At 37.0% G+C, this 72,089-nt stretch overlaps 1 pseudogene; it reads left to right on the top strand.

The window, feature by feature from the left end:
* Positions 1-35,600: 35,600 nt before the first annotated feature.
* LOC129537841 (WD repeat and SOCS box-containing protein 1 pseudogene) lies at positions 35,601-37,257 on the top strand (annotated as a pseudogene).
* The last annotated feature ends 34,832 nt before the right edge of the window (positions 37,258-72,089 follow it).

The raw sequence follows: 72,089 nt of genomic DNA, 5'->3' as shown, positions 1-72,089 counted from the left end.
CTTTAGATGGTTAATCCAGACAATTGAGGATCAGTTCAGTTCAGTTCATTTCAGTCGCTCAGTCGTGTCCGACTCTTTGCGAACCCATGAATCACAGCATGCCAGGCCTCCCTGTCCATCACCAACTCTGGGAGTTCACTCAAACCCACCTCCATCGAGTCAGTGATGCCATCCAGCCATCTCATTCTCTGTCATCCCCGTCTTCTCCTACCCCCAATCCCTCCCAGCATCAGAGTCTTTTCCAGTGAGTCAGCTCGTTGCATGAGCTGGCCAAAGTAGTGCAGTTTCAGCTTTAGCATCAGTCCTTCCAATGAACACCCAGGATTGATCTCCTTTAGAATGGACTGGTTGGATCTCCTTGCAGTCCAAGGGACTCTCAAGAGTCTTCTCCAACACCACAGTTCAAAAGCATCAATTCTTCAGCGCTCAGCTTTCTTCACAGTCCAACTCTCACATCCATACATGACCACGGGAAAATCCATAGCCTTGACTAGACGGACCTTGGTTGGCAAAGTAATGTCTCTGCTTTTTAATGTGCTATCTAGGTTGGTCATAACTTTCCTTCCAGGGAGTAAGCGTCTTTTAATTTCCTGGCTACATTCAGCATCTGCAGTGATTTTGGAGCCCAAAAATATAAAGTCTGACACTGTTTCCACTGTTTCCCCATCTATTTCCCATGAAGTGATGGGACCAGATGCCATGATCTTCGTTTTCTGAATGTTGAGCTTCAAGCCAACCTTTTCACTCTCCTCTTTCACTTTCATCAAGAGGCCTTTGAGTTACTCTTCACATTCTGCCATAAGGGTGGTGTCATCTGCATATCTGAGGTTATTGATATTTCTCCCGGCCATCTTGATTCCAGCTTGTGCTTTTTCCAGCCCAGCGTTCCTCATGATGTACTCTGCATATAAGTTAAATAAGCAGGGTGACAATATACAATCTTGACGTACTCCTTTTCCTATTTGGAACCAGTCTGTTGTTCCATGACCAGTACTAACTGTTGCTTCCTGACCTGCATACAGGTTTCTCAAGAGGCAGGAATTGAGGATCAGGTTGGGATAAATCCATCGGAGGCAGACATATGCCTGGATGAAAGACACTTGTCTTTCTCCACCAAGCAAATTTTGGATCCATCAGGTAGATTGAATAAACAAAGAGGAAAAATGCCAAATAGCTAACTCATTAAAACTATCCTTATACATACAAATACAGAAATATTTCTAAAAACTTTGCTCAATAAGAAGAATCACAATGTTTTACCTTTCTTTCTCTTTACTGACAGATTCCATGAAGGGTCTATAAAATTACCTTCCTTTATATTTTAAACTTCTATTCACTACTTCTTCAACCTTTTACATCTAATTCTTTTCTCCACTATTTTATTATTATTTCTGGTGTAAAGCCAGAAATCTTATATCAGACTAGACAGACTTCTAATTGCTACCTCCATAAGCTGTTTCTAAGTTATCATATTTAGCATTATTCACTCACACTTTTATTAATGAAATGTTGTTCTCTCTTAGACTCAGTGGCATCATTTTTTTCCTGGTTTCACTTCTGTGTCATATATTTTTACCTCCATTATTTTAAAATTACTTTTTAATTAGCTGAACCAGATTATATTTCAATGTATTTGTAAGACTTGTCACATTGTAATTCGTATGGATTCCTCTCTAAAAAGTCTAGATTTCATATTATATGCATCAGACTTACTGAGTTTGTTTCACTTGCCTGTACATTGCATTTGTATGAGCCATCCTTTCTAAGGAGTTCTTAGTATTTTCCTTCTAAATTATATTCAGCAAGATGACTTTAAACTTTCCCTCAGCTTGATTAAACTTTAAACAGGCTTCCTTCCACCTCTAAGCCCCTGATCACCCTCCTTTACAAAATCCAGATAGCCTAAGCACAGAAGTCGTTTACCTCCTTTTCCTTAAAGCATTTATTTTAGAAAATTGGTAATTGAAATTTCTTTTTCTTCCCCTTTGAGGTGTAAATCTTTCAAAAAACCTTTTACCAGTTTTATATCACAGGACAGCTTTACTCAAGAACCTGGAAGCCATCTCTTGGAAACGCAATCACCAAGGAAGATAGTACCACTATCTCCCAGGCTCTGTGTGAGGCAGGAGCCCCACTCCGTGGAAGTCTCGCTCCTAATTATAATACTAGCTCTTGCTGTAAAGATATAAAAATATTTCTTTTTCCTCTTAGTAAGGTGGATTAGCAAATCTTTATATCCTAAACTCTCTCATGCCAACCTTATGGAAATGACCCCTGAGAGGGATTTAGTTTTCATTAAGAGAAATACCTTCAGACCAAGGCAAGGATAGAAGGAAACTACAGTGGGGTAGATGTTGGTAGAATAAACATCCTGATCATGCTTAGAGAGCCTAACCATGAGGTCACATGGACCACAAAGCAAGGTGAGCTGGTTGACTCTATCTACTCATCCCTTCAGCAAACATTTTTATGTGACAGGTATTATGTTAGATAAAATGAAACAATATAGCATTATATTAATAACAACATTGCAACTGCTATTTCAGAAACATTTCCAAAAGCAGGGGAATTCCAGAAATTAAAGATAAGGGAAGTAGTAAAATTCTTGCTACCACTGAGTTGGGTCATATAGAAAAATGATGCTTGTAAAATGAGAGATGATAGATATAGATAGATGATAGATAGATGATAGATAGATAGATGTGTGTATGAGAGAGATGATAGGTCATCACCATGGAAACCAATAAAGGACAATGTTTACAGTAGTGCCACTCAACAGTGTCCTAAATATGGAAGACAAAGAGAATCAAAACTGAAAATTGACCTTTGAGTTTCGACTATGAGAAAAGTATTAAAAATTTTCAAAAGATTTGGAGGTCAAAAACAACAAAAGGCTGAGATTTTATTCAAAGTTGAAGACATCTAAACAGTATTATATAAACAGTTTTCTAAAGAATTTATGATTAAAATGAAACATTAGCTTGAGTTGAGGAACACCATTTTTCTCATTTGTTTTCCTTTTTCTTGTTTGCTAGAAAAGGTTTTAATAGTAGATTCTATCCTTAGTTCCTTATAAACCCTATTTTCTCATCAGAGAAAAGGAAAATATTAAGCCATTATTCTAAAACAACACATGAAGTAGTCTAATTTGATAGTACCATATCTGCATAAATGTGGAGCTGCTGCTGCTGCTGCTGCTGCTAAGTCACTTCAGTCGTGTCCGATTCTGTGCGACCCCATAGACGGCAGCCCACCAGGCTCCCCCTTCCCTGGGATTCTCCAGGCAAGAACACTGGAGTGGGTTGCCATTTCCTTCTCCAATGTGTGCAAGTGAAAAGTGAAAGTGAAGTCGCTCAGTCACGTCAGACTCGTAGCGACCCCACGGACTGCAGCCTACCAGGCTCCTCCGTCCATGGGATTTTCTAGGCAAGAGCACTGGAGTGGCTTGCCATTGCCTTCTCCTAAATGTGGAGCTACAGATACCCAAATCCTAAATGTGATTGCATATCCCAAGAACTCAGAAGTAAATTCAGCATTTTTAATGTGTCAGATCATCCAGCTAAGTAGTTTTTCTTTTTATTTTCTCCTTTTAAATTACAAGTCTTCAGAGGGAGGTGGGAGGGGGGTTCAAGAAAGAGAACACATGTACACCCGGGGTGGATTCATGTCAATGTATGGCAAAACCAACCAATATATTAATGTAAGGTAATTTGCCTCCAATAAAATAAATAAAAATAAAATAAAATAAATTACAAGTCTTCAATGAAACTGTCAACTACGATCTATTAATTGTAAACTTATTTTTCATTAAAAATTATTCTAGTGAAATTTCTAGATAGTATTTTAGGTTATTAACTTATGGGTTTGATTATCAATAATATAAAGACATTTAATAACAGTATTATAAAATTTTATTCTGGAAAATGATATCTAATCCTATTCATAAAAGTTATTAGAGAGAATAAATCATGTAAATATAAAGAAATAAAGAAAACAATATCACTCTATAAAAGAAGAATGAGGCAATATCATAAACCTAGGTGATAAGATAGTTTCAATTAAAGGAGCAATCAACAAATCAAGTCTAGATAGTTCATACTGAGACTAAAACTTTTAGTTACAAAGATAATAAAAAGATATATCAATCTAACAAATTATGTCAACATGCGCTTATTTCCTCAAATTTGTGATTTCATTGTGCATTAAGAATTTCTACAACTGCAGCCATAGATATTCACTGAATCCCTACTATGTATCAGTAAATATGCATAGAATTTAATATGTTTAAAGTCATTGACTAGTAAGTGCATAATACAGGATTTTTTTTCCTAGGTAGCTCATAGGTACTATTGTACAGCAGTTCACACTGTGATATTATTGCATATTATTTTTTCTCCATACTAAGATCTAAGCTCCATAAGGCACAGATTTACTTTTTTAACCCATGCATTTTTTTGTACTAGCACAATGACTAACAATGGGTGAATAAATAGGAATCTATGTGTACAGATTTTAGCACCAAAATCAAGGCACCATGATACATAGTAGAAATGTACATTTAACTATATTAGAAATGCCTAGAGGTCAGTCAGTGATTTCATGAAAATTCCAACCCACTGAAGGACTACTAAGGGATTAGCCAAGTGTATTCATGAGCCAGAGAATATCTTGCATTGAGACTGACATATTTAGTTTCAAGATGCTCAAGTGAAATATTATCAGAGACTGAAAACCAAGATTTAGGAAAATGCTGGATATAGGGAGCTGGTAGATAGATGAATGGATAGATAGATAGACAGATTGATATGGAGAAATAAAGATGAGAGAGATATCAGAAGTCAAAAACAAACTCTGGGTTTCAAGAGTCAGCTGACATAAGATAAAAACAGGCAAGATAGAATCATGTATTTGAAAGGTTATGTATGTAGGTCATTATACAATGCCAATAAGCATAAGCTCTAGGAAAAGCTCTGTAGAAAATTTTGCTTCTGTAAACTCTTCTACAACGAGGATCACATATGGCTGATCCTATATGTGAGTAGAAGGTGAATCTAGCCAGAGGTAGAAACAAGAGTAAGAGTTTTTATTTTCTCTTTTGATGGAGTAGATAGATCTAAGACTACAAGAACACAACTCTTATGTGGAAATTGACAGCAAAATTTTTCAATGTTAATTTATAAGACAAACAGTTCATATATTTATGAAGTTAAATTTATAAAATGTGTTGCCATGAAGAATAACAATCAAAGGTGCAGTTACTGATTGTCCTCATATAAATGACTATCCATTTGTGGTCTTGTTGAATCAAGCTTTGGGTGGGTATAAACATACACATAGGGTTTCCAGATGGTGCTAGTGGTAAAGAACCTACCTACCCATGCAAGAGATGAAAGACATGGACATTCCATCCCTGGGTTAGAAAGATCTCCTGGCCAAGGGCATGGCAACCCACTCCTGTATTCTTGCCTGGAGAATCCCGAGGACAGGGGAGTCTGGCAAGTTACAGTCTATAGGGTCGTACAGAGTCGGACATGCCTGAAGCAACTTTGCATGCAAACGTATACATTCTCATGACAGAGTGAAACATAGCTGCTCTATTTCCTCCACACTGAAAGAATTTTGACATCTTCAGAGATGTCAAATTACAAAGGCTAAAAACAAGTTTTTGATATGCAGTTCTGATCTAAGGTATATATCATGTAAAATACTTGAAATAAAGTATTTTGTCAATCGGTCTTCTGCTGATTAACAAAATGTATCCAGGCATCACCGACTCCATGGATATGAGTTTGAGCAAGCTCTGGGAGTTGGTGATGAACAGGGAAGTCAGGTGTGCTGCAAGTCCATGGAGTTGCAGAGTCGGACACGACTGAGTGACTGAACTGAACTGATCCAGGGATTTTGAGTTTTTTGATAGGTTTTCAAAAAGTATTTAAAAGTTGAAGAAATAAACATAATAACAAGTTTTGGAGTGAAACATGCCACCACATGAAGAAATCAGCAACCACACTGAAATTTCCAAGCAATTACACCATATACCCTCCTGCATTTATCACATATGCATGGCATCTGGTCCCATCACTTCTTGGGAAATAGATGGGGAAACAGTGGAAACAGTGTCAGACTTTATTTTTTGGGGGCTCCAAAATCACTGCGGAAGCTGATTGCAGCCATGAAATTAAAAGACGCTTACACCTTGGAAGGAAAGTTATGACCAACCTAGACAGCATATTAAAAAGCAGAGACATTACTTTGCCAACCAATTCCATCTAGTCAAGGCTATGGTTTTTCCCGTGGTCATGTATGGATGTGAGAGTTGGACTGTGAAGAAAGTTGAGCACCGAAGAATTGATGCGTTTGAACTGTGGTGCTGGAGAAGACTCTTGAGAGTCCCATGGACGGCAAGGAGATCCAACCAGTCCATTCTAAAGGAGATCAGTCTGGGTGTTCATTGGAAGGACTGATGCTAAAGCTGAAACTCCAATACTTTGGCCACCTCATGAGAAGAGTTGACTCACTGGAAAAGACTGATGCTGAGAGGGATTGGGGGCAGGAGGAGAAGGGGACGACAGAGAATGAGATGGCTGGATGGCATCACCGACTCGATGGAGGTGGGTTTGAGTGAACTCCCAGAGTTGGTGATGGACAGAGAGGCCGCCTCCCTGTCCATCATATATCCATGCAATTAAGCAGCAGTTGTCACAATGTTGTTTCTAGAAAAAAATACATCTGACTTTATTTTCACACTGAAAAATGATTAACCAAGATAATTCCAACTATAATCCTTTAGTATACCCTGTGTTATAAATTTCTTTGGAAGTTTACAAATTATTTTATTGGTCTTTTTGAAGACAATACAGACTATATGTTAACAATTTGATAAACTGAGTATTATCTGAAATTATTTAGGATGCAAAACAGTAAGAACTTATTGTTAGTGACTTCATCATTATTCTGTCAGAACCAAAACACTTTCAGTTTTGAAACTATAACTTGTAATATATACTAATATAGTATTTTGATGCTAAATATAAAAATTATTCTTGAAATAGGAAACCAAGCTTTAGAAGTCATATTTTTGCTTTTAGAGTTGAATCATTCTACTCAAGTGTATAGCCCGAAATAGTAACATAATAGTCAAGGGAAAAAATTGTTAGCTATAAGTGTGTGTGTGTGTGTGTGAATATATGCTGCTGCTGCTGCTGCTAAGTCACTTCAGTCGTGTCCGACTCTGTGTGACCCCATAGACGGCAGCCCACCAGGCTCCCCCGTCCCTGGGATTCTCCAGGCAAGAACACTGGAGTGGGTTGCCATTTCCTTCTCCAATGTGTGAAAGTGAAAAGTGAAAGTGAAGTCGCTCAGTCATGTCTGACTCATAGCGACCCCATGGACTGCAGCCTACCAGGATCCTCCGTCCATGGGATTTTCTAGGCAAGAGTACTGGAGTGGCTTGCCATTGCCTTCTCCGTGTGTGAATATATACATATAGATTAATATATATACACATATATACATACATATAAGTATATGTATACACATATTCATATATGTGTTCTCTGAGATAAGACAGATTGTACTGAGCATATCTTGTAAACAAGGGACTGCTAGATGTTTATTTGCAAGTGGACACAGTTCACCCTTGGGAAGAAATCTGTGTATAGAGTTTCAAACACAGCCATCCTTAGCTATCTGAAAAGGACTAGTTCCATGTCCCCCTGGCATTCCAGAGTCCATGGGTGCTCAAGTCACTTACATTAAATGCCACAGAGTTTTTATATAACCTGCTCACATCTTCCCATAATCTTTAAATCATCTCTAGATAACTTATAACATCTAATACAATATAAATAATATATAAATAGTTGCCAGCACACAGAAAATCCTAATTTCTCTTCTTGGAACTTTCTAGAAACAGTTTTCAAATATTTTTCATTCACGGTTGAATCTGAAGAGGCAGAAGCTGAGAATACCAAGGAATAATGGAATATAAATATTCTATCAATCAGATTAGTTAGCTAGGCAGACAATAGTTTCTTTGCATATACAAGGAGGTGTTGAGGTCTCCTCTGAAAAAAAAGAAAAAGAAAATTCCATCCTAAGACAATTAAGACCTGACCCTTGCAGACTTAGCCCTTTAACAATACCAACAAAATTACAGATAGAAACACTAATTCTCAACAAACCTTGGTGTGTATTAATCAGATTTTTCTTCTTACCCAGACCAGTGAGGTAAGGAACTACAGGTAAAAGCTTAAATATATAAAACATTGAACCTCAAACGTTATTCAGTTAAGACATTGAAGACATTGCTAAAGGAGTATCCTGCTTCCTACAAATACCAGCCAGCTTTTGGACCAGGCATTAGCATCAGTATTGATATAAGAGCAGAAGTAAAACGTAGCTGGGTACAAAGGGACATAGAGGAGCATCAGTAGTTAAAGGAGGGAGCCTGAGAGTGAGAAGCCATGAAGCACCATCAGAGCTAATACTGCACTATTGTTCAAGTCCTTCTTCAGAACAGAAAACTTTTCTCCCCAGATGCCTTTGGTTATATCCTTTTCTCTGTCTGACTAATTCTGTGATCTATATGTATCAAAAGCTCGTTATACTTATATTGTATATATCAAATTTCTCGTTATTTATGTTTTATTTCCTAATTTATATCTTTCCATCTCCTTTTGCTCTTAGTTGTGAAATAATTTGTTCAAGAGTCTAAGTAACAAGCTTTCCTAAGTACTCCCTGTGCTATCTACTGCCATTATATTCTAGCAATCTTGTTTTCTATTTCTCTCTCATTATCATCATGTTTTAAATCATTTCCCTTGTATCATGAAAGTCTGCTTTTATCTAACTCATGCAAAATAACCCTTAATCTTTTTCCTACAAAGATTCTCTTTCATTGACGTCCATCTACTCTAAGTGCATAGAATGGTATCCATATCTTTTCACCCCTGCTCCCTCCACCCTTGCTTCCCTATACTTATAGAAGATTTAGTTTAATTAGTATTCATACTTGATTTGATTGTATATCTTTCACTTCTCTCAAACCTAGGCTACAAAAATATGGAAAATTTAGACTTTTTTCCCATTGGTAGCATCAAAGTGTTATAGTTTATAAAGTGAAAGTGAAAGCTGCTCAGTTGTGTCCAACTCTTTGCGACCTCATGGACTATATAATCCATGGAATTCTTTAGGCCAGAATGCTGGAGTGGATAGGCTTTCCCTTCTCCAGGGGATCTTTCCAACCCAGGGATCGAATGCACGTCTCCTGCATTGCAGGTGGATTCTTTATCAGTGGAGCTACAAGTGAAGCCATAGCTTATAAAAGAAAATGTCAAAGCCACAGCCACAAATGTATAGGTAGGGACTTGAGAAATGTTTATCCTGAAAGCCTGAAATTAGAAAAATTAGGCTTTTGTTGTTGTTTCCTTGTTTTCACCCTCCAGCAGCTGACCTGGAGGATTCCACTTTTCATTTTTTCATTGGACTTCCTCTACATGTTTTGGTTTATGATTTGTTTTGTTTTGTTGAGGTATAACTGCTCTCTATAGGCTCATGGTTGATTTGGAAGTCTAGACATACCCAATTCCTTTTCTAACCTAGCCACTATCTTGAATTTTCTTTTTTTAAGTTACTTCTTTCTATCAGTTACAGTTCTTTTCTATCTGTGACTCTCGCAGGCTCCTTTCCAATAAAATAGTCATTACATAGCTGCAGGTCCTTCTCATTCCCTGGCCACAGAAATTTTCCTAATTTATCTATACCTAGACTGCTCTGGTTCCTCAAAGACCTGTATGCCATTTCCTTCTCATCCTTTCCTTTTGAGGTGTCCAGTGAAGGGAACATTTCTGCAAGTCTCATTAACAGCAAAGATTTTTGTGGGTTTCAGTGAGGAATCTGAAAACAGGTGGGTGTCAAATGTAAGAAAATGGTTCTGAAAAGTCACAATAAATAAGTAGATAGAAATATATACATACATGCATGTTATGTGTAACAGCTTTATTGGGAACTGGGCAGTAGGAAGGGTAGGCATCAGTGCTATTTTCTGTTTTAACAATTAATAATTACATTGAGGAATTTTCTCACACTTCTGTTGTGTCTTAATTATTTATAGCTCAGATCCCCAGCTTTGTCATAACACTTTCTGCCTCCTGTCTCTAGAGATAGCTATCAATAAAAACAGCTGCTAGAGGAGAGTGACTTTAGATCATGGACTGAGTTGAATTTAAAGTCTTCATACTGCAGGATATTTTCTGTTGGTTTCTCCTTCCTGTGGTGGCAACAAAATTTCTCTTGCTTTGTTGATCATTCCCTAGCTATTCAAAAGAGTGACGATCAATAGATAAATTGAAAGGGAAAAAAACAATGGCAAAAGGCAATATTATATTCTAAGAACACTTCGGCTCATGTGACTTGATGTGATATATTAAAATACAGCTGTAAGCTGTAAGTGCTGCTTAGGGGAAAGTATTCCACAAAAAGTTAAGAGTTCTTGAAAGATAAAAATCTGATCAAAACATAGACTCATGCTCAGAGGGTTTATTGTCAACTTTCTTGTTTTAAAAATTCACACGGTACATTAAAATGGAGATGCACAAATAATGAATGTGGATAGGACTAAAAGGCTTAGAAAGATATTTAAAATACAAAAGTGAAGTAAGGAGAGCTGAAGAAAAAGAAAATCCTAATCATATAATGGCAAGCATTGAAAATAGATCCCTTGGCTAAAAACCCAAATGAAATACCATTGAGTTGTTTCTCAAAAGTATACCTTGCAATAATTGATTGAATCTAGCCTTTTGTGGAATAAAATCTATATACATGTGTAGAAAATGAAGATGAATAAAAGTCCTGTTAAATGTTAGGGGTAGTTGTAGATATATTTCTTTAAAACTGGGCATTAACTATCATTTAAATGGAATTTTATATTAGAAAATATAAGATAATACTGTATTTAAACTTTGAAAGCTATGAATTTTAAGTCATTCTTATAGACCAGCCTGAAGTATTTACCAGCATGAATTCCCTAAATGAACAAAAGATATTAGTCACAAAATGGTTCCAAATTCTCCATACCTTAGAGATTTTTTAAATGTTAACATCAATAGCTTGACTCACAGTGAATTAAGAAGCTCCAAATTCTATGATTATGGATATAAGTATGAGTAAATATTCATTTATATATGTATGTACAAGCTAAATTAACAAATGATTCTCATTTTTAACCTTTATATATAATATTTTTCCACAGTTTATTGTGATCCACATAGTCAAAGGCTTTGGCATAGTCAATGAAGCAGAAGTAGATGTTTTTCTGGAACTCTCTTGCTTTCTCCATGATCCAGCAGATGTTGGCAATTTGATCTCTGGTGCCTCTGCCTTTTCTAAAACCAGCTTGAACATCTGGAATTTCACGGTTCACATATTGCTGAAGCCTGGCTTGGAGAATTTTGAGCATGACTTTACTCGTGTGAGATGAGTGCAATTGTGCGGTAGTTTGAGCATTCTTTCTCACTGCCTTTCTTTGGAATTGGAATGAAGACTGACCGTTTCAAGTCCTGTGGCCACTGCTGAGTTTTCCAAATCTGCTGGCATATTGAGTGCAGCACGTTCACAGCATCATCTTTCAGGATTTGAAATAACCCAACTGGAATTCCATCACGTCCACTAGCTTTGCTCGTAGTGATGCTTTCTAAGGCCCATTTGACTTCACATTCCAAGATGTCTGGCTCTAGGTCAGTGATCACACCATCGTGATTATCTTGGTCGTGAAAATCATTGTTGTACAGTTCTGTGTATTCTTGCCACCTCTTCTTAATATCTTCTGCTTCTGTTAGGTCCATACCATTTCTGTCCTTTATCCAGCCCATCTTTATGAATTCTCATATTTCAAAGAGAGATAAGACAATTTTCTTATCATCTTACCCTAAAGCAGGGTAACACAAATAGTGAAATTATGTCAAAGGCCTAAGTCACTTGAGATGGCAGCCCACCAGTCTCCCCCGTCCCTGGGATTCTCCACCAAGAACACTGGAGTGGCTTGCCATTTCCTTCTCCAAGAGATACATTAAGTAATTCCAAAATTTACATTCATTTCTATACCATTGCCTTCAGTGGAAAAACCTCTATTGAAATTAAAAAGTATTTTTTAGTTAATTTTAAAGGTAATGCAACTGAAATAATTCAAGAATACTTCATATATTGAATTACATGTAGAAATACGTAGAAAAAGCCTTACTTTACTAGACTTTACTTCAAAAAGATATTCTTCAATCAGACAGCAAATTGCTCACAGAGCTGTTTTAAATTTAGAGTAAATTAGGAGAAATGTAAAAGTGTAAGTGAATGGAATTGGTAGATCCTTTCCAATATTAAATTTTTACAAATACATAACAACATGTAAATACACATGTAACTTTAGTTCCTCTTTGTTTTCTGCCAAAAGGGTGGTGCCATCTGCATATCTGAGGTTATTGATACTTCTCTTGGCACTCTTGATTCCAGCTTATGCTTCATCCAGTCCAGCATTTTGAATGATGTACTCTGCATATAAGTTACATAAGCAGGGACACAATATACAGCCTTGACATACTCCTTTCCCAATTTGGAACCAGTCTGTTTTTCCATGGCTGGTTCTAACTGTTGCTTCTTGACCTACATACAGGTTTCTCAGGAGGGAGATAAGGTGGTCTGGAATTCCTATCTCTTGAAGAATTTTCCACAGTTTGTTGTGATCCACACATTCAAATGCTTTAGCACAGTCAGTGAAGCAAAAGGAGATGTTTTGCTGGACTTCTCTAATCCAATGGATGTTGTCATTTTGATCTCTGGTTCTTCTGCCTTTTCTAAAACCAGCTTGAACATCTGGAAGTTCTCGGTTCACATACTGTAGAAGCCTAGCTTGGCAAATTTTGAGCCTTTCTTTGTTAGTGTGTGAAGTGAGTGCAATTGTGTGGTAGTTTGAGCATTCTTTGGCATTGCCTTTCTTTGGGATTGGAATGAAAGCTGACCTTTTACAGTCCCATGGTCACTGCTGAGTTTTCCAAATTTGTTGGCATATTGAGTGCAGCACTTTTACAGCATCATCTTTTAGGATTTGAAATAGCTCAGCTGGAATCTCATTACCTCCACTAGCTTTCTGGAGGCCCACTCGACTTCTCATTTCAGGATGTCTGGCTCTATGTGAGTGTTCACACTATTGTGGTTATCTGGGTCATTAAGATCTCTTTTGTATAGTTCTTCTGTGTATGCTTGCAACCTCTTCTTAATATCTTTTGCTTCTGTTAGGTCCATACCATTTCTGTCCTTTATCGAGCCTATCTTTGCATGAAATATTCCCTTGGTATCTCTAATTTTCTTGAAGAGATCTCTAGTCTTTCCCATTCTATTAACCCAATTACTCTGTTGCCAATGATCTCAGACTTTCAAGAACTTCTAAATACATTTTCATTATATATTTACAAAATATGTGCTACCTAAAATAATTTTGATGATAAAGATTCTGACTAAAATCATGTGTTTATTTGAGAGGAAACAATGATGATCTCCTACTTAATAAAATATTTTAAAATCCCTATCTGAAAATCTGGTAGTGTTCAGAAATGAGGGACACAAAGCTGAACATACTGAAGTAATATATAATTTTCAATGAATTAGCAACTCTTTCCATTTGTTTTGTGAATTCATAAGAATTGAGATTGGGGGCAAAAAAATCTATGTTTTGTCAGGTGATCTTCTGTTTGGAAAATGTTTGTGAACCATGATAGAAAAAATTAAATCTTAGGGTAACATATCAAGCAAAGTGGTCAGTAGATAATTTTCTATCAATTAATGCTCCTTAATGTTAATAGCTTCCCCAAGTTGTTTATAATGACCAGGGATTGGATGCAGAAAACCTGCTTCTCGGACTGAATTGATTGAAGGATTAATGGAACATCTGGCCTGAATAGCAAAAGATTTAAGCATATATTTATTCAGTTATTCTGCACCTGAAGTAGACATTACTGGTCACTTTTCCCATTTCCAATAATCTCCCATGAGCCATTTCAATAGAGACATATGCCCTTTTCCCTTGACATTTTAGGTTCTGAGAATTTCTCAATTTCTTTTGGATGGGTGCTACTCAAGCTATCTGGTAGAAAAATGCCTTTCTGTTTATTATTAATTTCTAATACATTGGTTTTGTATATTGAGACTTCAATAAAATAAAATAAACAACTAGAAAAATTCAAACAAACACAAACAAAGTTTTTCCATTATTGGACTCAGTACCCATAACTTTATGGTTTAAAATTTCCAAGTTCGCATTATGGTATTCATCTCTTTGCTGCTGATAATTTACCTACAGGGACTGATTTGCAGCTTTTGTTATGAGTAGAACTGCTTTAGCAATGGTGTCATGGGAAGGAGAATTAATTTCTTCTCAGCTTATTCTTGTCATTTGTATTTCCTAAATATTGAATCCGTCTCACTGTCTATTGTCTTTGGTCGAACAGAATTCCAAGATCAGCTTTAGTTCCTCCTGACTTATTTCTCTTTTTCATTTATTTAACCCAAGTCCTCTCTTTTCCTGAATCATACTAGTTTTGTATTTCTATATCTTGCCTAAAGCTGAACAGAATTTGCCACCCTTTTCAAATTGTCATTAAATGACTCTTGGGTCACTGCCCTACCAATCAAATAGAGCCCTACCTAAATGTATCCCAGTTTCCCTTCCAGTCAAATGTATAGCCTGATGCTGGGTTGCATATCCTAATTCAAAGGATCTTAATTGAGTTTTCAAGACACCTAGAGTATCTAGAGATTTACTTTAGGAGATGCATGGTTCTACTAAATTATTTGCAACATTTTATGCATTGGTGCACTTATACATGTTCAAGTCTTTGTATTAAAAAGATTCACTGTTTAATGGAAATATTATTATGCTATAAGGCAATAAATTGTGATATATTGAAAATTTTCATCTTCTTGGTAGGTAACTTGGATTCAAGGTATTAATAGCATAATAATCTATAACATTCATCATCACAAAGCATTATTTTGCTGGTGCTGTTTAAACAAGTATTCGATCCCTATCATCTAGATTTTTACTTGTGCTCTACTTATAAACCAAGTGCAACTAAAAAAAGAAAGAATAAAATATCTTTTTATAAACATTTGAATTTACAGAATTCAACAACCAGAATAAAAATTTGAAGGATATTACCACAGACTCATCTAGGTTAGATATAATCAGTGTTAGTTTGGAGATGAAAGGGGACCACAAATAAAGAAGTGTGGGCAGTTTCCAGAAACTAGAAAAGTGGGGAAATATTCTTACCTAGAAATTTGTAGAAGGATACAACTCCTCTAATCCTATTATGTTAGCCAAATAAGACCCATTTCAGTTAGTAAATTTGCATTGTTTTAAATCACAAATATGCATTGTGGTAAGATACATATCATATTTTAAGACACAAATGTCTCTCTTGTATAAAAAATATTCCAAGTCTTGAATGACTCCAGAAACATTTTCTTGCCAAAATTTATCCTGAAATTCCTCTTTGTGTTCCATATTCTTACTATTTTTTCCTTTCTGCAAAAATCTTGGTAAGAAGTCATGGAACTATATAGTGGAGAAAGACATTTATAAAGACTGTATTTGTTTTAACATTGCAAATTTCTCAAAAACATTTTTAACAAATCAGCAGGTCTATGGTAAGCAATTTGAATAAGCTATTTAATGATCTTATTGTAGATAGATACACACTTCCACAGAAAAATGAATTATTAGGCAAATTGAAAAAATGAAGGAAGCTATATTTAGGTTTAATTTATTCATTTTTATGCAGGCCTATGGAGCAGCAAAGACAAATTACAATTTCTAATAAATGTTAGCAATGTGTAACAGTTTCAAGAAATCATGACTGAATAATTCTGTGCACTGCAAAATACATATGAAATGGCAGGTGTTGCGTGGGCAGTAAGTTTAAAGAGCTATAGTAAGTGTCGGTGTAACTGAAAGAGAAAGAAAAAAACTGCTTTTGTCTATCCCTTATTGAAATATTGAAAAGAAGGAGTTATTTTATTTAAAATTGTATCTATATCTAAAAATGACTTTTCTGTTTTCATCCGCACTTGAGTCATCTTTATAGATTACTAAAATAATACCTATCTCAACTAATAGAAATACATTCAATAATCATGCCCAATTCATTTCTGTGATAGCATCAATATTTTGAGATGAAAATATTTTGTAAAATGAATTGGAAGGATTATGCCAAGTGCAAATAAATCATTCCCTGCTAATTTCCAAATGTTTATAAAATGCTTAATAAGTGAAAAACATGAATTTGATATTATGAAAAATATAATGATGTAGACTGTACTGCTCAAGCCTTTCAAATTTGTAATTGAGTGGAAAATAATTCACTTTAAAAACATATTCACATTAAAGATAAAATACCAAAAGACCAGTTGTCACAAACTAGCCCATGTGTATTTGCTAAATGAATTAATACAACATCACACTGGATAATTAAAGTATTCTATTCCCATAATATATTTATCTAAGTGGTTAATAAATTTCAGTTCAATAAAATTAATACCTCAGTTGCTATCAAAAAGGTCATACTTGTCTGATGACCCAATATTTCTATGACCAGATATAATATTCCATAATACGCAGTATGGCCCTAATTTATTTAAACATATCTTTAAACATTTTAAAGTGTAAGAAAAAGAAGGAAAGAGAAAGAGAGAAACATTCTATTTATAGAGATAAAGATTCTATTACATCTCTTGAACAGCATGTTTTATTCACATGTATTAAAGAAATGCATATAATTGTTAGATATTTAAATGGTAGCTTAGGTATTGATTTTTATATTTGATTGGTATGTATTTTTAAAGTTTCAATAATTTACATGTATTACTCTCATATTCAGAGAAAAATGTAATTATAAAACACCAATAAATAAATGTAGACCAATAAAGCTTCAAAGGAAAATACTTTTGCTTCAAATAATATTTACACCTACAGCCTAATGAGTATCTTCATTTTCATAAACATAGCAAACTCTTTCTTTCTCCCTCTCATTTTTGAATAAGACATTAATTAAAGCATAAATATATAAAAGAAACAAACTATAAAAATAAATGGATTTCAAGATTAGAAAAATATATCTGAAATGAAAATATAGAAAGTGGTTTCAAAACAAGACTAGATCATTGAACTTGTATACAGAAAAAAATATCTACCAAAATTGAAGTACTGCAAAAGTAAAAAAGTTTTAAAAAATTAACAGAGCTTCAATGACCTGGCTAACAATGCCAAAGAATGCAAAATATGTGTAACTGTAGTCTCAGAAAGAGAAAGGGAAGCAGGAATATAAGAAAAATACAACCTAATAGTTGAACATTATGTTTTATTAGATGACTGTACTGAGTTCTATAGCCTGGAAGGCAACCTTTCAGGTGAATTGTTCCAAAGAGACAGAGGAGGAGTCAGGATACATAAAAGACATTCCTTTAAAAAAAAAGAAAAAAATGGTAGTTGAACATCAAAAGTTTACTGCCAATCACACACACACACACACAAACTCAAGTCAATGAATTTAGCAATTTTCATCCTAATCCCAAAGAAAGGCAATGCCAAAGAATGCTCAAGCTACTGCACAATTGCACTCATCTCACACGCTAGTAAAGTCATGCTCAAAATTCTCCAAGCCAGGCTTCAGCAATACGTGAACCATGAACTTCCAGATGTTCAAGCTGGCTTTAGAAAAGGCAGAGGAAACAGAGATCAAATTGCCAACATCCACTGGATCATGAAAAAAGCAAGAGAGTTCCAGAAAAACATCTATTTATGCTTTATTGACTATGCTAAAGCCTTTGATTGTGTGGCTCACAATAAACTGTGGAAAGTTCTGAAAGAGATGGGAATACCAGACCACCTGACCTGCCTCTTGAGAAACCTGTATGCAGGTCAGGAAGCAACAGTTAGAACTGGACATGGAAAAGCAGACTGGTTCCAAATAGGGAAAGGAGTACGTCAAGGCTGTATATTGTCACCCTGCTTATTTAACTTATATGAAGAGTACATCATGAGGAACGCTGGGCTGGAGGAAGCACAAGCTGGAATCAAGATTGCTGGGAGAAATATCAATAACCTCAGATATGCAGATGACACCACCCTGATGGCAGAAATTGAAGAGGAACTAAAAAGCCTCTTGATGAAAGTGAAAGACGAGAGTGAAAAAGTTGGCTTGAAGCTCAACATTCAGAAAACTCAGATCATGGCATCTGGTCCCATCACTTCATGGGAAATAGATGGGGAAACAGTGTCAGACTTTATTTCTGGGGGCTCCAAAATCACTACGGATGCTGATTGCAGCCATGAAATTAAAAGATGCTTGCTCCTCCGAAGAAAAGTTATGGCCAACCTAGATAGCATATTAAAAAGCAGAAAGACATTACTTTGCCAACAAAGGTCCGTCTGGTCAAGGCTATGGTTTTTCCTGTGGTCATGTATGGATGTGAGAGTTAGACTATGAAGAAAGCCGATTGCCAAAGAATTGATGCTTTTGAACTGTGGTGCTGGAGAAGACTCTTGAGAGTCCCTTGGACTGCAAGGAGATCCAACCAGTCCATTCTAAAGGAGATCAGTTCTGGGTGTTCACTGGAAGGACTGATGCTAAAGCTGAAACTCCCATACTTTGGCCACCTCATGCGAAGTGTTGACTCACTAGAAAAGACCCTGATCCTGGGAGGGATTGGGGGCAGGAGGAGATGGGGACGACAGAGAATGAGATGGCTGGATGGCATCACCAACTTGATGCTCATGAGTTTTGGTGAACTCCGGGAGTTGGTGATGGACAGGGAGGCCTGGGCTATGATTCATGGGGTCACAACGAGTCAGACACGACTGAGTGACTGAACTGAACTGAACTGATGTACAAGATGCAAAGAGTTTGGACTCATTGAAATTATTCCTTTGACATGTACCCTATCTCAGGACAATACCCTGTTTTTCTCAGCCCTGTATTCCCCTAGGACTCACCAGATTATTGACTGCAATGGCTGTTGGCCTGATGGTGGGCAGCACTCATTCTCCCAAATGGCAGGCAACACATTCACAACAAGGACTTTGACTTTCCTGTGAATGAAATAGAAAGCATCACAAGTTATTTAGTAATAAGCAAAACGATTCAATCCATATTTTGAAGAATTGTTTTATTTATATGTTGGAGACGTCAAACTAAGTGGCTATTGCAGCTTTTCAGGCAAATTTTGGTGATGATTTAGAGCATGAAGTAGCAATGCAAATGATAAGTGGCTGAACTTGAGCTATTTGGAAAAAGATCAAATAAAATGTTCTGAAAGAATAATCTGAGATGTGAGGGGAAAAGAAAATAGAATCCAGACAGTTTCAAGGATTTGACTTGATCATTAGTACTGTTGTCAGCATCTGAAATCAGAGTGCTACCTATGGAACGGTTTTGTGGGAAAGGCTAAAGAATCGAGTTCAGGAATGTTTAGAATGTGATACCTGTTGGAATTATAAGTTACCATGTCATACAGGAAGTTAGATGTAATTTTTCTAATGTCAGTGAGATTTTCATGCTCAAAGATTATGTTGTATATAATATTCTAGAGTTAGATAATGTCTGTGGTCAGTTTGTATATCTTTTTAGGAAAAATGATACCTAAATCAATAACTGACAGTGATAAAAGAAGCATTAAAAAATTAAAGTTGTTCTGAGAATATTAAATAACCAGCACAATTCTTTCGAAGTTCTTTCAAATTCTAAATTTTAGGCAGATGAAAAATCTGATTGCAAATATCTGGCAGACAGCAACTAATATTTCACTGAAGAAAGTGAAGGACCTAGGAAAGACTAGGATGAAAGAAGTGAAAAACTCTCACTTTGTCAAGAGATATATCTACTCTTGTCTTCGTTATAAATGAAATTGAAAACAAAATAAAATAGTAAGTCAAAGAATATGCGCTTCAAAAATGAGTACAAATTCAGACAGAGCTATATATCAATTTTAAAATACATAAAAGGAAATTGAAAAAAAAAATGAGTGTAAGTCATCCAGTCTGAGATGCCTAAATCGGGCTGCTTAAGTGAAATTATTTTTGCTATGATAAAATTCAATCTTATGTGAGTTAAATAGATTTTCAAGAATATACTTAACAATTAGCAGTTGAGATTGTATATATGTGTTTATATCTGTGTATGTGAAGATAGAAAAAAAGGGGGGAAGAGAGAATCAATAAACCATAACCATCCAAACTGATAATTTTAAAATGTAATTTTTCTCTTTAAATGAATTAATTCTAATTCTATAGAAAAATTTTGTGGCTGATGTTTTGCTGATTTTTCTCAATAAAAAATTTTCTGTATGATGCTAGCTGAAAAGAAACTAATACAAATAAAGTAACATAACATACATGGCAACTGTGTATATAAAGGGAAAGTAAATAAGTAATCAGAATTTACTACTTGTTGAGACATTTCAGTACTTTTCTGAGATTTGCATTTTTGCTCAGTATGATGCTTGATCAGTGAGCTGGGGTGAATAAAAGTGTTGAGATTGTCCCCCAGTTGATGTGGATCAATTTTCAAATGCAACCTCATTTTTCCTTACTTATTAACCTATTTTTACATAATCACTTCCCAAATTACCTCTTTATTATTATATATGTTATTCTAATTATCAAATAAAATGTAATGTAAAGCCCACAGTTCAATGCTCTCAGGAATTTCTTTTTTTGAGACTATGTAGGTATCTCACAGATTTCTGAAGCCTCATTACCCAAGTTTTCCATGAGGAAATCTGCGACAATCTGAACATTTCCCTTATGACTACTTAGGTCAGGTGACAAATAAAAGTTTATAAAGAAAAAAATTTTAAAAGCTATTTGAATTCTTTGCTCACAAGTAGTTTTGACCCAAATTTTGTGATTTTCCTAAAACCAAATTTAATAAGCTACCAGTGATTATAAATGAGAGACAAATTCCCTGCTCATTGTAACAACATATTCTTGAATGATAAAGATAAATGAAATTTTGGGAGAAGGTGGTTGAGACAAGAGTACAGTAAAGTGATTTTCTTAATAGATGCTCATCTTCTTTGAAGTTAATTGTTTGATAATTAAAGCTTAGTACATTGTCTCAATCTTATAGCAAACATGTTGTATATAATTTATATTGTAATGAATCAATATTAGACAATTTGGCTTCATAACTAAAATATAAAGTTTTAACTAAAACGTTCCAAGCTGTGATGTGCATCATGATTTGTAAACTCTATAAAAGATACACGTCTGTGCCCTGTTGACTCAGAATTTTTGTCAGTGGAAGTAATTGGGGGGAAAAATTAACCTGTTTTTAGCAGGAGTCAAAAACACCTGAACCAAATTTTAAGGGCAACAAAATGGAAATATGCTAGATGATAAGGTTTTTAAAATGTTATCAGTTCAGTTCAGTCACTCAGTCGTGTCCAACTCTTTGCGACTCCATGAATCGCAGCACGCCAGGCCTCCCTGTCCAATATCAACTCCTGGAGTGCACTCAAACTCATGTACATTGAGTCAGTGATGCCATCCAGCCATCTGACCCTCTGTCGTCCCCTTTTCCTCCTGCCCCCAATCCCTCCCAGCATGAGGGTCTTTTCCAGTGAGTCAACTCTTCCCATGAGGTGGCGAAAGTATTGGAGTTTCAGCTTTAGCATCAGTCCTTCCAATGAACACCCAAGACTGATCTTTAGAACGGACTGGTTGGATCTCCTTGCAGTCCAAGGGACTCTCAAGAGTCTTGTCCAACACACAGTTCAAAAGCATTAATTCTTTGGCGATCAGCTTTCTTCATAGTCCAACTCTCACATCCATACATGACCACTGGAAAAACCATAGCCTTGACTAGACGGACCTTTGTTGGCAAAGTAATGTCTCTGCTTTTTAATAAATGTTATAAATTTCTATAAAATGAAATTTGACTTTTTAAAGTCCTCATGTTTTCACTGAATAATATTAAAAGTTGAAATTGTGGATTTACTAGTGGTTGTAAAAGTTCAGTAAAGCCAGTCTTTCTGCATTTGGGGATGGAGTGAAGGGAAGGAGTGGCTTCTTGAATAAGAGTTTAGCTGTAATTGACATCATGTACTATTATCCAAATGAATGAGCAATTGCCACAAATATATAGTATTATTTTCCCCTATGGAGAAGGTAATGGCACCCCACTCCAGTACTCTTGCCTGGAAACTCCCATGGATGGAGGAGCCTGGTAGGCTGCAGTCCATGGGCTCGCTAAGAGTTGAACACGACTGAGTGACTTCACATTCACTTTTTACTTTCATGCATTGGAGAAGGAAATGGCAACCCACTCCAGTGTTCTTGCCTGGAGAATCCCAGGGATGGGGGAGCCTGGTGGGCTGCTGTCTATGGGGTCACACAGAGTTGGACACGACTGAGTGATTTAGCAGCAGCAGCAGCAGCATTTTCCTCTAAGCTATATATCTACTGAGTTTATGATGTAATAAGCAAGGAAAAACCTGTCAAGAAATATATTTATCTTAATTTATATATGAAATATTAATATTGTAGTGCACAGTTTTGTACGTTTTGACAAGTACATAGTGCCACATAACTACTGTTATATTCAGGATACAGAACAATTTCCTGACTGCAAAAAAAATCCCTACAACTGTCACTTTTTGGTCAAATTTCCCCATCCCCTGCCAAACATCGGCCTATTGTTAGATTTTGCAGAATGTCATATAATTTTTACCTGATTTCTTTTCTTAGTATAATGCATTTTAGGTTCAGTCATGATTTTTGACATTCAGTTATCCATTGTATTTTATTTATGAAAGTTACTGTAATATATAAGTACACTAGCATGTTCATCCATTTGCCTGTTAAGGAGATTCATCTATTGCCAATATTTGGTAGTTATGAATAATAATGGCATATACATTTGTGTGTATATTTGTAAGTGACCAAATTTTTATTTAATGGCTTCTCTGGTGGCTCCAATGGTAAAGAATCTTCCTGCAATGCAGGAGACCCACGTTAAATCCCTGGGTTGGGAAGATCCCCTGGAGAAGGGAATGGGTTGGAAAATCCCATGGAAGGAGGAGCTTTGTGAGCTATACTCCATGGGATCGCCAAGAGCTGGACATGACTGAGAGACTAAAACATACACACAAGCTTTATTCTCTAATAAAAATGCTAAAAGCAGGCCTGTTAGGTCACATAAGAAGTTTATACTTTAAAAGAGTACCAAGCTATTTTCCAAAGTTGCTGTAATCTCACAAGCAACATAGAATATGTCTGGTTAATCTACATTCTTGTCAGCACTTAGTATTGAGATCTTTTCTTTCACTCATTCATTTTTTCCCATCCATTTTAGCCACTCTAAAAGGTATGTGAGGAATCTCTTACGGTCGTAATTTGCATTTCCCCAATGATTAATGTTGTTGTGTTCTTTTGACGTGATTTTCTGACATCTATAATCATCTTTGGACTTCAATGAAGGTTCAGTTAGAAAAGAGTCTTCCTGCAATGCAGGAGACCCGGGTTCGATCCCTGGGTTGGGAAGATCCCCTAAAGAAGGAAACAGCAACCCACCAGTATTCTTGCCTGGGAAATTCCATGGACAGATGTGCCTGGTTGACTACAGTCCTTGGGGTTGCAATAGTTGGAACTTGACTCAGCAACTAACCTATAATCATCTTTGGTATACATTTCTTCAAATCTTATTTTAATTTTAAATATTTATAGGAGTATAGTTGATTTAGCTACCCACTCCAGTATTCTTGCCTGGATAATTCCATGGACAGAGGAGCCTGGTGGGCTAGAGTTCATGGATTCACAGAGTTGGACATGACTAAGTGAGTAACACACTTTATAGCTGATTTATAATGTTGTGTTAGTTTCTACTGTATCGAAAAGTGAGTTATACATGTATCCACTCATTTTTGAGTGGCTTGGGAAATTGGGAAAGTGATACGTCAAGGCAGTATATTGTCACCCAGCTTATTTAACTTATGCACAGAGTACATCATGTAAATGCCAGGAAGGATGAAGCACAAGCTGGAATCAAGATTGACAGAAGAAATATCAATAACCATATCAATAACCTCAGATATGCAGATGACACTACCCTTATGGCAGAAAGTGAAGAGGAACTCAAAAGCCTCTTGATGAAAGTGAAAGAGCAGAGTGAAAAGGTTGGCTTGAAGCTCAACATTCAGAAAACAAAGATCATAGCATCTGGTCCCATCACTTCATGGGAAATAGATGGAAAAACAGTGGAATCAGTGTCAGACTTTGTTTTTTTGGGCTCCAAAATCACTGCAGATGCTGATTGCAGCCATGAAATTAAAAGACGCTTGCTCCTTGGAAGGAAAGTTATGACCAACCTTGATAGTATATTAAAAAGCAGAGACATTACTTTGCCAACCAAGGTGCGTCTAGTCAAGGCTATGGTTTTTCCCGTGGTCATGTATGGATGTGAGAGTTGGACTGTGAAGAAGGCTGATCGCCGAAGATTCGATGCTTTTGAACTGTGGTGTTGGAGAAGACTCTTGAGAGTCCCTTATACTGCAAGGAGATACAACCAGTCCAATCTAAAGGAGATCAATCCTGGATGTTCATTGGAGGGACTGATGCTAAAGCTGAAACTGCAATACTTTGGCCACCTCATGCGACGAGTTGACTTACTGGAAAAGACTCTAATGCTGGGAAAGGTTGGGGGCGGGAGGAGAAGGGGACGACGGAGAATGAGATGGCTGGATGGCATCACCGATTCTGTGGACATGAGTTTGATTGTACTCCGGGAGTTGGTGATGGACAGGGAGGCCTGGCGTGCTGTGATTCATGGGGTCGCGGAGAGTCGGACACGACTGATCGACTGAACTGAACTGAACTGAACTGATGCCAATGACACCACCATTATGGCAGAAATAGGAACTGAAGAGCATCTTGATTAAAATGAAGAAGGAGGGTTAAAAAGTTGGCTTAAAACTCAACATTTGAAAAACTAAAATCATGGCATCCTGTCCCATCACTTCATGGTAAAAAGATGGGGAAAAAATGGAAACAGTGACAAACTATTTTCTTGGGCTCCAAAATCACTGGAGATGGTAACTGAAGCCATGAAATTAAAAGATTCTTGCTTCTTGGAAGAAAAGCTATGACCAACCTAGACAGCATATTAAAGAGCAGAGACATTACTTTGCCAACAAAGGGCCGTCTTGTCAGAGCTATGGTTTTTCCAGTAGTCATGTATGCATGTGAGAGTTGGACTATAGTGAAAGCTGAGTGCTGAAGAACTGATGCTTCTGAAATGTGGTGTTGGAGAAGATTTTTGAGGTTCCCTTCAGCTGAAAGGAGATCAAACCAGAAAATCCTGAAAGAGATAAGTCCTGAATATTCATGGAAAGGACTGATGCTGAAACTGAAACTCCAATACTTTGGCCATTTGATGTGAAGAATTCACTCATTGGAAAAGACTCTGATTGGGAAAAACTGAAGGCAGGAGGAGAAGGGGATGACAGAGGATGAGATGGTTGGATGGCATCACTGACTCAATGGACATGATTTGAGCAAGCTCTGGGAGTTGGTGATGGACGGGGAAGCCTGTCGTGCTGCAGTCCATGGGGTTGCAAAATAGTTGGATATGACTGAGTGACTGAACTGAACTGACTCACTTTTAGAATTTCATGTCAAAACTTATTTTTAAAAGTAAGTTGTTTGCTTGCTAACTGTTCACTTTTGTGAATTTTTACCTTTATTTTTTCCAACTATCGAAATATATTGACAAATAATCATATATATTTAAGATGTACAATAAAATGTTTTGAATTATGCACACTGTGTGAAATGACTGTCACAATCAAATTAATTAACATATCCATGATCTCACATAGTTATCATTTTTCTATTAGTGGGAAAAAGATCCACATAAGATATACACTTAGCAAATTTCAAGTATATAGCACAATAAATTACAGTCACAATGCTATATATTGAATGTCCTGAACTTTCAGTTCAGTTCAATTGCTCAGTCGTGTCCAACTCTGTGTGACCCATGGACCGCAGCAGTCCAGGCCTCCTTGTCCATCATCAACTCCCAGAGTTTACTCAAACTCATGCCCATTGGGTCACTGATGCCATCGAACCATCTCATCCTCTGTTGTCCCCTTCTCCCGCCTTCAGTCTTTCTCAGCATCAGGATCTATTCAAATAAGTCAATTCTTTGCATCAGGTGACCAAAGTATTGGAATTTCAGCTTCAACATCAGTGCTTCCAATGAATATTCATGATTGATTTTCTTTAGGATTGACAGCTTGGATCTCCTTGCAGTCCAAGGGATTCTCAAGAGTATTCTCCAACACCACAGTTCAAAAGGATCAGTTATTCAGTGCTCAGCTTTCTTTATAGTCCAACTCTCACATCCATACATGACCACTGGAAAAACCATAGCCTTGACTAGACGGACCTTTGTTGGCAAAGTAATGTCTCTGCTTTTTAATATGCTCTCTAGGTTGGTCATAAGTTTCCTTCCAAGGAGGAAATGTCTTTTAATTTCACTACTTCAGACACAATATGCAGTGATGTTGGAGCCCAAAGAAATAAAGTCTGGCACTGTTTCCACTGTTTCCCCATCTATTTGCCATGAAGTAATGGGACCAGATGCCAGTATCTTAGTTTTCTGAATGTTGAGTTTTAAGCCAACATTTTCACTCTCTTCTTTCACTTTCATCAAGAGGCTCTTTAGTTCTTCATTTTTTGCCATAAGGATGGTGTCATCTGCATATCTGAGGTTATTGGTATTTCTCCTGGCAATCTTGATTCCAGCTTGTGCTTCATCCAGGCCAGCATTTTCCATGACGTACTCTGCATATAAGTTAAATAAGCAGGGTGACAGTGTACAGCCTTGTCATACTCCTTTCTTATTTGGAATCAATCTGTTGTTCCATGTTCAGTTCAAACTGTTGCTTCTTGACCTGCATACAAGTTTCTTAAGAAGCAGATCAGGTGGTCTGGTATTCCCATCTCTTTCAGAATTTTCCACAGTTTATTGTGATCCACACAGTCAAAGGCTTTGGTGTAGTCAATAAAGCAAAAGCAGATGTTTTTCTGGATCTCCTGTTTTTTTGACATCCAATGGATGTTGGCAATTTTATCTCTGGTTCCTCTGCCTTTTCTAAATGCAGCCTGAACGTCTGGAAGTTCACGGTTCATGTATTACTAAGCCTGGCTTGGAGAATTTTCACACCATCATGATTATCTGGGTCATGAAGATCTTTTTTGTACAGTTATGTGTATTCTTGCTACCTCATCTTAACATCTTCTGCTTCTGTTAGTTCCATACTATTTCTGTCCTTTATTTAGCCCATCTTTGCATGAAGTGTTCCCTTGGTAACTTAGAGATCTCTAGTCTTTCCCATTCTATTGTTTTCCTCTATTTCTTTGCATTGATTGCTGAGGAAGGCTTTCTTATCTCTCCTTGATATTCTTTGTAACTCTGCGTTCAGATACTTATATCTTTCCTTTTCTCCTTTGCTTTCTGCTTCTCTTCTTTTCATGGCTATTTGTAAGGCCTCCTCAGACAGCCATTTTGCTTTTTTGCATTTCTTTTTCTTGGGATGGTCTTGATTCCTGTTTCCTGTTCAATGTCACGAACCTCCATCAATAGTTTATCAGGCACTCTGTCTATCAGATCTAGTCCACTTCCACTGTATAGTCATAAGTGATTTGATTTAGGTCATACCTGAATGGTCTAGTGGTATTCCCCACTTTCTTCAATTTAAGTCTGAATTTGGCAATAAGGAGTTCATGATCTGAGCCACAGTCAGCTCCCAGTCTTGTTTTTGCTGACTGTATAGAGCATCTCCATCTTTTGTTGCAAAGAATATAATCAATCTGATTTCGGTGTTGACCATCTGGTGATGTCCATGTGCAGTCTTCTCTTTGTTTTTGGAATAGGGTGTTTGGTATGACCAGTGCATTCTCTCAGCAGAACTCTGTTAGCCTTTGCCCTGCTTCTATACTCCAAGGTATAATTTGCCTGCTATTCCAGGTATTTCTTGACTTCCTAGTTTTGCATTCTGGTACCCAATAATGAAAAGAACATCTTTCTTGGGTGTTAGTTCTAAAAGGTATTGCAGGTCTTCATAGAACTGTTCAACTTCAGTTTCTTCAGTGTTACTGGTCATGAACTTAGTCACCTTGCAAAACTGTAACTTTCTAATTTTTGACTAACATCTCATTTCCTTTATTCTAGCACCTGGTAACCACTATCCAACTCTGCTTTGATGAGTTCAATGTTTTTAGATTCCACCTTTAAACAACATTGTGCAGTATTTGACTTTTTTTACCTGGTTTATTTCACTTAGCATCATATCCTCCAGGATCATCCCTGTGGTTGCAAATAACAAGGTTTCCTTCTTTTTAAGGCTAAAATTTACCATTATATATATATATATATATATAAGAAGCACAGGCTGGAATCAAGATTGCTGTGAGAAATATCAATAGCCTCAGATATACAGATGACACCACCCTTATGGCAGAAAGTGAAGAGGAACTAAAAAGCCTCTTGAGGAAAGTGAAAGAGGAGAGTGAAAAGGTTGGCTTAAAGCTCAACATTCAGAAAACTAAGATCATGGCATCTGGCCCATCATTTCATGGGAAATAGATGGGGTAACAGTGGAAACAGTGTCAGACTTTATTTTTTTGGGCTCCAAAATCACTGCGGATGCTGATTGCAGCCTTGAAATTAAAAGACGCTTACTTCTTGGAAGGAAAGTTATGACCAACCTAGATAGCATATTAAAAAGCAGAGACATTACTTTGCCAACCAAGATCCGTCTAGTCAAGGCTATGGTTTTTCCAGTGGTCATGTATGGATGTGAGAGTTGGACTGTGAAGAAAGCTCAGTGCCAAAGAATTGATGCTTTTGACCTGTGGTGTAGGAGAAGACTCTTGAGAGTCCCTTGGACTGCAAGGAGATCCAACCAGTCCATTCTAAAGGAGATCAGTCCTAGGTGTTCATTGGAAGGACTGATGCTAAAGCTGAAACTCCAATACTTTGGCCACCTCATGGGAAGAGTTGACTCATTGGAAAAGACCCTGATGCTGAGAGGGATTGGGGGCAGGAGGAGAAGGGGACAACAGAGGATGAAATGGCTGGATTGCATCACTGACTCGATGGACATGAGGTTGGGTGAACTCTGGGAGTTGGTGATGGACAGGGAGGCCTGGCATGCTGCGATTCTTGGGGTCGCAAAGATTTTGACACGACTGAGCAACTGAACTGAACTGAAGTGATATATATATACATATATATCTCACATAATGTATATATCACATTTTGTATATATAATACATTATATATTAATATATATCTCACATTATATACATCACATTTTTATATATATTACATACTATATATTAATTTATAATATATAAATAAATAATATAATTTATATATTTATAGCATATATCTATATATCTCACATTTTCTTGATCCATTCCTCTATGAACACTTTTAGTATACAATTATTGCATGTTTTTCTCATGTATACAAGATATACACATGAGAACTGCATGTTTAGAGCCACTCTGAATGATTCTGTTTTTTTAAGCTTCAGTTTCTTAAAACTCATTTTTAGAAATGGAAATATAATGATTTTTTAATACTTCCATTAGTTTTAGGTGAAGCTTTTTGGATATATATCTGGGGATTATTCCATGTAGAAAATTGTTTAAATATAGAAAGTTGTATTTCTTTCTTTCTAATGTTATAGCTTTTTAATTATTTTTCTTAACTTATTACAGAAGTGAGAGTGGGCAGTCTTGTTTTGCTCCTTAGGAGGTAAGGATTCAGTTTTTCACCATGAAGTGTAAAATTAGCTGTATTTTTTTTAGTTGATACATGCTATCAGATTAAGGAAGTTTCCTTCTATTCCTAGACTGTTATAAGTTTAATCATAAATGTATATTGGATATTGTCAAACTCTTACTCTTCATCAATTCTTATGATCATGTGTTTTTTTTTTCCTGGGGATTATATTCATTGATTTTTTAATATTAAACCAGCTTTGCATTCCTGAGATAAATCCCACTTGGAATTTATAAATAAATTGCATTTTCTATATTGTTGATTTAATTTTTTACTATTTTGTTAAAACTTTATAAATATGTCTTCATGAAGGATATTAGTTTGTGGGTTCCTTTTCTTATATTGTGCATTTCTGTCTTTTTTAAATGTTGAATCAGGGTAATATTGGCTTTATAAAGAAAGAGTTCCCTTATCTTCAATTCCTTGGAAGAGATTCTATAGAACCAATGTTATATCTTCCTTAATCATTTGGCAAGTGAAAAATAAAAGCAGTCCTTCTTGAGCTGCTGTTGACTGCAGTGGTCACACATTGCAGTTTTCCAGAACCATCACCTCCTCACTTGAATGCAATGGCCCTGCTGTTTGAGGCCATTCAGAAGGTCCTCCCAACCTGTCTGAGACCCACTTGCCATCTTCTCTCTGGTTCACGAAGACACCCACTCTGCCATAGAGAGGAGCACCCTTCCCTGATGCTCTAAATAGCACCATGTCTCCTAACACTGTCATATATTTTCTGGGACTGAGTCCAACTTGGGGCCTAGTGATAAAATCAAAGACAGAAAAAAATAACAGGGGTTCTTTTCACAGTTTTAGGGACAACAGATGTCCCTTTTCCCAGTCCTTCCAAACAGAGAGGCATATTTTCCTCTAGTGTTTTGGGTGCCCTATGTGGCCAATGCTGCTGGTACTGCCACCACTACAGTTGCAAGAGTGTAGCTTTTGACAGAGATTGCTTTCACTAAGAACAGGAAAGTTTTTTTAAAAAAAGTAAAAAGAAAAGAAGAAGAAGAGAAATCAAGGATTTCTTCAGTCATTTGTTTCTCAATTTTCTGGTCAAACACAGAAGGTTCTTCTCGGAGCTTTCTGTGTCCACACAATTCTGGAATTTAGGCTTTGGTTTCCCAGGTGGCTCAGTGGTAAAGAATCTGCCTAACAAGCAGGAGATGGGTTCAATCCCTGGGTTGGGGAGATCTCCTGGAGAAGAAAATGGCAACCCACTCCAGTACTGTTGCCTGGGAAATCCCACAGACAGAGGAGCCTGGTGGACTACAGACCATGGGGCAGCAAAGAGTCAGACATGATGGTGATTAAATAGCAGCAGCAAAGTCTAAGCAGGGGTATGGGAGGGAAAAGGGGAAAAAACATAGCTGCCTTGGTCATTCCTTGAGTTTTGACTTCCCTCCCTAACCCCACCTGCTCTTATTTTCTTGGCAGTCAGTTCAGTTTCTCAGTCATGTCCGACTCTTTGCGACCCACTGGACTGCAGCATGCCAGGCTTCCCTGTCTATCACGGACTCTGGGAGCTTGCTCAAACTCATGTCCATCAAGTCGGTGATGCCATCCAATCATTTCATCCATTCTTTACAGGGTCCTCAGGTATTTGTTTTCTGCATTGTGCCCAGCATTTCAAGTTGGAATCTGTGGAGAGATAGGGTAGCTTGTGCTTACTCCATCTTAGCCAAATCCAGGATTCTCCAAACATGCTGTTATCATGTCCCATAGAGAATTGCTTGCAGCAGTTCCTCTTTAAGTTATATATCTAATTTCCTATGAACAGAAATGTACTATCAAAGTATGATGAAATTAAATAAGAAACATGTAGATGGATTATTTGCCATGTTAGCATAATAAATAAGTTATGTTTATGTACTTATAATTATTAATACTTTTAAATGTTTCTATGAAGGAAATATGTTTGGAAATCAAAAGAAAAGGTATATTTTCAATGTTAGGAAGACATCACAGTATGAAAGATGTCCAGAAATATAAGTATCTTAATACATAATCATTTTTAATTCCCATTGTTAAACATATGAAGCTTTAATTTAAAAAAGTTTATAGCTTTTTTCTTTGATGTAAACCTTGAAAATGAAGTTAAAGCTCCTGTTCTTTAGGATATAATGACAATGGCACATGTTTTTACATTTTACCTTTTATTTTCAAAAATTTGAGAGCAAAATATAGGTTTTTTCCAATGACTTATTGAGCAGTTTTTTTCTTTCATTTTTTCTTCTTATTCTTCAATCAAACCTGCAACACTGGAAAGAAGAAACAGGAAACTGGGAATAATTTTCACTGAACTTGGATGAACAGAATAAAAATGTATTGATAAGAAGTTGCAAATGGTATCTTACATGGGACAGGTATATCCCCATGTACCTGATCGAAGAAACTTCAATCCATGAGTTTCCCAGAGCAACTGAGACTTCTCTGAGAAATCTATCTATCCCCATTGTTGTTGTTTAGTCTTTAAGTCATATCTGGCACTGTGTGTGTGAGAGAGAGAGACTGAGAGAGATACCCCATGGACTGTAGCCTGTCAGTCTCCTCTGCGCTTCAGATTTCCCAGGCAAGAATACCAGAGCAGGTTATCATTCCCTTCTCCAGGGAATCTTGTCCACCCAGGGATCGAACCAAGTGTTTCCTCCTTGGCAGGAGGAATCTTTACCACTGAACCACCTGGGGAAGCCCAATCTATCCACATAGTTAATAGTTAATATATTCTTGCCCAAGATCAATTCAACTGTAAACACCTGATTTTCCTCCAGGAAATATTCTCTTCTCCCATTTAATCCTATTTTATTTATGTGGAGCAGATGTTTCAGGGATGAGTGTGCAATGCAGACCTGGACAATAAAGCATTGCATTTTACTCTACCCAGACAGGAATGTGAATCAATCAAAGGCCATCAGATCTAGGGATTTTGTGGAGCACCCAGTAAAGATGTCTGTTTGTTTCAGTTTCCTAAAGCAGTATGAAAGCAACCTGGAGATTTGTGAGACTGCAACTGGTGTTCTCAAGTGCAGTGTATACATGAGTGTGAATAAATCATACAGGAATTTAGAATCATAAGTGATTCCCCCAGTATATACACATGGAGAGAAATTCCCAGATGATATCATATGAGCCCTGAATTTCCTACAGACTAAAGAATACTTAATTTCAGGGTTTCTTTGTTAAGTCCAATAAATGCTGCTTATTATAGAATGCTTAAACCAATTTAAGTTGGATTTTCTGTCATTTGCATTTAAAATTTTCCTAATATATGATATAATTCCTTCTGTTGTCCAATATAATAACTCAGTGTTTTTTAAACTTGGGAAACTATAAGAATAAGTTGGTATTCATTAAAATGTATATCTCCAGATAACTCCCATGAGAATTCTGTTTTAGTAAGAGTTCTGTTTTTAAGAATTGTCTGGAGATGACTAACATGATTGAGAATATGAAAATCATCATAATAGGAAAGCAAATTCAATAGAAAATATCAATGTATTACCACATCCCACTTGCTGAATATTACATAATTTTCTGACTTGCCTAGCAAAATAATATACAGCCACAGAATCATAAAATCTCAGAGATGGAAGAAATGGTAGACAGAATCCAGTCCAACAGCTCATTTTTTATAATGAAAAAATTATAGCTGAAAGAAGTAAAATCACACATATAAATAATATTGGGAGTTAATAGCAGAACAAATACTGTAACATGAAAACATGAATCTCCTGCTAGCTTCAATTAATTTTGTTTCCAAAATCACAGTCATAAATTAGAAAATAATGAGAAAAATTACATAAATAACAAGATGCTGAAAAACCCACCTTTATTCTTCTTGGCTATGGAAAATTAACTGAAAGAACAGATAAATTTTTAGCATACTTTACTATGAATGAGAACTTACTATTCAATCATAACAATAGTGAATCCCTTATTAGTTAAATGTGACTTCTCTGGTGGCTCATATGGTAAAGCATCTGACTACAGTACGGGAGACCCAGGTTCGATCCCTGGGTCAGGAAGATCCCCTGGAGAAGGAAATGGCAACCCACTCCATTACTCTTGCCTGGAAAAGCCCATGGACGGTTGAGCCTGGTAGGCTACAGTCCATGGGGTTGCAAAGAGTCCGACACAACTGAGCAACTTCACTTTCTTTTTCTTTCTACTAGTTAAATAGATTCTAAACACTTATCCTAATTTTGCTGTGATTTATAACCATATCCTCTAATGCTCATATATCAAGTATTTTTAAATGTATAATAAAATATTAAGAGGCATTACTGACAAAAGGCTTTTAAGATGGACAAGTCACTTTTTTTTTTATGAACCCTAGAATTAGTACAGTAAGTTGCTTATGGAATGAGGTTGTACAAATACAGTGGTCCCAAACAAATTCATAGAGTTTCAAACACTAAATAAGTATTTTTCAAATTTATTTCACCAGCATTTGGTAAAGGAATGTAAGCAATAAAGACTCAGAGGTAGCTGCTTAAAAGGATTATATAAGATCATTTGATGGATTTATAGGAACAAATCTTTTTTACATTATAAAAGAAAGCATTTTAAACTAAACATCTTCATATTTTTTTCCTTCCCTTGAGAAGCAAAAATCAAATGGATCACTAGCTATAGCTGGAATTGTTGAAGAAAACCCTCTATTAATGTCACAAAAATGATACTCTTAGCTATTTGTTGCCAGCTCAGAACTCAATGTCCTTAAAAATACGTAAGTCATTATAGACACAAAACATGATACTGGCATGTTTTGTGTAAAGAATTTTCTCAAAGTATCATACCTATTATTATATGCTGAAAATATGTATATTCATTTACATAAACATTACAGTCATAGAAATTCATTGTACATACACTTTGTTATTAAAAAAAATTTTTTTTTGCCTAAAAGTGCTTCTGATTATTAAATTTAAAAGCACAATTTTGTTATCTATTTATAACAAAAATAAGCAAATACCCATAGTTTAGGAATGGATTTGGAAAATAAAAGGAAAAGTGTTTATGCCATTGTACAATATTTGTTAATGCAATATTGAAATAAAAATAGAAAAATATTTAGTCCTAAAATAAGTTACTGTTTTTCATATGTGGCTGTATATCAGAATTAACATGGCTGCCTTTCAGAAAAACAGGCCCTTCATTTGAAGACTATTAAGTTAAAATTTTAGGAAGTGGTGCCATGGATTCTGTTTTTTTTTATAGACAGTTTTTACTTTGGTGCTTAGAGGATTATAAATGTGGTGATTACTGAGCTCCCTTTCTGTCTGGGTCTCTGTGTTGATCTAGAGGAGGATGTGGACAGCAGAAACTTTTCCTACACCTCAGGCCACTACACATATCCACCAAGTCTCTTTGTAGCAATCAATGATTTGAATGTTCAAAAAATCACCAAACTGAGATGTATTTATATATTTTTTTTCAGGCAAGCAACAACAGAAAAAAATATTGAAAAGATTGATGAAGATGTCAAAAACCATGGTTAGTGTTCAAGAAGGTATACAGATGTCCAATAGGCACATGAAAAGATGCTCAACATTTCTAATTTTCAGAGAAATGCAAATCAAAACTATAAGTGAGTATCACCTCACACCAGTCAAAAGGGCCATCATTAAAAAGTCCACAAACACTCCAGTGTCTCGTTTGCTCTCGGCAGCGTGGAGGGAAGTGTCATCCTTCGTAGCGGGAGGAAGGGACCAGCACCTATTGTCTGTGTTTGACTCCGTAGTTCGGTCAGAGGCCTCCCAGAGCTTTCCCGGGGCAGTCGGCAGGAGCCTCCGCGACCGTCCCGCCCCTCCCCTCTGTCCCCAGGACCGGGAGGGACCCTGCCCGCGTCACGCCCCTCGGCGCTCGCCTTTAGCTTCTCTGTCGTTGCGTCCGCATCGCGCCCCCGGAATCAGACGGTATCCCATAGATGGCCAGCTTTCCCCCGAGGGTCAACGAGAAAGAGATCGTGAGATCACGTACTATAGGTGAACTTTTAGCTCCAGCAGCCCCTTTTGACAAGAAATGTGGTCGTGAAAATTGGACTGTTGCTTTTGCCCCAGATGGTTCGTACTTTGCCTGGTCACAAGGACATCGCACAGTAAAACTTGTTCCATGGTCCCAGTGCCTTAAGAACTTTCTCTTGCATGGCACCAAGAACATCACCAATTCAAGTAGTTTAAGATTATCAAGACAAAACAGTGATGGTGGTCAGAAAAATAAGCCCCGTGAACATATATTATAGACTGTGGCGATATAGTCTGGAGTCTTGCTTTTGGATCGTCAGTTCCAGAGAAACAGAGTCGCTGTGTATATATAGAATGGCATCGATTCAGATTTGGACAAGATCAGCTACTCCTTGCCACAGGGTTAAACAATGGACGTATCAAAATATGGGATGTATATATAGGAAAACTCCTCCTTAACTTGGTAGATCATACTGAAGTGGTTAGAAATTTAACTTTTGCTCCAGATGGGAGCTTGATCCTGGTGTCAGCTTCAAGAGACAAAACTCTGAGGGTGTGGGACCTGAAAGATGATGGAAACATGATGAAAGTATTGCGGGGCCATCAGAACTGGGTGTATAGCTGTGCATTCTCTCCTGACTCTTCTATGCTGTGTTCAGTGGGAGCCAGTAAAGCAGTTTTCCTTTGGAATATGGATAAGTACACCATGATACGAAAACTAGAAGGACATCACCATGATGTTGTAGCTTGTGACTTTTCTCCTGATGGAGCATTGTTGGCTACGGCATCTTATGATACTCGAGTGTATATCTGGGATCCACACACTGAAGCCATTCTGATGGAATTTGGGCACCTGTTTCCCCCACCCACTCCAATATTTGCTGGAGGAGCAAATAACCGATGGGTACGATCTGTATCGTTTAGTCATGATGGACTGCACATTGCAAGCCTTGCTGATGATAAAATGGTGAGGTTCCGGAGAATTGATGAGGATTATCCTGTGCAAGTTGCACCTTTGAGCAATGGTCTTTGCTGTGCCTTTTCTACTGATGGCAGTGTTTTAGCTGCTGGGACACATGATGGAAGTGTGTATTTTTGGGCAACTCCAAGGCAAGTCCCTAGCCTTCAACATTTATGTCTCATGTCAATCCGGAGAGTGATGCCCACCCAAGAAGTCCAGGAGCTGCTGGTTCCTTCCAAAATTTTAGAGTTTCTCTCCTACCATGTTTAGAGGACGCTGCCTTCCCTAGTATTAGGGACTGAATACACTTTACACAAACCTCAAACTTTACTGACTTCAAGGTTTAGGAGATTTATTTAATTTGGTACATTCTTGTATTTCATTTTGATCAGTTGAGCTTTTAAAATATTATTTATAGACCTTAGAAATATTTCTGAACATATAAAAATTTTTTTTCTAAAATTTAACTGTGAAAACATATACATACATGTATATATTTAGATATAAGCTGCTATGTGTTGAATGGACCCTTTTGCTTTTCTAATTCTTAGTTTCAGCATGTATATGTTGCTTCAGTAGAGCCGCAATATATATCTTTGCTGTAAAGTGGAAGTAATTTTTATTATTCTGTAACACTGAGTTAGCTGGTAAATACTAACTTAAGAAAGCTGAACTGCTTCATACAAAATGTATATTTGGCTGGGGGGGTGGTCAGAGAACTGACCTGCAAGTAAAACACAGCTTCTGTCTAGGGAAGGATTTTGTTTTTGTTAGGAGTGGCATCTGAGAGGTAAAGTTTGAATGTGACATTATTAAATTAAAAATAGGATATAACCAGGAAAAAGGTGTGTCTTTTTTTTTCCCCTACTTTAACCCCTGTGGTATAAATAAAGTACTATAAATTTTAGTCAATTTGAAAAATCCATCTACTGTATTATTGCTAAATATTTTGTTGTTTGTACTAAGGGACAATTAAGACTGTGGTGGGGATTTGTTTTTTGTTTATTTTATACACATATCCTATGTTTCTGCAGAGGATAATACTGGTGACTTGCCAAAGAGAAGCAATACAGTATATCTGCTTTTGCCTTCTGTTATTTATCTTACCTGCAGATATTAAGCATGTATGCATTATGTAAAATATATATTTTTGTTGAGTTTTCTAATTAAAGACTTAAAAGGAGAAAAACAAAACAAAAACTCCACAAACAAATGCTGGAGGTGTGGCAATAAAGAGAACCCTTCTACACTGTTGGTGGGAATGCAAACTGGTGTAGCAATTATGGAAAGCATTTTGGAGGTTCCTTAAAAAATATTAAACATAGAGTTACCATGTGATCTAGTACTCCCATCCCTAGGCATATATCTGGAGAAAACTCCAATTTGAAAAGCTAACATGTACCTCAATGTTCATAGCACTTCTCACAATAGCCAAGACACAGAAGCAATCTAAATGTCGATCATTAGGTGGATAAAGAAGATGTGGTACAGATACATGCTATGGAATATTACTCAGCCATTAAAAAAGAATGAAATAATGCCATTGGCAGCAACATGGATAGACCTAGAGATTGTCATACCAAGTGAAGTAAATCAGACAGAGAAAGAAAAATACATGACATTGCTTTTATGTGGAATCTAAAATATGATACAAATAGACTTATTTATAAAACAGAAACAGACTTGGGGACATAGAAAACAAGTTTACAGTTACCAAAGGGGAAAAATGGGGAGAAGGATAACTTAGGACTTGGATAGATATAAAAGACCATATATATATATATATATATATATACACACACATACATACAATAGACAGCCAAAAGGTCCTACTTTATAACACAGTGACTATATTTAATATCTTACACTAACCTACAAACAAAAAGAATAGAAAAAATACATATATTAATCTATCAGTTCAGTTCAGTTCAGTCGCTCAGTCATGTCTGACTCTAGACGCTTACTCCTTGGAAGGAAAGTTATGACCAACCTAGATAGCATATTAAAAAGCAGAGACATTACTTTGCCAACCAAGGTCTGTCTAGTCAAGGCTATGGTTTTTCCCGTGGTCATGTATGGATGTGAGAGTTGGACTGTGAAGAAAGCTGATCGCCAAAGAATTGATGCTTTTGAACTGTGGTGCTGGAGAAGACTCTTGAGAGTCCCTTGGACTGCAAGAAGATCCAACCAGTCCATTCTAGAGGAGATCAATCCTGGGTGTTCATTGGAAGGACTAATGCTAAAGCTGAAACTGCAATACTTTGGCCACCTCATGCGACGACTTGACTCACTGGAAAAGACTCTGATGCTGGGAGGGATTGCGGGCAGGAGAAGAAGGGGACAACAGAGAATGAGATGGCTGGATGGCATCACTGACTTGATGGACATGAGTTTGAGTAAACTCCGGGAGTTGGTGATGGACAGGGAGGCCTGGCGTGCTGTGATTATAGATAGATATTAATAGATATATCCAAATTTATTTGCTATACACCAGAATCTAACACATTGCAAATTAAATACTTTAATTGTATATTTCAATTAAATTTTAAAAAAAGAAGCTAAGATTAGTGCTGATTGTTTTAAAGAACAATAAAGATTCCTGACTTTAGTGGAAAGAGTGAAAATTAAGATATTTCACATGCGTCTGTTGAATATGCAACCCAGCTACAGGGAGTAGTTTATATATTTGTAACAAAGAGAATCAAAAAGAGAGACAGCCCTGTGAGAGTTTCTTAACATGTTTAGTTGCAGTGCATGTTAATAATACGCTATTCCCATCCTGTGCTTTTCTGAAAACCACAGTGTCTATTATCTTTAGGGATTAAGAATAAAAACACTGAATACATTTGTATGTGGTACGTCCAATTCTCTGGGAGTTTGAAGTACTCCTCTTCTCCACGGTCTGAATTTCAAATAATCTTAAATTTGAGAGCCTCATTTGAAGCTCTATGCTCTTGGTTTGTTTTGATTTGTAAATCATTCTGAGACATCATAAAAAGCCTTATTGTAAGAATGAAAGCCACTGGATTTCCATCTTTTAAGTGGTATTTCTACTTCTCTTAGTGAGAAAAGTTCAGCAGCTCAGTGAAGCACATGCATTTATAATTGTATTTATTTTGAGGGTATTTATTTCACACTAAGTTACAGTCTATTATGATGCAAAATTCACAGAAAATACTAATAGAGTATTTTAACCTATGAATTAGAATACACCATTTATTTATTTTCTCCCAGTAAGAAGTATTCATGCAGTACAATAAAAGTATCAGTTTTTGGTTTTTTTTTACCTACAATTTTAACAGTTGCTAAATTCCCTAATTTTTATTTTTCTTTCTTTCTAGAGGCTTTGCTACATTCAGTTGGACCCTTTTTTTCCCCTGTACTTGCTCTTGTTTGAACTATTTAGAAATTTTAAAGTATCACTGTGAAAACATTTAAGCCCAAGAACAGGAAGCCTAAGCAAATAGTGTGGATAAGACCAAATAATAATTTCTAGAGCTTTTCCATTGAATGAGAAAATACTAACACTGTAAAGAAAAGTGATTTGATAAATAAAATAATAAAAATAGTAGATTGGAAAAAGTAGTTCAACTGACTCTGGAATTCAGGATTTAACTTTTTATTTCTAATGTTAACAGTGAGTGTACCATTACAGGAAGTCATTTTAAAAAATGAAGAGTGTGAAAGTTGCAAGCTAAGAATTATTTGAGGCAAAATGAGGACTATAGCCTGGGAGACAGCACTTCAGATAGCTCTGAGAAACTGCTCCAAAGAAGCAGGTGGGAAGGTCAGTATTTATGAGTTTGGGGAGGGGGGAATACATTCAATTAAGCACATATTTTTCCAGAAGGTTTCTGCTAGTCTCATGAAGCTTTTGCTAGTCTTGAGGAACAGTTGTCACTGTTGTCATTGTTTTTCATGAAGGATTTTAGTCTTTCTAGCTGTGAGGAAATACAAGAATCAGTCACATAATATCAGCTCCTGAAACTACCTAACTATCTGAAGACCTATCCTGACAGTTTTTCCCTAGTACAGAATGGCTCACTTCTGATCTCTACCCTAAGCTCCTTTCAGGGGGTGCTGAAGGTCAGTAGCTGCAGTAGTTCATGATTTAATCCTTATAGACATAGATGATAAGTGCCCATGGCAAGTGCCAATTTGTACTTGACAAGTAACAACCTTATTCTTTCCTCCAAAATTCCTTTCAAATTATTAATATTTGGTTCCTTTCATTATATATAGTCTCTTGAATCTACAGTAATCAAATAAATCTACTGCTCACATAAAAACTTTGTAAAATTTTATCAAATTTTTCAGCTTTACTTTTTTACTTAGAGTGACACAATAAAATCTTTTGCATATTTTTTGTGTAAGGTGTTATAAAGTGTTCTAGTTTCATTCTTTTACATGCAGTTGACCAGTTTTTCCAGCACCACTTGTTGAAGAGACTATCTTTTCTCCATTGTATATTTTTGCTTTCATTGTCAAAGATAAGGTGTCCATAAGTAAGTAAGTGTTAGTCGCTCAGTAGTGCCCGACTCTTTGCGACCCCATGGAATGCAGCCCACCAGGCTGCTCTTTCCATGAAATTTTCCAGGCAAGAATACTGGAGTGGGTTGCCATTTCCTTCTCCAGGGAATCTTCCCAACCCAGGGTTCGAACCTGGGTCTCCTTCACTGCAGGCAGATTCTTTTACCGACTGAGCTACAAGGGAAGTCCAAGGTGTGATAAATCCATGCACCTAAGTTGTCCATAGGTGCATGGATTTATCTCTGAACTTTCTATTTTGTTCCATTGATCTATAATTCTGTCTTTGTGCAGTACTATGCTGTCTAGATGATTGTAGCTTTGTAGTATAGTCTGAAGTCAGGGAGGTTGATTCCTCCAGTTCCATTCTTCTTTCTCAAGATTGCTTTGGCTATTCGACATTTTTTTTGTGAAAATTGTGAAATTATTTGTTCTAGTTCTATGAAAAATACTGTTGGTAGTTTGAGAGGGATGGATTGTGTTGAATTTATAGATTGCTTTAGTTAGTATACTCATTTTCACACATCGATTCTTCCAATCCATAAACATGGCATGTTTCTCCATCTATTTGTGTCATCTTTGATTTCTTTCATGAGTGTTTTATAGTTTTCTATATACAGGTCTTTTGTTTCTTTAGGTAGATTTATTCTTAAGTATTTTATTCTTTAATTGCACTGGTGAATGGGATTGTTCCTTTAATTTCTCTTTCTGATTTTTCATTGTTGGTGTATGGGAATGCAAGGAATTTCTGTGTATTAATTTTATATGCTGAAACTTTCCTATATTCATTGATTAGCTCTAGTAATTTTCTGGTGGTAATTTTAGGGTTTTCTATCTAGAGAATCATGTCATCAGCAAACTGTGAAATTTTCACTTCTTTTCCAATCTGGGCATACAGATGTATGGTTAAAATCATCATAATATTGTAAAGTGATTATTCTTCAATTAAAATAATTAAAAAACTTAAATAAATAAATAAAATCTTTTACATATTAAATATGTATGTTTTTTAAATTTATTTATTTTAATTGGAGGCTAATTACTTTACATTATTGTATTGGTTTTGCCATACATTGACATGAACCTGCCCCGAGTGTACATGTGTTCCCCATCTTCAACCCCCTCCCACTTCCCTCCCGATCCCATCCCTCTGGTTCATCCCAGTACACCAGCCCCGAGCATCCTGTATTATGCATTGAACCTGGACTGGCGATTCATTTCACATATGATAATATACATGTTTCAATGCCATTCTCCCAAATCACCCCACCCTCGTCCTCTCCCACAGAGTCCAAAAGACTGTTCTATACATCTGTGTCTCTTTTGCTGTCTCATATACAGGGTTATCGTTACCATCTAAATTCCATATATATGCATTAGTATACTGTATTGGTATTTTTCTTTCTGGCTTACTTCACTCTGTATAATAGGCTCCAGCTCTGTAATGCTCAAACATTTATTATACCGCAGCTTAGACCCTCCTCATGGTCTGAATGAGCTTCCACCAAACTGTAGCACAGATTCCAAGAGGAAGAACAGAAAGCATCTATAAGAGTATGTAAAAGTAGAAGCTCTTAGACTAGTAGCGTGGCTTGTCAGAATGGGGAGACTCGAGCTTGAACATTAGAATCCTCTCTTCCTTTATTGTGCAGCTTTCTACTCAACTTTCCAAGGTGATGTGGAAATGAGACTACAAGATCATATAGATTTGTCTTTTAGATGCTGGGAGGGCAAAATCATCACTTATCTTCCATGTTCCTAAAATAGATGCCTTTGGAGAGACTCTCTTGCTAAGGAATTGTTTTCTAAGTTACATAAATCATTGTTTCATCACCTCCTTTGCAATTGTTTGAGATGGCAGGTACTTCTAGGAAGTTGATCAAAATGAGATTGTGACATAAAAGTAATTTTTAAATCAAGCCAATTTTCAAGATTCAACAACTCACAGCAATATTTTAGATCTCTTAATTGGCATTTATACTGGAAATTCTGTGGAAGGATACAACTTACTTTATAAGCAAATAAATACAAGAGAAGATACCTTTCATGAATAAGACTTATAATGTGAGGAACAGTTATTAGATCTCACAAAATCCATGTAGCAAGGAAGGCTTAATTTTGACTCCATACTGGATGTGCTTCTGTGAATTTAACCCTTATTTTGCTGCTTTTGTTATAATACGTGCTGTGCTTAGTCACTTAGTCATGTCTGACTCTTTGCAACCCCATGGACTGCAGCCCGCCAGGCTCCTCTATCCATGCGGATTCTCCAGGCAAGAATTCTGGAGTGGGTTGCCATGCCCTCCTCCAAGGGATCTTCCCAATCCAGGGATAGAACCCAGGTCTCCCGCATTGCAGGCAGATTCTTTATTGTCTGAGCCATTAGGGAAACCCAATAATACTGCACTAGGAAGTCTATCCCATCTAACCCTAACCCAGAAATCAAATCAGGGTCTCCTGCATTGCAGGTGGATTCTTTACCAGTTGAACTACCAAGAAAGTCATACATAATGGCCTGCCACAGGGAGCCCCTGTCCCCACCTCTGCCTGATCCTTAAGCTAAAGTGCCTTTGATTAAATTACAAGGAGATAAGACAACAGAAAATGAGATGGCTGGATGGCATCACCGACTCGATGGACATGAGTTTGAGTGGACTTTGGGAGTTGGTGATGGACAGGGAGGTCTGGCGTGCTGTGATTCATGGGGTTGCAAAGAGTTGGACATGACTGAGTGACTGAACTGAACTGAAATGAACCTTAACTTGCCCACCTGTGAAAGACTGTGACATTCTTGATTTCTTTGTATGAGAAATGGCACCCCTCATCTGCTAAATGGCGTGACTCAGATATTTACATTTGGGGGAGCCAGAATTGCTGATAGCACTGGCATCATTGTTGACTTAGTATGATAGATGTTCTATTTCCCATCACCTGTGAAGTGACTGTAAGGATCTGAAACTAACACATACCCCTATCTGAGGTTTACTATTCTAGGAAATATTTGCAAGAATTCAATGGTCTTTTTACTATGTTTCCTCAACTTCCCCCATCTCTAACCCGTAAAAAGTCTGGCATCAGACCCCAACTAGATGGTTATTTTGAGATGTCACTCTGCCATCTTCTCAGTCCAAATAAAGTTATATTCCTTGCCTCAACACTTTGTCTCCCAAATTTATTGGCCTATAATGTGGGGAGCAGAGTGAGCTTGGACTCAGTAGCTGCTGCTGCTGCTGATGCTAAGTCACTTCAGTTGTGCCTGACTCTGTGCGACCCCATAGACGGAAGCACACCAGGCTCCCCTGTCCCTGGGATTCTCCAGGCAAGAACACTGGAATGGGTTGCCATTTCCTTCTCCAATGCATGAAAATGAAAAGTGAAAGTGAAGTCGCTCCGTCGTGTCTGACTCTTAGCTACCCCATGTTCTGAAGCCCACCAGGGTCTTCTGTCTATGGGATTTTCCAGGCAAGAGTACTGGAGTGGGTTGCATTGCCTTCTCTGTATTCAGTAGCATCCATACTGAACTAATTCTTATTAAATCTTACCATATCTACATTAAAAAAAACAAAGGAGGTGTCTCCTTTTGTTTTGATAAATTGCAAACCATAAAAAGGACAGTTTTGCTATTTATCATATACTTTTGTTTTGATAATTGTTCCCTTTATGTGGTTTAAAAATTACTATTAACAGGTATGTACTAATGTACACAGAAATATTCATAACTGCTTGTTCAGATTCTGAATTTTATATTTCAGCTAAATAATTCCTTCCCATTTGAAAACTGAAAAAACAAATAATGAAAACCTGAATTTCTTAAAAAAGACCATTTAGAACTAACACCCGGAAAATATGTCCTTTTCACTGGAATGCAAGATTAGGAAGTCAAGAAAAACCTGGAGAAACAGGCAAATTTGGCCTTGAAGTACGGAATGAAGCAGGGCAAAGGCTAACAGAGTTTTGCCAAGAGAACACACTGGTTATAGCAAACACCCTCTTTCAACAACACAAGAGAAGACTCTACACATGGACATCACCAGATGGTCAACACCGAAATCAGATTGATTATATTCTTTGCAGCCAAAGATGGAGAAGCACTATACAGTTAGCAAAAACAAGACCGGGAGCTGACTGTGGCTCAGATCATGAATTCTTTATTGCCAAATTCAGACTGAAATTGAAGAAAGTAGGGAAAAACAATAGACCATTCTGATATGACCTAAATCAAATCCCTTATGATTATACAGTGGAAGTGAGAAAGAGATTTAAGGGACGAGATCTGATAGATAGAGTGCCTGATGAACTACGGACGGAGGTTCGTGACATTGTACAGGAGACAGGGATCAAGACCATCCCCACGGAAAAGAAATGCAAAAAAGCGAAATGTCTGTCTGGGGAGGCCTTACAAATAGCTGTGAAAAGAAGAGAAGCAAAAAGCAAAGGAGAAAAGGAAAGATATAAGCATCTGAATGCAGAGTTCCAAAGAATATCAAGGAGAGATAAAGACTTCCTCAGCGAACAATGCAAAGAAATAGAGGAAAAGAACAGAATAGGAAAGACAAGCGATCTCTTCATGAAAATTAGAGATACCAAGGGAATATTTCATGCAAAGATGGGCTCGACAAAGGACAGAAATGGTATGGACCTAACAGAAGCAGAAGATATTAAGAAGAGGTGGCAAGAATACACAGAAGAACTGTGCAAAAAAGATCTTCACAACCAAGATAATCATGATGGTGTGATCACTCTCCTAGAGCCAGACATCTTGGAATGTGAAGTCAAGTGGACCTTAGAAAGCATCACTACGAACAAAGCTAGTGGAGGTGATGGAATTCCAGTTGAGCTATTTCAAATCCTGAAAGATAATGCTGTGAGAGTGCTGCACTCAATATGCCAGCAAATTTGGAAAACTCAGCAGTGGCCACAGGACTGGAAAAGGTGAGTCTTCATTCCAAGCCCAAAGAAAGGCAATGCCAAAGAATGCTCAAACTACCGCAGAATTGTACTCATCTCACACGCTAGTAAAGTCATGCTCAAAATTCTCCAAGCCAGGCTTCAGCAATACGTGAACTGTGAACTTCCAGATGTTCAAGCAGGTTTTAGAAAAGGCAGAGGCACCAGAGATCAAATTGCCAACATCCGCTGGATCACGGAGAAAGCAAGAGAGTTTCAGAAAAACATCTATTTCTGCTTTATTGACTATGTCAAAGCCTTTGACTGTGTGGATTACAATAAACTGGAAAATTCTGAAAGAGATGGGTATACCAGACCACCTGACCTGCCTCTTGAGAAACCTGTATGCAGGTCAGGAAGCAAGAGTTAGAACTGGACATGGAACAACAGACAGGTTCCAAATAGAAAAAGGAGTATGTCAAGGCTGTATATTGTCACCTTGCATATTTAATTTATACGCAGAGTACATCATGAGGAACACTGGGCTGGAAGAAGCACAAGTTTGAACCAAGATTGCCAGAAGAAATATCAATAACCTCATATATGCAGATGGCACCACCCCTATGGCAGAAAGTGAAGAAGAACTAAAGAGCCTCTTGAAGAGAGTGAAAAAGTTCGCTTAAAGCTCAACATTCAGAAAACAAAGATCTTGGCATCTGGTCCCATCACTTCATGGCAAAGAGATGGGGAAATAGTGGAAACAGTGTCAGACTTTATTTTTGGGGGCTCCTAAATCACTGCAGATGGTGATTGCAGCCATGAAATTAAAAGATGCTTACTCCTTGGAAGGAAAGTTATAACCAACCTTGATAGTATATTAAAAAGCAGAGACATTACTTTGCCAACAAAGGTCTGTCTAATCAAGCCTATGGTTTTCCCAGTGGTCACATATGGATGTGAGAGTTGGACTGTGAAGAAACTGATCACCAAAGTATTGATGCTTTTGAACTGTGGTGTTGGAGAATACTCTTGAGAGTCCCTTGGACTGCAAGGAGATCCAACCAGTTCATCCTAAAGGAGATCAGTCCTGGGTGTTCATTGGAAGGACTGATGCTAAAGCTGAAACTCCAATACTTTGGCCACCTCATGGGAAGTGTTGACTTACTAGAAAAGACTGATTCTGGGAGGGATTAGGGGCAGGAGGAGAAGGGGATGACAGAGTATGAGATGGCTGAGATGGCATCATAGACTCGGTGGAGGTTAGTCTGAGTGAACTCCAGGAGTTTGTGATGGACAGGGAGGCCGGCGTGCTGTGATTCATGGGGTAGCAAAGAATTGGACACAACTGAGCGACAGAACTGAACTGAACTGAATTTCTATTACTGTTTTCAGAGCCCCTGATGAATCTTGGAGCCCTCTAAAAAAAAATAATAAGCAACCTAAAATTTTGAATATGGCATTATAAGCACTTAATCGTCTTAATTTGGGGCTATCTATTTAAGAGGAGGAGGACACATTCCATTCATAAAAGTAAAGCAAGAAGAATGGCCAGACACCTGGCACATCAGGTGTAAATGATTTTTCAGAAACATATCACTAATTTTATAGCAAATATTTTTAATTTTTACCTATGGCTAATCATCTATAGAACTTAGTGGAGTAAATAGCACTAGCAAACCTGTGGTCAAATAAAAATCAATATTTGCTAAGAGGTTGATATTTTTCAGTTATTTTTATGGTCAACACAATTCAAATAAAATTCTCAGCAGGATGTTGTATAGATGTTTAAATAAATTGCTTAAAGAAAAAAGTAACGCACCAAAGATACGTTTATGGCAAATATACACATGAAAAGATGCTCAGCATCATTAATTATTCAGTTCAGTTCAGCTGCTCAGTCGTGTCTGACTCTTTGCAACCCCATGAATCACAGCACGCCAGGCCTCCCTGTCCATCACCAACTCCCGGAGTTCACTCAAACTCATGTCAACAGAGTCGGTGATGCCATCCAGCCATCTCTTTCTCTGTCGTCCCCTTCTCCTCCTGCACCCAACCTTTCCCAGCATCAGAGTCTTTTCCAGTGAGTCAACTCGTCGCATGAGGTAGCCAAAGTATTGGAGTTTCAGCTTTAGCATCAGTCCTTCCAATGAACACCCAGGATTGACCTCCTTTAGAATGGACTGCTTGGATCTCCTTGCAGTACAAGGGACTCTCAAGAGTTTTCTCCAGCACCACAGTTCAAAAGTATCAATTCTTCAGTGATCAGCTTTCTTCACAGTCCAACTCTCACACCCATACATGACCACGGGAAAAACCATTGCCTTGATTAGACGGACCTTGGTTGGCAAAGTAATGTCTCTGCTTTTTAATATACTATCAAGGTTGGTCATAACTTTCCTTCCAAGGAGCAAGCGTCTTTTAATTTCATGGCTGCAATCAGCATCTGCAGTGATTTTGGAGCCCAAAAAAATAAAGTCTGACACTGTTTCCACTGTTTTTCCATCTATTTCCCATGAAGTGATGGGACCAGATGCCATGATCTTTGTTTTCTGAATGTTGAGCTTCAAGCCAACCTTTTCACTCTCCTCTTTCACTTTCCTCAAGAGGCTTTTGAGTTCCTCTTCACTTTCTGCCATAAGGGTAGTGTCATCTGCATATCTGAGGTTATTGATATTTCTCCCGGCAATCTTGATTCCAGCTTGTGCTTCTTCCAGCCCAGCTTTCCTCATGATATACTCTGCATATAAGTTAAATAAGCAGGGTGACAATATACAACCTTGACGTACACCTTTTCCTATTTGGAACTAGTCTGTTGTTCCATGTCCAGTTCTGACTATTGCTTCCTGACCTGCATACAGGTTTCTCAAGAGGCAGGTTGGGTGGTCTGGGATTCCCATCTCTTTCAGAATGTTCCACAGTTTATTGTGATCCACACAGTCAAAGGCTTTGGCATAGTCAATGAAGCAGAAATAGATGTTTTTCTGGAACTCTCTTGCTTTCTCCATGATCCAGTGGATGTTGGCAATTTGATCTCTGGTCATTAATTATTTGGGGGATGCAAATTAAAACCATAATATAATTACACTACTACTACTACTACTAAATCACTTCAGTCCTGTCCGACTCTTTACGACCCCATGAACTGTAGCTTACCAAGCTTCTCTGTCCATGGGATTTTCCAAGCAAGAATACTGGAGTGGGTTGCCATTAATGACCTTTTCTAATATTGATTACATCATTTTGCAATTTTAGATTCATATTTTTAAAAATATCTTAAAGATGTCACATCAGATCAAAATTCCCTAATTTTGATCTTTAATTTTGCATTAAAATATCAGAATATATTATACACTTATCATACAGTGAAATGACTTTTTAAAACAATTCCTTTGGTTCTATCTTTTGTGTAAGAAAGATGTTCAGAGGCATTCTTATGCTATTTTAACATTTATGAATTAATCTATTGCTTATCAGCATGGTTCAGTCACTCAGTTGTGTTTGACTCTTTGAGACCCCATGGACTGCAGTACGCCAGGCTTCCCTATCCATCACCAACTCCCAGAGCTTACTCACACTCATGTTCATGGAGTTGGTGATGCCATCCAACCATCTTATTCTCTGTCGTCCTCTTCTCCTCCCACTTTCAATCTTTCTCAGCATCAGAATCTTTTCCAATGAGTCAGTTCTTTGCATCAGATATCCAAAGTTTTGGAGTTTCAGCTTCAGCATCAGTCCTTCCAATGAATATTCAGGACTGATTCCCTTTAGGATTGACTGGTTTGATTTCCTTGCTATGCAAGGGACTCTCAAGAGTCTTCTCCAACATCACAGTTCAAAAGCATCAATTCTTAAGTGTTTAGCTTTCTTTATGGTCCAACTCTCACATCCATACATGACTTACTGGAGAAACCAAAGCTTTGATTATACAGACCTTCGTTGGCAAAGTAATGTCTCTGCTTTTTAATATGCTGTCTAGTTTTGTCATAGCTTTTCTTCCAAGGAGCAAACGTCTTTTAATTTCGTGGCTGCAGTCACTACCTGCAGTGATTTTGGAGCCAACAAAAATAAAGTCTGTCACTGTTTCCATTGTTTCCACCTCTACTCTTACTTTTATTAATAACACATTTGTGATTTGTGATATTGATGTCAGAATCTCTGTTTCTAAGATATGTAGATAAATGGTTAAAATATCAGTTTTTACTTTTTTATGACTTCTCTGGGCCACAGCTGGTGCTCTAACAGTTTGTTTAAGGAGTGACATTTGGAAAATCAAATATGTTGTCCATAAGTCATAAATATTGGCAGATATAAATATTGGTGACCATTACCAATATTTTTAAAAATACCATTTTAATACTTTTCACTTTTTGGAGACAACATATGTGAGTGGTAAAACTTCATATTGACACATGAAATTCTCATGTGATTGTAATAAAAATGTGCTTAATGGCAATTCATCATACAACTGATTTTTCACATCTTTTTGCCATTGCATCAGTCTTTCTTGAAACACTGTTATTTCATAATGAAGTGTGAGAAAATGCATTATTTGGGTATTTCTTTCAGTCTCAAAACCTCTCATAGCTGACAAGTTTAATCTTTTTAATAGTATGTAGCTTAGCATATTCTGTGGTCATTTGTGCTATACTAAAATAAACAACAGTCTCTTTTTCTTCTTTAATGTTAAGATGCCCCAATGTTAACGTTATTTTTCTTTTAATGTTAAAATCATGGTACAGAGTTTCCAAAACTTGTTTCTAAACCTTAGAAGTGTGTTACTTTTTGCTAACCACATTAGTATATTTTGTTGTAAAATATTTATTCAAATTAACATGTCATTGTTTCATTAGAATAAAAATAACATTAGTATTTATATAGGTTGATAAATGTTATTTATGGCATATATTTAAAACCCAATATGAAATATACCACTGAGTATTGTTGAAATATATTATTTGTGGTTAATATGCCAGACTAAGTACTAAATCTATAAGAAATAAATATTTTCAAATGTTAATATAGTCATATAAGTCAGGTGACTAATCCTTCTTCAATTTGCTTTTTATATTTATTTGTAAAAAAATCCAATGTCATTAAAGCCAGGGAAATGTATTTATGTGTGGATTTAAATTTTTAAAAATAAGTTTTAAGTGATTTTTAATGTACATCATTATCCATCAAAGAATTTGAGATTTGTGTGGGATATGGAACCATTATTTCTTATTTGAAGCTCTCCATGACAGAAGGTCTTATATCTTTGGCACTTACCTACATATGCTAGCATCATCATCCTATTACTGAAAAAATGAGGGGGGATGCATATTCAGATAATGTCCTCTTGGAATTGCATTGCCTACAGGAATTGTTACTGACTTCTCAACTTATCCTGTGTGTCTCCTAAAGCATCATATCGATCACATCACTACTAGGTTCAAATTTACAAAAATCAGCCTCCAGAGTCCTTATTCTGGCAGCCAGTACTCTTCATCCTCTAGGTCCAAAACTCAGCTCAACTTATATCTACTGGGAGACTACCTTAATGCTTCAGTTAGTGAAAAAATTTACTCATTTTGAAGAGTTTTTCTTTTTCTTTATCTAGCATTTATGCTATTCTAGGCTGTACTTCTGGTTATCTCTACTTTGATTTGCACATTATGTGGACTTGTTTTAAATGATTTATCCATATTAAGTCTGTCCAGAATTTTTATTCACTAGAAATAAATTTCTAACATTTCACAAAATAAATTATTATTCTATGCCACAAATATTATTCACCTAATTAAATCTACTTTCATAATATTAAGTTATAAATAAAATATTATTGCATTAAAATCTTTAGGGAATACAGTTTGCCCCAAAGTTCAAATACCAAATATCAAGCACAAAAATCTTTTTCAAAGATTCAATTGCATCTGTTCCAAAGTGTCTTACTTAACATAGTTCCTTCATTCTCAAATCACTTTTAATTAGAATACCATTTTCTTTCAATTCCTAGAATTTCCATTAGTCTTTCCTGACACAAAAGTGACAATAAGTAGATTTAGGTCAAAAAAAAAAAGGTAAATAGAGGTTTAAGATTCAGGCTGACTCTGTATGTGTTGAGCACAATCAAAATGATCTGTAGATTATACTGAAACCAATTTGCTGCAAAGAGTCTACATGATTCTTCCGGTGACAGAGTAGCTAGAAATGATAGTCCCCTGTTGAAGGTGCAATGGGCATAAATCACTGTAAATTGGATCTACAAAACCATCTAGTACAAGGTAATCTACCATGGAAATGTAGACTCAGTCAAAGATACTTATTAAACACTTCCTGGCCTGAATATTCAATTGGAAAGGAAAATTTTCTCTCCATGTTAAATATGAGAACTTTTTAGTATCTTCACAGTTCTCCTGTAAATCTAAAATTGTTCTAAAATGAAAAATATGTAAAGGACTTAAATACCAGACAACTTCTGTATTAGTTAAAATTAGTGCAATTGCCAAGAAAAAAAAATATAATAAAGACTCAAAATACATTGGGAGAACTTGCCAAAATTGACAGAGTTAGTACATGCTGGTGATCTTAAACCCAAATGTACTCTGAGACCTGATTGCTTGACTCTGCAAATTTGTAGAAAGTGAAATAGGGGAATGACAATTGGACCACCCATTATAGACAGCAAATACAAAAGGCTATGGTTCCAATTATGGATATGGTTTAACTATGCTTCCTTACTACTAGTTAATTTTCAGGGTTAATTAAAATGATAACTTTCTTCACTAGTTTTGTTTACTTGGTAAGCAATCAATTTTTTCTATTTGAAGTAGTTGCACTATGGTTAATTCATTTTATAAAGAGGGAGGGGAATAAAAAAAATAAAATAAAGAGGGAGGGGAATAAAATCTACTTAAAAGAATTTGAAAAGAGTGGATACATGTATGTATATAACTGAGTCACTTTGCTGTACACCTGAAACTAGCACAACATTGTTAATCAACTAAACTGTGATAAAAAGTATAAAAGTTAAAAAAGAGTATTTTGAGAAAAGTTAAAAAAGAGCAATTTGAGAAAAGTAAAAGATGTGAAGATCATCCTAAATTAAAAGTTCATTTCTTAGACTCTAGGTATCTGATCTCTCTACATGAATAGAAAGTTACTCATCAAGGTGTTTACCTAGGTAAACTGTGTTTTGGGAAAAGATTATATACACATTGATCTGCTTTTGTTTTTGTTTTCCTCTTTCAGGTCTGTGTTGGTGTTTGGCTGAAGTTATTTGCACGTAGCCTCTGTTTTCCAAAAACACTAAGCTATATCTAACAGAATTAAATCCAAATATTCCTCTCCCATAATGTTAAACCTAATATTGAATCCCTAAGTTTAATTTATTTTAGTTATGGATTTCATGAGTCTCTTAATTATGTCTCCTGAATTACTGAAGGTATGGTATGCAGTCTTGTGATATTTACATGCTTTATTATAGAAAATCTTTGTGTATGTGGGATATATTTGTGGCCAAAATCCTCAAGTTTCTTCTTACAAAGTTAGTCTTCCTCTGGATTTTGTTGCTGTTGCTTTTGATTTCTAACTGTTGCTAAATTAGTACACTCTCTCATTTTACATATAGGTATTCCTTCTCTTTTCAAGCTCAAGTGGTACAAACCCATATTCTCTATAGTTTCCCAAAAAACATTTTATGCAAGTCAACTATTTGTAGCTCAAATTTATTAAATAAAGTAGATTTTCATATGTTGCTTGACAAGCATTTCAATTCCCTTTGAGGGGAATAATGTCTAAATACAGCAACTTCAATATTTATACACTATACTTCAGTAAAGCTCACTTTAGCCTAGGTCCAAAAGCTAATTATGTGGCCTCAGTTCAGTTCAGTTCAGTCGCTCAGTCATGTCTGACTCTTTGCGACCCCATGAATCACAGCACGCCAGGCCTCCCTGTCCATCACCAACTCCCAGAGTTCATTCAAACTCATGTCCATCGAGTCGGTGATGCCATCCAGCCATCTCATTCTCTGTCGTCCCCATCTCCTCCCACCCCCAATCCCTCCCAGCATCAGACTCTTTTCCATTGAGTCAACTTGTCGCATGAGGTGGCCAAAGTATTGTAGTTTCAGCTTCAGTTAACCAAGCTTCCATTTCTGAGTGTCTGATACTGGTCAGACTAACTAGGTTAAAAGTAACAGAGCAGAAAGGTAGATATTGAAGGCACTATTTCAGTCTGAAACAGGCCCCATCTTCCCTCTTAGTAGAAAAAGTCATAGCATCTACAATTAGAAAAAGACTATCTGATACAGTGTAGGCTGAGGGGGAGGGGAATATTGCAAACAAAATATCTCTTTATAAAATATCATTTTACCACCACTTATCTCAGAGATCATCTCTTAACATCGAGCTTCTTACCATCTTGCTGTTTCCTCCTTCTTCTATTACAATTCACTGTGTTCTATTTCCTCTCATAAAATCCCCCCATTTCTTCCCTGACTCATTAGTAAAACTAAATATTTTACTTAGTTATTATACAATGAAAATGGAATTTTTCCAGGATTGGTTAGCCTAATTACTATTTTTTAAAGTTTTAAGGCTGTGCATGCACACAGTACAAAACTAGAAAGTCAGCAAAAGATACAAAATGAAAATTTTCCTGCCCCCACTACCTCTGGGATAATTTCCTTCCCTAGAGACATGCATTGTTACCAATTTAAAAACAGACATTTGAGAAAATTTTTGAACTTTTCTATGGATTTTTTGAGAATCAATATATTATACTTTCAAAGAGGATTTTGAAAAAGAATATTGCTTCAGTTAAGTCATAATGAAACATTATGCAAGGAACACATAATATAACTAGAAGTATAATTTTATGCATCTTATGGAAGTACATAGAAATTGCCTTTTATGTTTGCTCATAAATTTACTCCTTAAAAGGATTAACAGTGTGTATAAGTCAAATAAAAAAGAAAAAATATTCTATATTCCTTATTCTATATATTATTTTAAAGTTTATATCAAAAAGATTAAAGAATATTACTATAAATAATATAAAAGCATACATATTTCAAAATATGCCAGTAAATGAAATATTCACTTAAAGCTTATTGTTAATCAGTATCTTGGTTTTCTTTTTAAAAATGTACATTCTAAAGTTAAAAATTAATTAGTCTTCTTATTATAATTTTTCAACTGTAATTTAAAAGATGGATATATAAGAGAGGATATATTAAAAAGGAAAAGTTGGAATGGCAATGGAATATAATATTATGTTTAACTAGATGCTTGTTCTTCATGCTCAGCATCAGTTCCGTTCAGTCGCTCAGTCGTGTTCAACTCCTGTGACCCCATGAGCTGCAGAACTCCAGGCCTCCCTGTTCATCACCAACTCCCAAAGCCTACCCAAACTCATGTCCATTGAGTCAACTTCAGCATCAACTTCATCCAATTCTTTCCATCCAGGTTCTGTACACATGCAAGAGACATGGACCAAGGCATAGACATAACATGTGCTCACTTTTGCACCATTTAGTTGTCTTACACTAATTTTCATGTAGTGCTTTTCACTGTTTTTTTATTATCTGTGAAATACATTGTGCAGAATCAACATCCTCTTTTTGTCATAAATTATCAATTTATGAGCTGATTTTGTCATTTTTAAAAATCTTTTTCATTTTTTTCATTAGTTTGGATAAAGAATGTGCAATTTTTTTACTCAAGAGGGTGAGTTTTTCTTTTTCCAGCTCCATGTAGTACTCTATTAACTCATGTTTTCTACCTGTATTCCTTATATTTTGAAATATAAAGCTTTTAGGGAATGCTTAGGTAGCAGTTTTTCTTACCCAGGAAAGTTACACTATAAAGAAGCATGTTTTACCAAGGATTCATGTTATAATCTCACCATGGCTGGCTATCTTTTGTCTTTTTCTCACTGAAGTAATGGTTTTAATGTATCAGACTGAAAGATGAGATCTCTGATTACAGAAATTCGTGGCATAGAACGTGCATTTCCAAGTAGCGATAGCTATGAGTATAGAAAGAGGAACTGATAACTATAATCCATAGTGGAAGAGAAATCAAGTTTTATTATTTCTGTTGTGGAAAAATGTATCTTTTGTCTTCAGCATCATACATATTGATTATAGTTCTAATAATGGTATATAATTTCTTAAAAGAGAAATCACAAAGGTAGAAAAGATTTACTTAAAAATTTGATAGAGAGAAAAAAATGAGTTAAATAAGTACTGTGTCAAGTTTAAAATTCAATGCATTGAAAAGAAAGTAATATTTTCATAGCTCCCCAAATCTTTCTTCCATGAGCTGAGCATTATTTCTTAGGGCTTCCCTGGTGGTTCAGAAGGTCTGCCTGCAATGCAGGAAGCCTGGGTTAGATCCCTGGATCTGGAAGATCCCCTCGAGAAGGAAATGGCAACCTACTCCAGTACTCTTGCCTGGAAAATCCCATGGACAGAGGAGCCTAGTAGGCTACAATCCATGGGGTTGCAGAGTTGGACAGACTGAGTGACTTCACTTCACAACTCATCACATTCAGTCTATTTCTAACAGTTCAGGACTTTATTATTCTATAACTTAAAGACAAGTAAAAATTAATGAGATCTTGGGGGAAAATTGAGTAATTCTGGTTGATTATTGCAAAGAGCTTTCTGAGCAGAATTGCAGAGGAAGGATTAGAAAATTCAAGTTGTGAATCTAAATTCATTATAATGAATAAAATTCTAAGAATTTGGCAGATTGAAATGGTATTTAATATTTTAGGCTTTTTCATCAAGGGAGTATGTTTCTTGGCCAAAGATTTATATTAGAGCCAAAGAATACCTTCCACTTTTGTAACATTTGTTCTTTATAGAATACTGATATATACATGACTCAATGTATATGAGCCTTTTTTCCTCCTAAAATTTTACACAAATATTTTAGTCTTGTCTCTCAACTTGGGTTTAAAAACAGTAATATGCTAAGTTAAGGGTTGTCAAATGGTTGAAAGGATCATCATCCTTTCAAAGCTTGCAATAGTCAGTCTCCTGTTACCGATATCATCATGACAGTGTCAATTCCAAAATTCACCGGTTAGATTTGCTAAATAATATGCTTGTAAATATACAGCAAACCAAATATTATTCCAATTACTATTACTAAGGAATAACTAGACATCAGAGATCTGAAGGAAGGTGCTGTTAGTGAATTAACGGGAAACACATGGTGTTGTGAAAAGTGTATCAGAGAGAGAGAAAAAAATATGAATTGTAGAGAAAGCAACTGAAAAAGAAACATATATAACACTTATTGTAAATAAATGAATTTAAAATAAAGAAAAAATGAAGGATGTCAACACGCTTTTAAGTTTTTTCTCTCATCAGATTTGATGAGTAATTGTCCATATTGATTTTTTTCCTTTTAGTTTAAATGCTCACACCAAAAGATCCAAGTTTGCTTAGCCTAACACACATGTCTCCACTAATGTGAGGTTTAATATGATTTCTTTTATGAATTAGATTTATAAGTTAAATATTGATCATGTATTCAGAAGCATGAATATTTTTACATAAAAAAATAAAAAGGATCCCAGTCTTTAAGGGAATGATCTCAAATTCTAAGATTTTTAACCCATTCCTTGGTTGCACATGTAGATTCAAAATGTATTACTTCTGAAAAGAAATAAATAAAATTTAAATAAATCATACTAATCAGAAAACTTAATTGTAATTCTATTCATGTTGTTAGTCACTTCAGCATGTCTAAGTGTTTGTAAGCCATTGGACCATAGCCTGCCAGACTCCTCTGTTCATGGAATTTTCCAGGCCAGAATACTGGAGTGGGTAGCTATTCCCTTCTGCACGGGATCTTCCTGACCCATGGATCGAACCCTCCTCTCTTGCATCTCCTGCATTGGCGGGTGGGTTCTTTACTACTAGTGTCATCTTGGAAGCCCAGTTAATATTTTGAAAGAAAAAAAGTGAAAGTGAAAGTCACTCAGTCGTGTCAGACTCTTTGCGACCCCATGCACTATAGAGTCCATGGAATTCTCCAGGCCATAATACTGTAGTGAGTGGCCTTTTCCTTTGCCAGGGCATCTTCCCAACCCAGGGATCAAATCCAGGTCTCCCTCACTACAGGCAGTTTCTTTACCAGCTGAGCCACAAGGGAAGCCCAAGAATACCAAAGTGGATAACCTATCCCTTCTCCAGCGGATCTTCCCGACCCAGAAATCAAACCAGGGTCTCCTGCATTGCAGGCAGATTCTTTACCAACTGAACTATCAGGGAAGCCCAAAACTATTCATAGAAAATATCAATTGTTTGCATGTAAATTCCTAACAGATATGCTACGATTGCAGATATTTGGAGTTATTTCAAAATTCTGGAACATAACTTAAAACTTTTATGTACTATTAAGAGAGGGACATGAATACATACCTTACAATTATTTTCAGAACAAACACAGTTTACATTAAAACATTTCAGCTATTGCAACTAGAGGTTTAACATACTTGGAAAACGTATTTATGTGAAGCAAACATCTTCCAATCATGTGTTTAAATTCATGAGCCTGCATCAATCCTTTGCTTCCAAATAACAGGAGGATGAACTCGGCAAGTAAGATGAGGAATATAAATCACAGGAGTGCTGTGTACCTTTTATTCCATTCCCCAAACGATAACATCTTTGAGAACTATGGAACACCATCACAACCAGGATATTGACATTGATATTATCATCAATCCAATTCAAATTTCCTCAGTTCTACTTATATTCATTTGTATCTGTGCATATTTACTTCCATGCAGTTTTTTCCCATAAGTGTAAAATCATGTATTCATCACCACAGTCAAGATACATAAGAGTTATTTCACCACAAGGATCCCTTGCATTCACTTTTTTTTTTTTTTTTTGTGGAAGACACGCTGAACATTTTATTTTAAAAGAGTACTTGAAGGCATTTATGTAGAGAATAGGTCAATTAATTGGAGTTTCATCATGCTTTTGTCAATAGACTCCATTTTCAATTTCTTTCATTTTTAAATTTTTAAATAAGTTAAACATTTTAATATAAAATTATTTTCTATTAAATAAAAATTTTCCCTAATATTTGTCTTCTCACCTATACCCAATTCTATTACAATTCTTTTCATTTATTTATAAGACTTTTTGAAGTGGATCATTACTGAAGTTTTAATTAAACTTGTTATAATTTTGCTTCTTTTTTTTTTTTAATTGGAGGCTAACTGAATTACTTTATAATATTATATTGGTTGGTTTTGCCATCCATTGACATGAATCCGCCCCGGTTGTACATGTGTTCCCCTTCTTGAACCCCCCTCCCACCTCCTTCCTCCCCTTATCTTCCCTCTGGGTCACCCCCACGCACCAGCCCCGAGCATCCTGTATCATGCATCGAACCTGGACTGGTGATTCATTTCACATATGATAATATACATGTTTCAATGCCATTCTCCCAAATCATCCCATCCTCACCCTCTCCCACAGAGTCTCAAAGACTGTTCTATACACCTGTGTCTCTTTTGCTGTTTCATATACAGGGTTATCATTACCATCTTTCTAAATTCCATACATATGTGTTAGTATCCTGTATTGGTGTTTTTCTTTCTGGCTTACTTCACTCTGTATAATAGGCTCCAGTTTCATCCACCTCATTAGAACTGATTCAAATGTATTCTTTTTAATGGCTGAGTAATACTCCATTGTGTATATGTACCAAAGCTTTCTTATCCATTCGTCTACAGATGGACATCTCGGTTGCTTCCATGTCCTCGCTATTATAAACAGTGTTGCGATGAATATTGGAGTACATGTGTCTCTTTCAATTCTGGTTTCCTCGGTGTGTATGCCCAGGAGTGCGATTGCTGGATCATATGGCAGTTCTATTTCCAGTTTTTTAAGGAATCTCCACACTGTTCTCCATAGTGGCTGTACAATCACATTTGTAACCACACACTTCTTCCTTCCCATACTGTCAGTTGTAATACATAGTGAGGACTAATCTGTTCTCTTTTCTACTGTTTTATAATTTTAATAATTCTATATAAATGGTATCACACACAGTATGTAATCTTTGGGGATAGCATTTTTTAAATTTAATACATTTCCCTTGAGATTCATCTAAGTTATTCCATTCACTATTTTTTAATTCCTGATTAGTGTTAAATAATATGGATATACCATAGCTTGTTTAATTGATCATTTATCGATTGAAGGATATCTGCATTATTCTCAGATTGTGATGCTTACAAAGTTTGCCATTTTGTTATTTGTGTTCTGTTTGTTTTTCCTGGTTCTCATTGCCCTATTACTCTTTTATCTTCCTGTGGATTCTGTGAAAATTTTAAAGGATTTTGTATTAAATAATTTATCTTGTTTCTCTGTATATTTTTAATAATGGCCTCTCTCAGTATTGCAAAATACATATGCGATTCATCATAGTCTACTGGTGTCAATCTTTTACTACTTCAAGAAAAGTGTAGAAATTTGACTGGCATTTTGTTTCCTTTATTCTCTATTTAAAATATCATTGTCTTGAATATTAGATGCCATTATTACTTTGAATCACAAAATTTGACTTGTAAAACTTAATAAAGATGTTGCACTGTACACACCTGTATTTTTGTTATTATTGTTCCTCATCTTGATGTTGCAAGTTTTCTTTTTTTAATAATTTCATTTATGTTTGAGGAAATATTTTAGCAGGACTTTAAGGATAGATCTAATGAAGATCAGTTATTTGTGTTTTCCTTAATCTGAAAATGTCTTTTATTTATCCTTCATTTCTAAAGGATAGTTTTACCAGATATAGAATTTGAGATAGAATTCTTTTCTTTCAGCAGTTGAAATATTATGTTCAACTTTCTTTTGATTTCATATAAGAAATCTGTAATTTGAATTTGTGATCCTCCAGAGGTAATTTGTTATTATTTCTGGATGCTTTTAAGAGCTTTTTCTTTTATTTTCAGTTTTCAATGTTGAATTATGATGTGTCTTAGAATTAATTTCTTTGGGTTTATAATATTTTGGGTTATAAGATCTTCTTGAATCAGCACTTTTATGTCACTCATCAGTTTAGGAAAAGATTCAGTAATTATTTCTTTGATTACTCTTTCAACCTCACTTTCTCATGTCTAGGACTATGACATGAATATTAGATTTTTGGCTTATTTTGTTTTATTCCACATGCATCAACCCTGAACTGCTGATTCGTTTCACATATGACAACATACATGTTTCAATGCCATTCTCTCAAATCATCCCACCACACCGTCTCCCACAAAGTCCCAAAGACTGTTCGATACATCTGTGTCTCCTTTGCTGTCTCATATACAGGGTTATATTTCCATCTTTCTAAATTCCATATATATGCATTAATATACTGTATTGGTGTTTTTCTTTCTGGCTTACTTCACTCTGTATAATAGGCTCCAGTTTCATCCACCTCATTAGAACTGATTCAAATGCATTACTTTTAATGGCTGAGTAATACTCCATTGTGTATATGTACCAAAGCTTTCTTATCCATTCGTCTGCAGATCGACATATAGGTTGCTTCCATGTCCAGGCTATTATAAAAAGTGCTGCAATGAACATTGGAGTACATGTGTCCCTTTCAATTCTGGTTTCCTCGGTGTGTCAGAAATCTCCCAGCAAACAAAAGCCCAGGTCCAGATGGCTTCACAGCTGAATTCTACCAAAAAGTTAGAGAAGAGCTAACACCAATTCTACTCAAACTCTTCCAGAAAATTGCTGAGGAAGGGAAACTTCCAAACTCATTCTATGAGGCCACCATCACCCTATTCCCAAAACCTGGTAAAGATCCCACAAAAAAAGAAAACTACAGGCCAATATCACTGATGAACATAGATGCAAAAATCCTTCACAAAATTCTAGCAATCAGAATCCAACAACACATAAAGAAGATCATACATCATGACCAAGTGGGCTTTATCCCAGGAATGCAAGGATTCTTCAATATCCGCAAATCAATCAACGTAATATACCACATTAACAAACTGAAAAATAAAAATCATATGATTATCTCAATAGATGCAGAGAAAGCCTTTGACAAAATTCAACATCCATTTATGATAAAAACCCTTCAGAAAGTGGGAATAGAAGGGACATACCTCAATATAATAAAAGCTATATATGACAAACCCACAGCAAACATTATCCTCAATGGTGAAAAACTGAAAGCATTTCCCCTAAAGTCAGTTACAAGACAAGGGTGCCCTCTCTCACCACTACTATTCAACATAGTTCTGGAAGTTTTGGCTACAGCAATCAGAGCAGAAAAAGACATAAGAGGAATACAAATTGGAAAAGAAGAAGTAAAACTTTCACTGTTCGCTGATGACATGATCCTCTACACAGAAAACCCTAAAGACTCTACCAGAAAACTACTAGAGCTAATCAATGATTACAGTAAAGTTGCAGGATATAAAATCAACACACAGAAATCCCTTGCATTCCTATACACTAATAATGAGAAAATAGAAAGAGAAATTAAGGAAACTATTCCATTCACTGTTGCAATGAAAAGAATTAAATACTTAGGAATATATCTACCTAAGGAAACAAAAGACTTGTACATAGAAAACTATGAAACACTAGTGAAAGTAATCAAAGAGGACACTAATAGATGGAGAAATATACTGTGTTCGTGGATTGGAAGAATAAATATTGTAAAAATGAGTATACTACCCAAAGTAATTTATACATTCAATGCAATCCCTATCAAGCTACCAACGATATTTTTCACAGAACTAGAACAAATAATCTCACAATTTGTATGGAAATACAAAAAACCTCGAATAGCCAAAGCAATCTTGAGGAAGAAGAATGGAACTGGGGGAATTAACCTGCCAGACTTCAGGCTCTACTACAAAGCCACAATCATCAAGACAGTATGTTACTGGCATAAAGACAGAAATATAGATCAATGGAACAAAATAGAAAGCCCAGAGATAAATCCATGCACCTATGGACACCTTATCTTTGACAAAGGAGGCAAGAATGTAAAATGGAGAAAAGACAGTCTCTTTAACAAGTGGTGCTGGGAAAACTGGTCAGCCACTTGTAAAAGAATGAAACTAGAACATTTCCTAACACCATACACCAAAATAAACTCAAAATGGATTAGAGAGCTAAATGTAAGACCAGATTCTATAAAACTCCTAGAGGAGAACATAGGCAAAACACTCTCCGACACAAATCACAGCAGGATCCTCCATGACCCACCTCCCAGAATATTGGAAATAAAAGCAAAAATAAACAAATGGGACCTAATTAAAATCAAAAGCTTCTGCACAGCAAAGGAAACTCTAAGCAAGGTGAAAAGGCCTTCAGAATGGGAGAAAATAATAGCAAATGAAGCAACTGATAAAGGATTAATCTCCAAAATATACAAGCAGCTCCTGCAGCTCAATTCCAGAAAAATAAATGACCCAATCAAAAAATGGGCCCAAGAACTAAACAGACATTTCTCCAAAGAAGACATAAAGATAGCTAACAAACACATGAAAAAATGCTCAACATCCCTCATAATCAGAGAAATGCAAATCAAAACCACAGTGAGATACCATTTCACACCAGTCAAAATGGCTGCTATCCAAAAGTCTACATGCAATAAATGCTGGAGAGGGTGTGGAGAAACGGGAACCCTCTTACACTGTTGGTGGGAATGCAAACTAGTACAGCCACTATGGAGAACAGTGTGGAAATTCCTCAAAAAACTGGAAATAGAACTGCCATATGATGCAGCAATGGCACTCCTGGGCATACACAGGTCTTTAATAGTCTGTTTTCTCCTGCTGTTCAGCTTAGATAAATTTTATCAATCCATCCCCAACTTTAATCACTGTATCTTCTGCCATCTCCATTCTCCTCTTGAGTTCATCCAACTGTTTTTATTCTGATTATTGTATTGTTCAGGTGTCATAATTGCCAACGGATTCTTTCTTACAATATATTTCTTCAGTGAAATCTTTTTTTATTCAAAAGAATTTATAATTGCTAGTGCAAGTAGTTTTATGGTGACTGTTTAAAAATATGTGTTGATAATACCAACATGGAGAAGGAAATGGCAACCCACTTTAGTATTCTTGCTGGAAAATTCCATGGACAGAGGAGCCTAGTAGGCTACAGTCCGTGGGGTCACAAGAGTCAGACATGATTTACTGTCTAAACCACCACCACCAATCCCAACATATAAAGTATTTTCTGTTGACATAATATGATTGCCTTTCTGATCCAATTTGAGTTTTCTTAGTTGTTGATATGAATTAGTATTGACTGTATGCTGGACATGTTTGCTAACAGAAGATTCTGTTGTTTGTTGTTCAGTCACTGAGTTATGTCAAACTCTTTGAGACCTCATGGACTGCAGAACGCCAGGCTCCCCTGCTCTTCATCATCCCCAGGAACTTGGTCCAACTCACATCTACTGAGTTGGTAATGCCATACAAACATCTTACCCACTGTTGTCCCCTTCTCCTCCTGCCTTCAACCTTTCCCAGAATCAGGGTCTTTTCTAGTGAGTCAGCTGTTCACATCAGGTGGCCAAAGTATTGGAGCTTCTACTTCAGCATCAGTCTTTTCAATGAATAATTCAGGGTTGATTTCCTTTAGAACTGACTGCTTTGATCTTGCAATTCAAGGGACTCTCAGTCTTCTCCAACACCACCATTCAAAACAATCAAGTTTTTTGTTCTCAACCTTCTTTATGGTCCAATTTTCACAACCGTATATAACTAGTGGAAAAACCGTAACTTTGACTATATGAACCTTTGTCGTCAAAGTGATGTCTCTGCTTTTTAATATGCTGTCTAGGTTGGTCAGAGCTTTTCTTCCAGGGAACAACTGTCTTTTAATTTCATGGCTGCAGTCACCATCTGCAGTGATTTCCGAGCCCAATAAATAAAGTCTTTCACTGTTTCCATTGTTTCCTCATCTATTTGCCATGAAGTGTTAGGACTAGATGCCATGATATTAGTTTTTTGAAAGTTAAGTTTAAGCCTACTTTCTCCCTCTTCTTTTTCACTTTCATTAAGAGGCTATTTAGTTCTTCTTTGCATTCTGCCATAATGGTGGTGTCGTCTGCGTATCTGAGGTTATTGATATTTCTCCTGGCAATCTTGATTCCAGCTTGTGCTTCATCCAACCTGGCAATTTGCATGATGTACTCTGCACAGAAGTTAAATAAGCAGGATGACAATATACAGCCTTGATGTACTCCTTTCCCAATTTTGAACCTGTCCTTTGTTCCATGTTCAGTGCTAACGGTTGCTTCTCGACCTGCATACACATTTCTCAGGAGGCAGGTAAGGTGGTCTGGTATTCCCATCTCTTGAAGAATTTTCCACAGTTTATTGTGATCTACAGAGTCAAAGGATTTAGCATAGTCAATGAAGCAGAAGTAGATGGTTTTCTGGAATTCTCTAATCTAACAGATGTTGGCAATTTGATTTCTGGTTCCTCCGCTCTTTCAAAATCCAGTTTGTACATCTGGAAGTTCTCAGTTCACATACTGTTGAAGCCTAGCTTGAAGGAGTTTGAGAATTACCTTGCTAGCATGTGAAATGTGTGCAACTGTGTAGTAGTGTAAACATTCTTTGACAATGCCCTTCTTTGGGAATGAAAACTGAACTTTTCCAGTCCTGTGGCCAGAGTCCTATCTAAATTTTTATTTTAGCAGATCATAAAATGGCAACCCACTCCAGCAGGCATGCCTGAAAAATCTCTTTGATAATCCATGAAGTTGCAATAGAGTTGGACACAATTGAGAGACTATCGGGGTCCAGCCCCGATATGACCCAGGGTATCCTCGGGATGAACGGCGTCGGCGTCAGAGAGAGAGAGAGAGAGACAGGGGCTGATGATTCCTTGGTTTACGCTGGAAACCAATAAAACCCCAGCACGGGGCTTGCTCTGTTTACGTAGGCCGCAGGCGCCCTCTCGAATCACTTGAGGTACCCCACCAGGGCACCCCCTCGAGTGGGTCTTAGAAGCCCAGGCAGATAAGTAAACTCAGAGGGCCCAGCGCTCCAAGGATCTCAACCAGAAAAAGGAGAATAGAGAAAAGGACGGAAAAAGAGAAAGAACAACACGGGGAGACCAAGCTTCAGTGAGCAAGGCCCAAAACTTTATTTTCCAGTGCTGCTTTTATACCCTAAGTTGTGCACATAAGAAACAGAGAAAGAGAGGTATAGAGTCACGCCAAAATCACGCGGGGTCAGCAGTCTTGACCCTTATCAGGATCAGGGCTCATTTTTGTATGTCTCGTGATATACAAAAGTTTTGGGTGGTTTACATCATCTTCTGGCCAGGTGGCCTGCTAACAGTTTATGGCCCTCTCTCCTAACAAAGGTTAGTTAGCTAGAAAAAGGCTTATATTCTTTTAAGTTGATTTTCCTAAAGTCAGGTGCTATACACATGACAAGGTTACATTCCTATAAGGTACAGGTGTAGTGAGCTACAAGAAAGGAATTTATTAACTTAAGATCTGATGTGGTTAAATCAAAGGCTACTACTTATATTCTCTATATGTGATTAATATATTTCCAAGGATACAACAGATACAGGAAACTGTGCAGCAAGCATTGATTCAACAATGAAATCTCTTTTAGTACTATTCTAATGATTTTAACTTCTTCAACAGATTTCTGTATTTTAGAATATCAGACTTTCTGTCCTTGCATGGCTGGGAGGCTATAAACAGTCACACTCATAGTTGTAAGAGCCCGGACAAACTTGTCATGCAAGTTAGAAAGCTATCAGAGGGGCTTGGATTGGAACACTCCTATCAAGCCGAGGAGAACTTTTAAACTACAGTTCTGAATTAATGTTTTCAGAGAAAGGTGGTTGGGGGGAAACCCCCATAAGTATTAGAGGACTTGGTAAGAGGCGTAAGATAGTAAATCAGTCAGATTCCGGTTTTCTTTGGGGTAGATGCTCAGGTAGGTCCAGGGGGCTCCTCGAGTCCTGATTAGCCTTTGCCCGTCAGGCCTCTTCCCCAGTTGACCTTTGCCACGGGTAGGATTTCCCTCGCTGGCTCCCGGCAAGAGACTAAACAAAAACAACAGAAAACATAGGTTTAGCAAGCAAGTCTCTACATACTTTTGTGGGCTGTGGTTCCTTTAATAATTTAATTTTTAAAACATATTAAGAGATTTTTGGTCTTATTATTTCATCTGGTGCCTCTAGGGTCCATCTCCCATCTGCTGGTACTGCCTGAACAAGCTGAGAAATTCCCTCATGCTGGGGTCCCTAGTGCTTCAGACCCAACAGGACCAAGAGATCCCTCTCAGTGTATGAGGGATGTCTCAGCCTCAGCAGGAAAGGACAGTTCTATCTCTGGATGTTTCTCAGTGAACTCCTGATGCCAGAATCATTTAGTGTTGTTGGTAGAACAATCAAACTGGAAAAAAACAGCAAGTTTCTGGGACACTTTTTATTTTTTAAATCTTTACTAGATTGAAGGTTGAATAATGTTCAGTTCAGTTCAGTTCTGTCACTAAGTCGTGTCCGCCTCTTTGCGACCCCATGAATTGCAGCACACCAGGCCTCCCTGTCCATCACCAATTCCTGGAGTTCACCCAAACTCATGTGCATTGAGTTGGTGATGCTACCCAGCCATCTCATTTTCTGTCGTTCCCTTCTCCTCCTGCCCCCAATCCCTCCCAGCATCAGGGTCTTTTCCAATGAGTCAACTCTTTGCAAGAGGGGGCCAAAGTATTGGAGCTTCAGCCTCAGCACCAGGCCTTCCAATGAACACCCAGGACTGATCTCCTTTAGAATGAGCTGGTTGGATCTCCTTGCAGTCCAAGGGACTCGCAAGAGTCTTCTCCAACACCACAGTTCAAAAGCATCAATTCTTCGGCACTCAACTTTCTTTAGAATCCAACTCTCACATGCATATATGACCACTGGAAAAACCATAGCCTTGACTAGATGGACCTTTGTTGGCAAAGCAATATCTCTGCTTTTTAATATGCTATCTAGTTTGATCATAACTTTCCTTCCAAGGAATAAGCATCTTTAATTTCATGGCTGCAATCACCATCTGCAGTGATTTTGGAGCCCCCAAAAATAAAGTCAGCCACTGTTTCCACTGTTTCCCTATCTATTTCCCATGAAGTGATGGGACCAGACGCCATGATCTTAGTTTTCTGAATGTTGAGCTTTAAGCCAACTTTTTCACTCTCCTCTTTCACTTTCATCAAGAGGCTTTTGAGTTCCTCTTCACTTTCTGCCATAAGGGTGGTGTCATCTTCTTATCTGAGGTTATTGATATTTCTCCCAGCAACTTGATTTCAGCTTGTGCTTCTTCCAGCCCAGCTTTTCTTATGATGAACTCTGTGTATAAGTTCAATAAGCAAGGTGACAATATACAGCCTTGAAGTACTTTTCTTATTTGGAACCGGTCTCTTGTTCCATGTCCAGTTCTGACTGTTGCTTCCTGACCTGCATATCGGTTTCTCAAGAGGCAGGTCAGGTGGTCTGGTATTCCCATCTCTTTCAGAATGTTCCACAGATTATTGTGATCGACACAGTCAAAGGCTTTGGCCTAGTCAATAAAGCAGAAATAGATGTTTTTCTGGAACTCTTGCTTTTTCCATGATCCAGCGGATGTTGGCAATTTGATCTCTGGTTCCTCCGCCTTTTCTAAAACCAACTTGAACATCTGGAAGTTCACGGTTCATGTATTGCTGAAGCCTGGCTTGGAGAATTTTGAGCTTGACTATACTAGCGTATGAGATGAGTGCAATTGTGCGGTAGTTTGAACATTCTTTGACATTGCCCTTCTTTGGGATTGGAATAAAAATTGACCTTTTCCAGTCCTGTGACCACTGCTGAGTTTTCCAAATTTGCTGGCATATTGAGTGCAGCAGTTTCATAGCATCATCTTTCAGGATTTGAGATAGCCCAACTGGAATTCCATCACCTCCCCTAGCTTTGTTCGTTGTGATGCTTTCTATGGCCCACTCGACTTCACATTCCAGGATGTCTGGCTCTAGGTGATTGATCACACCATCATAATTATCTGGGTTGTGAAGGTCATTTTTATACTGTTCTTCTGTGTATTTTTGCCACCTCTTCTTAATATTTCTGCTTCACTAGGTAATGTTGGCCTTGGTAATTTTTTCTGCTGGGTAGTGGTCATTAGATGTCCTGCATTTATACTGTTCTTCTAGTCTTTGGTGCCCTAAACATTTAGGCTTCCATCTTTCATCTTTCATGGTTCCTCTTGGGTTGGCTCTTGAGTTATTTCTAGAGAGTATAGTCATACTTAGTGGGGAGGAGCAAGGAGAAATGAATAACAAATTTTCTGTTGCAGAATTCCTTAATCCCTGTCACTTCTTTTCAGTTAAAAGTAGACCAATTGGAGAGTAAATTTTCAGAATGTGAAATTACTTCCGCTATCTTATAGACTCTAGCATTAAAGTCCAGGTAATGGTCAAATGATACTTCTATTCATCTCAAAATAAACCCTACAAGTTTTTAAAATTGAACTTAAATCCTGCCAAATCCTTAAAGCCTTCTCTTGTGAACGCATCCCTATATAATCATTCTTGCTCTTATTTTCTTAATTATTTTGTTTTATTATCTTATATGTTATTAATATTTATTTTCCTCTATGCTCACCTAGTAAATTATAAACTTCTAGAAAGAAGATACATATTTATAAGCCTTTACCATATACACAAAATTATATCCTATTTGAGAATTTAACTGGACCAGCTTATAAATGCCCGTTGTGCTTTTTAAAGTTCTTTGTAAATCTTCTCCTTTCCAGGAAGGAATTGTCATTGATATCATTGTTTTTATAAGGACTTTTGGGCTTATGGCAGATACAGGTGGGTTTTCAAAAATAGCTCAGATGTATGCTATTGATGATTTGTTCCTTTGTCTCACCATTTCTACAGCTCTAGACCCTACTGAGCACTGCATAATAAAGTACTAAATTTAGGAATGGACTTTTTGTGGACTTTCTGAATAGAGATTGTTTTCTGCTGTTTTTATTATATAGATTAACATATCAAATTTTACTAAAGATGGAATCAATTGAAATTGAAGATTCTGAAGGAAGGAATTAAGTATCAACCCAGTAGATTACTGCTGGAGGCAATGGTAGAAGAGTTTTCTTCAAACCACCTTCTCACTGAAAATGACTACTGACGATGACAAACTTAAAAAACAACAACAACAAAAAACAATTGGAGACCAAGATGGCAGAGGAGTAGGTGGACATGGAGTACATCTCTCTCTGTGGATACATCAGGAATACACCTTCAGACACAGAAATGCTTGTGGAACTCCAGCTGAAAGGAGTACCTAACCAGAGGAAAAGAAGATATAGAGCCACACAAAACTCAGTAGGAGGAAGGAAATAGGGTGAAAAACAGGAGTGTTAGTAAGGCTGGACTTGCCCTCGGTGGGTGGGGGAAATGAAGCAGGGGTCCGATCCCCACAGCAGGGCATTTGTCTCAGTCAGAGGAGAAATATTTAAGGCTGAGAGTGAAACAGCTGATTTGGGGCAGCCTAAATGGAATGAGACTCAGACAGTCCTTGCCACAGCCATACATAACCCAGAGAAGGACACAGGTCCCTGGAAGGCACAGCAGCTGGGAGCTGGAGTTTAGGGATTGTGGAGCAATCCCAAGTGAGGGCTGCTGGTGAAGGCAGAGAGACAGATCGAAGGGATGTGAGGGAGGAGAATGTGGTGGGAAATGCCTGTGGAGGAAAGTCGTGCAGCCATGGAAGCAAGTCAATACTGCTGAGTCATGTTGTAGGGAGTGGAGCCATCACCATAGCCTCTCTCTCCCCACATGCCACCATCAGCAGCTGAACAATAGAGAGTCTGACCCATCAAACACCTGACACACTGAACTACAGGGTTGGGCCCCACCCAGGATGCCCCTTTAAGTGCCTGACATGCTGATCTACAGAGTAGGACCCCAGCCAGGGGGGCCCCTCTATGTGCCTGAGGCACCCAACAACAAAGAAGGACCCCAGGCAAGGGGGTCTTCTAAGTGCCTGAATAGGTGGAGCTATGGAGAAAGACTGGCCAAAGAGGCCTTCTGATCGCCAGCTACAAGAGGCTCAAAAAAGACTCTGATAGGGCCATAACTCCTGTAGTTGAGGCAGTCTGTGACCCTGCACACTTGGCACAACCAGTGTCCCTCAAACCAAGCAGCTGCACCACCTTCACGTTCAACTCTCACTAGAGCAGAGATGCCACAGGCAAAAAAATGTCTTGTGTCTGTGCATGCATGGTCGCTTCAGTTGTATCCAACTCAGGGTCTTGTGGCCCTGAAGACTATTGCCTGTCAGGCTTGTCTGTCAAAGGGTGTTCTCCAGGCAAGAATACTGTAGCACATTGGCCAATACTGATTGTCATACCCTTCTAGAGCACTATATTTCCTGCTGCCCTAGATGCCAACTCCCCTGAGTGCCTGGTGATACCAGAATCCATGAAACCCAAGAAGCTGCAACACCTCCACACCTGACCCTCACAGAGGCAAACCCAAGACCTCCAGGGCAGCATCAGGAGCAAGAGACAGTGGACAACCCACATACACAGGTGGAAATAAAACCACAATTGAAACCCAGGGGCAGTGTGGCTAAGGAAGAAGACCCAAAACCTTCCCACCAGCTGTACAAGTTTCAGATTAAATCCACACAATCAACTAGGCAGACTCTGTGTCTATGAACACCTAGAATTCCTACAAAAGAAAACACACTAGTTCTGAATGCTGAGGACATTGGAGGCAAAAACACACAGGAGTAGGACCAGATTAGAATCTGAGCTGCCTCCACAGTAGGTCCAGAGATCAGCA

The sequence above is a fragment of the Moschus berezovskii genome, chromosome 2 (assembly GCF_049115385.1).
Source record: "Moschus berezovskii isolate FMDL1 chromosome 2, NW_MosBer_1.0, whole genome shotgun sequence".
NCBI lineage: Eukaryota > Metazoa > Chordata > Mammalia > Artiodactyla > Moschidae > Moschus > Moschus berezovskii.
Note: the sequence above shows the minus strand (reverse complement) of the source record. Positions and strands in the feature narration are given on the sequence as shown.